Source organism: Pinus tabuliformis, chromosome 9 (genome assembly GCF_031772625.1).
Source record: "Pinus tabuliformis cultivar Carrire ecotype Pingquan chromosome 9, CPIR1, whole genome shotgun sequence".
Lineage (NCBI taxonomy): Eukaryota > Viridiplantae > Streptophyta > Pinopsida > Pinales > Pinaceae > Pinus > Pinus tabuliformis.
Genome location: NC_142307.1, coordinates 1395226256 through 1395298344, shown reverse-complemented (window position 1 = coordinate 1395298344; position 72089 = coordinate 1395226256). Strand labels below are relative to the sequence as shown.

General features: G+C 36.7%; 1 protein-coding gene across 1 annotated transcript; it reads left to right on the top strand.

Moving 5' to 3' along the window:
• Nucleotides 1-37686: 37686 nt before the first annotated feature.
• On the top strand, nt 37687-44745 carry LOC149153743 (primary amine oxidase-like). The gene is made up of 5 exons (XM_089439265.1): nt 37687-38978; nt 43324-43437; nt 43542-43988; nt 44095-44192; nt 44302-44745. Exons 1-5 carry the CDS (start codon nt 37818-37820, stop codon nt 44504-44506), a joined length of 2025 nt encoding a protein of 674 aa, XP_089295391.1. The 5' UTR covers nt 37687-37817; the 3' UTR covers nt 44507-44745.
• Nucleotides 44746-72089: the final 27344 nt, after the last annotated feature.

Genomic DNA, 72089 nt, shown 5'->3' with positions numbered 1-72089 from the left:
CTGTTTCACTGGCAGATGAAAAACTACCAGCAAGCTCGGAAACTGTAACAGCTTCGGGATTGTAACCTGTTTCTAAACTTTGGTAATCTGGATGGACTACCAAGGAAGATTCTCCTTCTTCAGGTGAACCTACTCTACTGCCACTAGGAGGAGTTACAAGGACCTTTAACCCTTCTAAATGACCCGGAATGTCTTCAGGAGATTCACCCCGCGATTTACGGAGTTTTCTTAACAAATCTATTCCGGTAACAATCTCAGGAGACTTGCCCCGAAGTCTACGGGACTGTCTCGGTAATTCCGCCACAATTAAAGATTTTAACTACAACACACGAAAACAAAGTAAAAATTTCAAATCAAACCACCTAAAGTCTTCTAAAGAACCAAACAATTTGAAGCACACGCCTAAATAATCTAGAGCGTCAAACCACACACAAACAGTAGTCTTCCGGACCAAAAGCGCTAGTTGGTGATGAAATCCAACCTCGCAGGATTCAGTACAGAAATGGCGGGTGGAACAGTTACCCCGGCAACCTGCTTAATGAATAGACTGGACCAAGTTCCTCCACTTTAACCGTCTCGAAGTGAAGCGAACCCCCCAGAAAATCCAAGTGAGTATAACCGACGTCTGCTCCAGGTACAGTGGGACCTTCCCTCCACCGTCACCTTGGGTAGAATCCTAGATATTATGGCCACTAAGGTTACCAATCACAACAATTACACCTGGGGGAACAGTCTAAACTCCGACAGCACGCAAGGGCAGAGTAGCAAGCTCCAATCCCCTTACCGGCTCCTTGACAACAATCCAAGGTTTACCGATAAGTGACCCCTGGCTCCTCGACAATGGTTAATCCGAGGTTTACCGTTTGTAATACGTACTGCCTGGCGTCGTTCCCAACGAGGGAGGAATGATCCCCTCACTGGTTCGGACACGAGCTCGTGCTTCTCCTTTAAGAGGAGCTTTCCCAGAATGTAACTGAAACAATTGGATTTGTTCTACTCAAGATAGACTATCTGTTTGGTTTTGTAGTCTTGGAGAGTTAAGTACTCACCTACTCCAAGACCCTAGCCTAAGCTATGTTGGTGCTTCAGAGCCCTAGAAAAATAAAGATTACTAGATTGATTTTAATTTAAGCGTTACTTTTAAGGTTGTTTCTTAAGTCAAAAGGTGATGGAAGTGAAACCAGTGGTGTGTTGACTCGACTCGAAACCACTACAAAATGCACCTAGATGATTTACCCACTACTTTACTTTTTCGATGAATTGCTTAACTAAAAAGTTGAGAGAATGCAATCTTTATAAAAGCAACTTCTTAATTGAAGACAATCAAAGAAACAATTCGTTTTTCTTTTCCAAGCATAAAAACATAACCTCTCTTTACATGCACGAAAAAACTCTTTTCTTCTTTCGAAAACAAAAAGCTACTTGAAACAAGACTTTTTAAGAAGATGTTTTTGTATTTTTCTTTTAATAAAGCAAATAAATCTAATATAACCAAAAATCAATCTTAACAACTCTTAAAATCTATGAAAATGCACTCATAAGCAAACTAAGGGCAAATTTACTCTAAGCAATCTTAACGAGGCCAAAACTAACAATGATTATTTCTAAGGTGTTTTACTTGATCACAATCAAATCAAGGACTAGCTTATTGCAGAACCAAAAACTAGCCAAAACAAAACTCTAATCTTTTTGTTCTTTTTGTAAAATGGAAATCAATACTTTATAACAAGCAATTCGAAATTTGACCCAAAACAACTTAAATGGCAAGCTGCTCACACAAGGAGACTTTACGACAGGTCCGACCTCTAAGAAGGTTGACTAACCAGAGAGATCTAAGGCTGGACAACTTTCTACTATCAAAGTCACTACAAGACCTATTCAAAAATCAAACCCTAGGTCTAAACTTCGTTGAAAACCACTAAAACACTCAAAGCTCACAAAACAAGTTCAGGTGAAAATTCTTGACAGGGTACTAAAGGATCTGGGCAGAAAACACTAAGGAAAATCAAAATCTAAAAGCAATTTAAAGCAAAAAATGGAATTTTCTTAAAGTTTACAGGAAGACGCAGGCAACCCGTTGAACAGGTGCGGGCCCGCTCTGTGCAGACGGCAACAGCGCGTCCAAAGACGCACTGTGCAGAACTCAGAGGGTGCGTCTCTCTGGAAAAATGAAGAAAAACCAAATCTAACTAAATCTAAAGCTAAGCCACCCAAATACTAATTCTCACAGTCAAAAACCAGAAAATAAAAATGATTTTCTCAAAGCAAAGTTCACATAAAGGAAAAGACTCTCTCATTAATGGATTCCCCAGTGGAGTCGCCAATTTGTCACACGGAATTGGTCAAGGGTGCGGACACAGCTGACCTTCCTAGAAGTCTAAGACATTCTAATGACAAACAAGACAAAATGGAGTGATCTTTCTCTAAATACACCTTTTACAACATGAAAACTACAAGTGTTTAGGCTTACCTTATTCCAAAACGCTGTTGTTGAAGTCCGTTCTTGACGATCCGGATGAGCTCCTCCTTCAAGTCAATTCCTGCAACCACAAACAATCAAACAATTACCAAGCACTTGCATTTCATATAATAAAACATATATTCAACATGCAGACCAAGGAACACATGAAATAACTCATTAACACAAGCTATTGAGAAAAATAAACCAGTTTGTATTAATAACGAAACAAAGAAACTCTTACAACCTGGCCTTGGTGTTGTGCAAGTTCCTCCCAGGGTCCATCAAGGGTTTTCCTCTACTTTGACAAAGCTCACCCTCTTCCAAGTAGAATCAAGTAAAGACAATCTCTCCTTACAAAGGCTCTAATGGAAGACCTAAATCCTGCAGCATTTACCCAAAGAAAATGTATAGCTCCAACCTCCCCTCCCTCTGGCTCAATGCCTTTATTTATAGTGCTGTAAAGAGGTTATTCAGGTCCACCATCAATGGGATCATCCCCCTCTTTGGGTGGGATAGCTCCCTCATTGATGGGATAAGTTCCCCCTTAATAGAGATACATGAACCAACTGGAGGCGCATCCATTTCATCAAACCGACCTCTAGAATGTTCTAGAAGTAACCACAAGTAACTTTTTCAAGATAAAACTCGCGCATTTTGCCTTTTACAGAAGGACGCACCTGTCCTTTGACATACAGAGCGTCTAAAGACGCAGACTTTGTGAACATTGTCAGCGTCCCCGCCGGTAAGGCTTGAGAGAACCTGCGACCCCAGAGATAAACATATTTTTTACAAGACTTTCTCTCTTCTTTGAGTTTGAGATGGATAACAGAGGCATGAGACTTTGCCTAAGAGGGTAGCATGACTGTTGATTTGAGCCATACTAACTGTAAGTAGTCAAGGTGACATTTTTTAGTGTAACAGTCTATTACAAGCTTTATCCATTCCAAGCCAACGTTGGGAGGAGGTTTCAATGGATTTTATCACAGGTTTACCCAAGTCTGAGGGAAAGAGTGTCATCATGGTGGTAGTTGGCAGACTTACTAAGTATGCACACTTTTGTGCATTATCACATCCATTTAAAGCCAGTACAGTTTCTACTGCATTTATGGAAACAATTCAAAAGCTACATGGAAACCCAAAGATTATTGTAAGTGACAGAGATCCCATTTTCACTGGAAATTTTTGGACAGAATTATTTTCTTGTCTTGGTACTCAGATAGCTCATAGCTCATCTTATCATCCTCAATCTGATGGGAAAACTAAGATATTAAACAAATGTTTGGAAGTATATCTTCGTTGCTTTGTATATGATAAGCAAACACAATGGATCAAATGGTTGCCTCTGGGTGAATGGTGGTATAACACTTCCTTCCATACAGCAACAAAAATGACCCCATTTATGGCACTTTATGGATATCAGCCACCATCCATCACATCATATTTAAGAGAAAATCCTAAGGTTCAAGCAGTGGAACATCACATTGAACATCAACAACATGTCCTCCAACTCTTAAAGGATAACCTTGTGTTGGCACAAAGTAGAATGAAACAACAGGCAGATCAACATCGCAACGAAAGAAGTTTTGATGTAGGTGATTGGGTACCTATGGCTACAACCATATAAACAAATGTCCCTCAAGCAAGCTAAGAAGGATAATAAATTATCACCAAAGTATTATGGTCCGTACAAGGTGTTGCAAAAGATTGGTACTATGGCATACAAATTGGAGCTTTCGGCAGCGTCTCAAGTGCACCCAGTTTTCCATGTTTCATGTTTAAAAAGGGTTATAGCCGACAAGCTCCCAGTTCAAACAATATTGCCAGAACTTGATGAGGAAGGAAAAATTATATTGGAACCGGAAGTAGTCACAGAAACAAGAACTCGACAGCTACAAAATTGATCAATTTCGGAGTATCTCATCAAGTGGAAGAACTTATCTGCTGAAGATTCCACATGGGAGGATGAGAATTTTATACAGAAGCATCCAGAACTACTCAAGCCTTTAGGACAACACTTTTTTAAAGGAGAGGGGCATGTTAGGTCCCTATAATACTAGTGATTACCCCATTACTATTGTAGTTGTATCCCTTATTAATATTGTTGAGCCCTTATTGTCCCCATATTTTTATTACTGTGCCCCATAGAATCCCTCTATTGTTATTTTTGTGGCTTTATATTATTATTGTTAAGTCAGTCGGGTTATATTGTGACTCCATAGACTCCTATATATAGAAAGGAGGTTTCGTCATTTGAATCATCCAAGAATTTTTCATTTGTGTAATGTAAAGGAGGTTGCCCCCTCGAAGAGGCTGAATTCTAAGGCATTGATCTCTCTTTTCTATCTTTTTGTGAGCTGGTTTCATAACAATCTTATAGGTACGAAACTACGGGGTGGCTGCATCTTTACAAGAGAGATCCAAAATTTGACAACACATACCAGACACTCCTGGAAGGCAAGTGAGTTCCAAATTTTCACCTCCAGGATGAACTATTATGCCACCTAAGACACCTTTGTGTTCCTTCAAGTGAGAATGCCAATATGATTTGGGAGGCACACTATAGTTGAGTCATTGGACATTTTGGGGTAGAGAAAACAATGACAGTACTATAGAATTATTTTTATTGGCCGAACTTCCAAGAGGATGTTGGGAAGTACATCAAATCATACACTGCCTATGTCATTTCCAATCCGACCATTAAGAAGAAAGGCCTATATACTCCTCTACCTACTCCTAGTCGACCTTGGGAATCCATCTCCATGGATTACATGTCCGGCCTTCCTTCTACTAAGCATGGAAACAATTGTGTTTTCGTGTTCATTAATAGATTCTCTAAGATGGTCATTCTAGTGGCCTGCAAGAAGAATATCACAGCAGAAGCCACTATTAATCTCTTCTTTGAATGGGTGTGGGTACACTTTGGGATACCATAGTTCATTATCTCAAATTGGGACAACAGGTTCTTAAGTCCATTTTGATCAAGTCTCTGGTCGATGTTGGATACCAAGTTCACTAAGTCCACGACTTTCCACCCCCAAATGGATGGCGAAACAGAGGTCATGAATAGGATGATCGTACACATTCTGTGCATGTACAACTCAAATCATCCACGCGCATGGGATGAAAGCCTTCCCTATGTCTAACACAGCTACAATGGAGCTCTCCATAGCTCAATTGGCCACAACCCTTTTCAGGTGGGATTTGGATTCTAGCCACTATGTCCCATTAATGTGGCCATATGATTTGTAGCTACTCTAGTAGATTTGACTCATGTCCAATCTGAATCTGAAATGGCTAACAACCTCATTGAGTGTATTCAACACATCCACTAGTAGGTACATGACATATTGGATAGAGCTAATGCTAAGTACAAGCAGCGTCATGATCAACATCAAGTGCCACACAAGTTCTAGGTGGTCAACAAAGTTTGGTTACATTTGTAGAAGGAGCACCTCACTAAGTCCTACCACAAACTTTGACCGCTTTAATATGGGCCTTACACCATCACTAACATTGTAGGGGGAAATTCTATTGAGCTCAACATTCCACCTTTCCTTGGCCTGCACCTAATGTTCAATGTGGATTTCCTTTGACAATACTTTCCACCATTATTGGACACATCACACATTGCAGAAAAACTCACACCAACAGAGGTAAACCAATACTACATGGAACAAGGAACAATTGATTGGATCATGGACACACAAATCAAGAATACTTGCCAAAATGGGATGCTTAAAGTCACTTGAAACCAGTTCCAATTCGTAGTGTTCGTCGTTCTGATTCCAATGCCACTTGAATCACCTTAATCCAACATAGTATGCTAAAGTTACGTGTTCTGAATTTTTTGGAAAACAAATAAAAGTTAACTTGCAGGGTTGACTGGTTTGTTGACTAGGTAGGTTGTATAATGAAATCATCAACTGAGTATGCAGGGTATGGTGTCATATGGGTTAATCCTATGCTAACATGTGGCTAGGTCATACAGGTTGGGTTGGAAGTTTGTGAATGGTTGTTGGTTCTTGAAGTGACCGAATTATAAGGCTCCACATGGCCCAATGAAAGGGTGCCATGTGGCCCTCATTTATTGGCCTAAAATTTTGTAACAGGCCCAAAGGGACTTAGTAGTGTTTGAACCTTTAACCTCCTGCAGAATAATACCAATTTTTACGGTCACACTACGCAAATGGTTCTTTACAAGTATTGAAGCCTAGTCATATCTAAATTCATATTGTTGGCACGTTTATGGAAGGGGGGTGGGAACTTGGCCCCAACCCCAAGTTTCATGGAATTGACATCACCAAGAGCACAATGGAGTGGGGCGGGGTGGGCAGTTATCCCTGACCTTGAAACATACGAGAACCCACATAACCAACGATAGGAGTTATGGTGGTGGGGATGGATAAATAGGCCCCGGTCCCAACAAACAACCATAACCAACGATTGGAGTTATATGGAGGGGGTGGGTGCATAGCTCGGCTCCCCATCTCATTGTTGCCACATGACTCATGTCAGTGTGTAGTTGGAGGGCTTAGCGAAGGAGCATGTGCATAGCCTGTCCCGTGGCCACATGGCACCCACGTGCCCAAGAGCGGGGCTAAGAAATCAGTTCCTAAGGCCTAATTGGTGTGCTTAAACAAATGACATTTTACACCTTTAGCGGGGGGATTCGTGCCAAAAACACGAAAATTTGTCGCTTCACCGAGCCGCCAAAGGCAGGAAGCGTTGCTAGTTTAGGCAATTTTGTCAATTTGTAGGACAAATAATAGGGAAATGGAGAATGAGGCCTAATCTGGTCATTCTTTAGCTATTTTGAGCCCAAGGAGAGCCTAGAGAGCGGTTTGTAGGTGTTTTGGACACAATGGCAGTATAATTTTGCAATTTGAGCTATATAAACTAATGTAATTTTGCAATTTCAGCATATAATTTAAAGGCCCAACATTGAAAGTTGGACTTGGAGATGTAGCCTGGGAGGGGTGAAATTTTTCATCAAATTTCTATTTGTGTGATTTTTTTCATGATCTATTTTTCTCTATTTTATTTATTCAAACTTAACTAAAAACACTAAGTTTATGTGCTTTTGCAAATTGATCCATTGCCCACCAGACATAAACTTACTTGCAAACTTTTTATGAATACTTCAAGTTTTTAATTTCATATCAATTTGGTATCAATGAATGGTTATTTTGAAGGTTTTACTGTGTTTGCAAGTGTTTTCTTGATGCTTAGAAGGTTAAAGTTGAAAAGAGGAGAAGGAGTTCTTGAAGAGAAAAATCCTCAAATTGGTTCAAGGAGGTCACAAAATCCTCAAACTCCACCACTCATGGCACATGAGGAAGGACATAATATGATGTCTAAAGATGAGAGATATTTTAGAAAGGCCTTATATGACATGTCTGAGATTGTGAAAGTTTTGTATGAGGAGAGAACAACAAGATTGCAAGGAGAGAGTTAAAATCAACAAAAAGGTAATGGTGGCAATGGGAGTAAGCCTCCACCACCACCTCCTCCTTCACCTCCATCTTCACCTCCTTCAACACCTACACATACTCCTCCTAGATCTCCAAAATGACATGCTAAGTCTCCTTTGCTTAAGCTTCATGTCAATTTTGAATTTCTTATGTACAATGGGGAAGTAAATGCTGAAAAGTTGGATAATTGGGTTCGTCAAATTTAAGTCTATTGCAGGATTCAAAGGATTAAGGATGATGTGACCAATATCCATCTTTCTTCTCTTCATCTGGAAAGTGCAACTCTCATATGGTGGGAGGCCAAAACTCAAGAAGATTTGGAAAAAAGTGGTAAAATGATCTCTTTTTAGAATGATTTTGTAGCTACATTAAGAAGGAAACTAGATTGAACAATAAAAACAAGCATAGAACTTCTAGTATATTAAAATTTTTATCTCAGCGTGGTGTCATTGATTCAAAATATTAAAATGGAATTATATCTCTCATATTAATAATATTTTCTTTAATGGGTTAACAAAATGGGAAATTATGTCCATTGGGTTGTGGTTTTATATTCACACTTAGATTAGGTTTAATTCTAATTCATTTAGGATGTTGTATATAATAATCACACATTCTTATAATTTTGGTTCAACACCCATCAAAAGTAAAAATAGGTAATTGTATGGAACCTAACTTTAAATTGGTGTTGACTCAAACTAGTGGTGAGTTAATGAGGATCACGAAAGTTAACAAGAAGGTCTTACAATACAAAGATTCGACATTGATCTAGAATTTTTTTTTAGAACAACAAGAGAAATATTCAACTCATCATTAGGTTGGCCTAAACAAGTGACATTTTCATCTTCACTATTTTCCTCATCTATAATTTGTTGTAGACGATATTAAAAAAATAAGAGATTAATAGCAAAACAATAAAAGGAAAATAGGATACGAGCTTCTTGAAACCAACAATTTTGTGTGTTAGTGACATAATTTAGCCTACAAATATGCTTATGATGGCGTTGCTAACATTCTCACTTGTAATTGAGACATTTTTGCAGATTGGACACCCATAATTAGATTGATATGCGTAAGTGCATATGATGGTTTTCAATAAACAAAAAGGTAGATAAAGACATTGGATACAAAGAGGGGAATGCCTTATATTGTAAATATTTAATCAAATTTATAAAGTAGAGTGTGAGAAAAAGAAGTGGCTATGCATGTATTCAATACATCATTGAATGGTAATTGTGGAGTTGTGTCTAGGGAGCATGCACATATGGGATCTATTGCATGATGTCTTAAGAAAATAGAAAACAACCACATTATAAGTTTATGTTGCATTGTGAAATTTGAAAAAGGAATTAAAAACAATTACCTAGTATTATTGTATCTAAGAAGGAAGAAAAAAGAATTATATGACATTTTTACATTTAAAGTAAACTATAGGCCATTATGAAGCCCCTTAGTGGGATGGGTGAATAGACAATAACACAAAGATAATAAAAGCAACCACATTAACATATGATAGAGCACAAACACATTTTGTCACGTTACAACATTTGAAAAATGAATAAAATAGTGTTATCTACCAATATTGCATTCAAGAAAGAAGATGAAAGAGTTATGTCAAAATTTTGTATTTGAAGTATAATAATTGAGATCTTTAAGTTTGGTTGTGATATTCATAAATGAATGAAGGAAGATATGAATACTATGTAATATTATGATAAATATAAATAAAATAATTTTGAATGAATTATTTAATATGGATTTATAAATGTATTAAAGATTAGATATTAATGTCAAACAATACAAAATTTACAATAAAGGTGTTGGAGTATGTAACTCTCACTTGTCTTAATATATGTGTGATCATATTTAATTATTGAATTATTGATTATATTGTGTGTATAGTTAGTTTCTACAAGAAGAAGTGTGTTCCTATTATTTAGGAGATTCTTGAGGCCTAATTGATTTTAGAGATTCTGTCAAAGTAGTTAAGTTCCTAAATTGGCACGTGGTTGAGATATTTTCTCAATTTAGTGATTGTGTATCCAAGATAGTTTTCCTATGTTGAGACAAAGCTCATTTTATTTATATGTGTAACATTATTTGATTAAAGTGGATTTCTCAATACTTTTGTGTGTACAAACATCTCTACTCTCTCATTTTAACATGGTATCAAAGCCGACTTGGGCTTGAATCCCTCAAGAGAGGACCCAAAAAAATAGAGAGTAGAGATGTTTGTTGAGTGTGATTTGGTGTTATGATTTTCAATAGTGTGTTATTTATGTTTTGTCCATGAGAGAAATAGATTTATTGCTTGTAATATGAGGAGAAGGAGACATCTATAAAAAATTATTGACTACCAAAGTGATAAGAGGGGTCGATTTCATAAGGAGTCGCAACCATGTAAATGAGTTATCACAATGTGAAGAAGAAGTAGGAATTGCCTCTAATTATTGAGAAAGAGCAACCTAATCCTAGTCATAAGCCAATTTGGGTTTAAAAGGGAGCCCACATGCAAGATAAGATCATTGCAAGAAAATAGGAGGAGGCCCGATTTGTTGTGCTTCTTTGTTAATGAAAAGGATAGAGGAATGCAAGTTGAATTTGTTCTCATAGTGCTTTAATCTCGTTGGAGCACCTCGGGTTTTGTATTTGAAAGGAGCTATGGATGGTATCCAAACCTAGATGAGGATGAGTGCAGAGAGCTCATTGAATCCATGTTTGAGAAGGGAGCTATTGACATAGATTTTTCGACAATTGATGAGGCACATAAGCACCATGCAATGATTGGCTTATTGTCTTTCCATCTAGTCCATTGGATATTATTTTATTCTTATCCAACTGGTCAAGATGTAAAGGAAATAATTCAATCATTAACTTACTACATGGTGATTAATATTTGTGTTCCGTATGATCCTATTTTTAGATCTCATGTATGACAACCATGGAAAGATGGAGAATTTATAACCACATGGTGAAAGTTAGAATTTGTGGCCAACATTGTTGGAGTTTCTCTTGAAGAGAAAACAAAAGGAAGAGTTGAGGTTGAAACCACATGTAAGGTCTATTTTTTCTTTTAGGTTCACATCAATCTAGATTTGATGAAACATGATTTTCTATGCAAGGTGCTGAATATTACCCGCGTGAGTGATGTGGGGCTTGAAAATGCTAGAGATATGATGTAGAAAATTTGTTTGAGTAAGATCCACCAAAGGATCCATGGTTCAAGGAAGAGGCCAATAAACGGGCTAAATATGAGAACAATGTTATTGGAGTATCTCTTGGGTGTCATTGAGATATCTAGAGAATTATCTTGCAAAAAGTACAGGGAGGATAGCAGATGATATTAATAGCAAGAATAATATCATGGTGGACTTGTTGTGAGGAACAATTCTATGCACTCCATGAACTTATCTTGATGGAGAGTAGCGAGGTAAATTATTTGACCACACTATTGTCCATGGGATTTTGGAATATTCTTAGAATCTACATTTGGGATAAGGATTCCTATCCCAATGGACAATAACGAGGTGAATTATTTGACCTCACTATTGTCCCTAGAATTCTGAGATATTCCTGGAATATGCAATCAGGATAAGGATGCCTATTGATAAAGGACTTAGATTTGAAGACCATAAATTATGCTCTAAGCCTCCATGTGAAGCTTTGTTTTTGTTTTCAACTCCAAGATGTTCCACCACATCTAGAATTGCACATTCTTCACAACCATGTTGTACCAGCCTATGGGGACAATTTCGGGAAATGTTGGGTCCATCAATATCATGAAAATCAATGATAAAAAATGTGGCCTTCGGCCTAACAACAAGGATCATTTAGAGAATGAAACAAAGGATATGATTAGATGGTAAACAATCTTGGCATGTTTTGAGTTATCTAAAGAGTTGTAGATAAGAGGGACAAGAGGGTCACCAATGTTGCTTATCAAACCAGAGACTCATCTAAAGAAAATTTAGAAGAAACATGTTGAAAACAAATGTCAAATGATAGAAAGAGATGCCTATGCTTTTGAAAAATAGTTCATGGATAAAATGATGGTTCTTTCTGTCACAGAAAAACTTGGGGAAACACACCCATAACATGGTGGATAAGGAGAGTGATGTCCATAAAGTTGATGCCCATCATTATTTGTGCAAACACTTATGGTACAATATTACGTTCATTATAAAATTGTTTGTCTATTTTTTTGTTCCATGATCATTGTTGTATTGAAAGTGTCTTGGAGATAAAACTAATGAACATATTGAGATTAGAAACCTCAATATGAATTTATTTGGTAAAATTCACTACTTTAACAAATGACAAGTGAACCATGGATATCCAATATGAAAATTGAACAAAGATGCGGAAGTTGTAGATGAAGATGCCAAGTGAGAAAGCAATGGTATGCTCAAACATTGATGGATAACTATCTTGGTGTGTCTAAGATGAGGGGAATATAGATCCAAGATGTTGAAGAAGTGAAGATGCCCAAGATGTGAATAATTGCAGAGGACGATGAAGATAAAGATGGAGACAAATATTCACATGATGTGAACAATAAAAAAGGAGGATGGTGGTGTTCTCATCATGTGTGTCATGAATCTTTTGTTGATGTATTTAGAGCTACATTGTTTTGTAATGTAAACATCATTATCAAGTCTTCATATTGAGAAGTGTTGTGACTAGATATGAGTTCTAACTACATGTTTTTCGCAATAAACTATTTTCCAAGTGGTGCATTATAATTTCTTATTGGCCTATGCATAGAAAATACAATATTGAGATGGATCCATATTTGATCCATACTACTTACCTAAAAAACTGGAGAGTACAACATATGGCACCCACATATTTTAGTAGATGGAGGTAGGTCCATAAGGTGGTTAGTTACTCAGTCTTCATGGTCATATTGATTTTAAGCCCTAGAGTGCAATAGGATCCTAATTGATATAAGGTACCAATGGTATGATTGTTCTCTAGATAGTACCGATAATAGTTATTTAGGTTAAAGGAGGAGCACAGACAATTTTTGAGGAGGTAGCAAGTTACATCATTCTCACTTAAGAAACTAAGATTGGTTGTAAGCTTAAATATTTTGGAATGGAATGGTGAGATTGCAACAAGAAGAATAGAGAGGTCCTAGATACAACATGGATATTTTTGGATTTTGGTCAAAATAAAGTAGGATATGGTGCATGTGAATGCATGATGGAAGCAATGGGTATTGGTCGGAGAAGCAACATAAGAGATTGAGTGATCATGGATAGATGGAGGTAAATTTTTGAATGGTGTGTTGAGAAAAACATACTCATGATCATGTTGTACAATTATTCACACATTAAGTTGTAGGAAGTCTATATATCATTCCTTCTTATGTATTAGTCCTTAAAATGTTTGATGTACCACATAACTCCATGAGTTCGAGTGTATATGTACCCGCATCTATGTAACATGGAAAGGGCATATCATTGTAAGACCTAGAGAGGCATGCATACCCCTTTATCATATGTCTTTGATAATGACCTAACATATTATCTAGTTTAGTTCAATAGTCTCTCTTAGGGAGGTCTTTAAAACTCTAAAGATTTATGCCATGTCTTGGCTAGATACACTTGAGTGGACCATATTGGTTGTAGACCCTAAAGAGTGAATTTTTGCATTCAGGGACAGTTGAAAAGGAGATGTATGAGAATTTGACCTATCCCCAATTAAAACAACATCAGTAGCATCTACGTTATCAGATGGTGGCTTACCTGATCCTCTCGCAACCTTGGATAATACACTAGTTGGAAGAGGAGAAGAAGGTACTGCATTTAATTCTCTAAGCAACAACTTTTGTTGATGTTTGAGCTTGCTAAGTTCATGTAAAGAAATATTTGCTCAGGTCTTCTTCATGTCTTCCAAAATGTTATAATCCATGGAATCTAAAATTACTGGTGTTTTAGATGATGAGGGATGATTGGAGGATGATGGTTGATTGTGGAGAGACACAACTGGAGTTTTCTTTGTGGGAGCTTTATCTTTAGTAATAGGAGCTGAGTTTTTTTTCTTTGAATTTGCTTGATTAGGCTCTACTATACTTTTGCTTCTAGTATTTACTGGGAGAGCTTCCTGTTCAATTTCATTATCAGAGTTAGGTAAGATAAAGTCCCACATTCCATGACATTCAACTGTTTCATCTTATTTCGTTTCTTCAACTACTAAAATTGTATCTTCGTCTTCATCATCATCCAGATCAGATTCTACATTAGATATAGAATTAGGTGGCTTAGGATTAATTGATTGATTTCTTTTAAAGTTCCTAAATGGTCTTTTCGTAGAAGTTTCAGCAACCTGCTTTTTTATTTCAACCATTTCATTAGACATAATTTTAAGAAATTTTTGTAAACCTTCCATGTCATATGGATCCTTGATTGCTTTCTTCTTTGAATCATCTCTAAAGGTAACTTTTTTGGATTTCCTTTCTTCTAGAGAATTTTTCTTTTCCAAAGCAAGGGTACGTTTTTCAACAGCGATTTCTTCCTTCATATTTTCTTCTAATGTTGGTTTAGCAGCCCTATCAACGAAGATGGATATGTTTGAACGCAAGGCATAAATATACCATTCATTTCAGACTCCCTCACTTGGCTTGGATGTCGCAGGAATTTTATTCAAAAACTTATTAAAGCGTGAGTTGAAGTCTTTGATGGGTTCCTTTGATTCAGATTTCAGATTGGAGAGATTATTAATCAAAGTTGTTGTAGACCTATCGTCTCCAAACATAGTTAGCAATTGCTCTTGAAAAGCATCCCAGCTATTGCTGGACCCTAGTGGTAATGAAAAGTACCACGATCCTACTTCTCCTTGTAGAGTGTGTGGAAATAGTCTAACAACAACATCTTCTTCCGTTACTCCATTCAAGTTGATTGATAACATGAAATTGTTTATATGTTCTTCCGCTAACAGTCCAATGTCAGGATTAAATTTTGGTAACAATTTTTCAGGATGTGCTAGAAATTGGCTCAAAGGTGCAGACATTCTGATAGCTCCTGGGTTGTTCCATGGCCATGGTTGAGGTTGATTATGTGCCATCATTGAGCTAACAGTAGAAGAGGGTGATGAAGCAATTGAAAGTGATTGAGTAGAGGATGTTGAAGTTCTTGTACCTGTTTGGACTATGATCTGAAGTTAGGAAATGGATGGATGACCTTGCAATGGTATGGATGGAATGGACGATGATGAGGACAAAGTCTCACTATTAGATTTTGATGGTGTCTTCCTAGCCCTTTTTCGACTTGGTAGAGGGAATTCAACTGGTGGAATACCAAGTTTTTCACTCTTTGCCCTAGTAAGCGGCTACAATGGGATATATTGCGAAGTCACACTGCCTTGGGATAACTCAGACTCTTCCTGGGATATTGAAAACCCTTGGAGTTTATGAATCAAAGACTGTACTTCAGGGGGTTCAAGAGAAGAATTGTCTGGTGTGTTTAGGGTTTCAGCAGTGGGTGTTGTATTTTTCTTTTCAACTTCTCATTTAAGAACTGGAGATTTAGAATGCGAAGGGGAAGTTGGAGGAGATGGTGAGGGAGTTTTACTCTTAGAATGGCTTGTGGATTTAGATTTACTCGCCATTCACAGTCAAGCCCTCCTTCTAGTGCCAAAAATGTTGATATCTCTAAAATCATAGAACCAACATTGGGGATAACCCCCTAGTCCAAACCTTAGTATAGTGCCTTCTTTGTTTGGTATGGTGGCTCCGACTTGATATTATGGGACCAGTTTCCCAATAATGTATGGTTTGATGAATGAGTGTTTTAAATGTATAAAAAAGATGATAGGTGATTTAATCTATAACTCTAAAATATACAGATATATTTATATAACTTGGGTAATCTCATAACATTGTGATTCTTGATTATTCCTAACAAACAAATAATAATATAGATTATTTGTTTATCCATAGAAAGATGCATTTAAATAATGATTACTTTGTTTAAGAAATTAAACAAAGTAATTGTGAAAATATATCGCATAACATACTAATATTTATTGCTGACATATATCTTTAATATAACAATTCTAAATCATTCAAAAGTGACATAATATGGAGTTGTTTGAAGAATGTGAATACATCGACAATAGCAAGTCAAATGGAATGCTAATTACATAAAAAAACAAGACAAAAAGAATAGTGATAGGAATACCTATTTCATTTGAGTCTCGTTATGTAAGTAACATTCTGGTTCCACCTTCTTATTCTAGAAACTCCAAGGAGATACAAAAATGCAGGTCTTGATGAAGCTCTTTCACAAAAATTTGAAACCTTGATCCATGGCTTATAAAAAATAAATTAAGAAGTGCAGAAGTGCAAACTTCTCAAGTCTAGTTTTGTACAAATTGAGGACCCTTTCTAAAATAACATGAAAGGGTTTTTATAATAAAATTAAAACAAACTGTCCACAAAAATCGCTGAGAGTTGTTGGAACTACCTAAATTAAAATCTAGGATTTGAATTTCAAAAATAGTATTGTGATCGCCTTTGAAGAGATTCATTGCATCTATTTCTTCTCTTATATCCGCAACCGACAAATTGAGAGCATGTTTTCAATTTCTGGAGGATGAATCATCCTAGAGTGTAGTTGTCCTGTGTATGTGGCATCAAAAATCTTGGGAATCATGCGATCAATAGCATCGGCAAGGCATTTGATGGTCATCTGTTGGCTATGTGGTTTGACCAAAAAGGACCAATACGCATCCCAATTAAGGCTTTCTACTCTGTTGAGTTGTTCATCTTTGGTGGCCAAATCTTGCTTCCATTGATTTTCTAACACTTTTGCCTTTGGAAGATTTCCTAGGGAACAATCAAAAATTAAATTGACTCCATATAAATTATCATTCACTAACTCAATCACATTATTCATTATATCCCTGGCCCTAGAGGTAGCCCTTTATTCCTTTATCAACTTTGTTTCCCATTCTGAAAACAATATTTCTTTATGCGACTCTTGAATTTTCAGTAGTTTAGCAGCTCTTCCTTCCTCTGTGCTTTGCCAAGAGAGGTAATTTGTGACCTTATCATTTGCATCCTCAAATTCTAATCTGGTATTAACTACTTGATCGATCAATGATGTCGTTGTGATGCATAATGGGTCAATAGGAGATATTTTATGGCAAAGTAGATTCATCTATTGAGATAAGGCTTTATTTGCCTCTAGGGCTTCCTTCTTAAATTCCTCAACCTTGGGATAATCTCTGAATTGTTCTATATAGAGTTGTAGCTATGTGATTTGCTCCTCTTTAGCGTTAATTCCTTGTTGATGTGTCAATTGAAGTTGTTCGAGCTCTTGAGACAACAGTTGTTGTTTTTGGATGGCATGCTGGTCAATCTTCTGTTTCTCTAGGTTTAATTGTACTTCAAGCTACTTGTTCTTTTGTTTTTCTTCTGCCAACTGTTCCTCAAATCGATTAATCTTCTATTGTTCTACTACTATTTTTTCTTCAAGCTGATTAATCCTTTTATCCTTTCTTTGATAAATGGTTAACTTCAGTTTCCTTATCAATTGTAGCAGTTGTGTATGCCCCTACAAATTGAGATAACTTAGTCAAATCCTCAAAAGGATTGACTTCTGAATCCTTCCATATAACATTCATAAATTCAGATTGAGGAGTTGTGGGTGATGTCTAGTCTATTTTCCTCTTTTTCCTCTGCCTCTTGACTACAGCGCTGTGTTTTGGACTGTAAAATACATCCAAGGGTGGTATTTTCGCAATATTCAATGTAATTTCTCCGGAAGGAGTTTCAGGGATTATTTTAATCTCTTTCTGAGCTATGTCTTTATTGGGTGTTCCTTCAATCACACTATCAGGAACGTTGGGTTGTTGTGTTGCGGGCGATGCTGATGTGATAATGTTTTGGGGATTGCTATGGCTTTTGATCTGTTGATCAAATTGCTCCCATTCTTTAATCAAGATGGGGTCAATATGAACATCTGTGCTAAGCGTTTCACTGGTCTTTTCACTTGTTTCACCTTCTCCGGAAATATTTTCAATAGTCTGCTCCCCGTTGTGCTTTGCTTGCTGAACAATAGGGGTAGTATTTAATAAATCCAGAGGCACTTTCAGTAACCTCTGTGTCCTATATTCCATGAATTTTTCCATCTTCTTGGCTCCCAATTTGAATCTTGCCAGATGACTTACTATTGAGAATAACTCTACTGAAGCGAATAAGTCATCAAACTCATCATTCTCATGTATGAATTTACTAACTTTCACCTAAGTGGTGAAATTGAAAGTGACCTTGTTTGGATCATATTGTCTTTTATGAATAATCGCTAGACTCAGATCCTTTGTTTTCTCTGCTTCTTTCTCGGCATTTTTAAAATCATGCAATGTGTAAGTGCCACAGCGGAGGGGAAATGGAGGCCACACTTGTTTCTTAGACTCTTTAAGGTTTCTAGACATCCCTTTTTCCACTATCTGGTAGGTTGTTTCCCTAGCTAATAGCTTATCTATCATGTAGAGTCGAAGGACATGAGGATCTGTAATACTGCCAAAAACCATAATATAGGTGAACTTATTCTCCCCGATCCAACTGCCGATTGTGGTTAAATAAATGCTAGCCTCGTCAGACGGCCGAGGAGCAGGTTTATTAAAGATGGCTTGATGGACAAGTAAAATGAAACCATGGCAAATCCTGTATAAATGATTCTTGTATTCAGACTTCCATAAGTACTTATGATAAATATGAATTGGGGTTGGATCCTGAACAGTCCATTTCCAACCTAGGATGAGAAAGTCGGAATTAAAACAGATTGTGTCCATTATGTAAGCACTCATATAGAATGGGGGCACAACTCGGGTGGTGAAAAATCCATTCTTTCTATAATCTAGTATTTGACTGGCCATTTTATCCGATAGAATAATTTCCCAATCCATAACAAAGGAGTTGATCATTGCTTCTATCAATGGAACCATTTCTATAGAAAATCTAGTAGAATCGGGGCTTCCAAAGAGCCTACATACCATAACAATAGCATAACAATATGGAGATGCTAAGGAGTCCACATAGTACATACCAGAAGATTCATGTTTATGCTTATTAGGAAAATGTCTCCATTGTTTGATAGGGTTTGAATCTATGTTATTCTCCTTAGCGAAAGCTTCCAGGAATGATTTGTTGTAGTGTTGCTGGGGATCCGGCAAGTGATACATTCTCTTGACATCTTTAGGTTTGAATGTCCCGAACATCCTTCCATCGGCTGTGAAGAAAGCTCTGTCTGTTATATTAATACTTTCGATTACCCATCTCACTAGATCATTATATGGTAAAAATTTTGCATGGGCTGCTATTCTATGGAGGAAGGAGCTGGCCAAATCACTGAGCGTGTTTTCTGTTTCATCAGTTCCATCAACTGTTGCTTCTTCTTCTATCTCCTTTGGATTTTCTGCTTCAAGTAAAGCATATATACCTTCCCACGAGATTTGACCAAGGCCTTGATAGGTAGTATCTAAAATTAACACCAATTTTGCATGTCCTTCTTCCACTGTAATGGGGGCCTTTGTCCTTTGGTATTTCTTAGACATCTTGACCAATTGTGTGATTCTGGATTAACACTGCAAAATGAGAAAGAGGAGCGTAATATGTGAAAAACTTGAGAGGAGATAATGCACAAATTACAGACTAAAAGCAGTTATGCACATTAGATGCAAAAGATATTATATTGTACATAGCTACCACAGATGAAATCCTTAAAGGACTTAACCATTACTGCCCCTTAATGCTTTACCAGAACTTCATAATGTGAAATTTTAATGTTGAAGTAATATATGTCACATCACAGGTTTTGTAACGGTCCTTTTTTAGAACAAGTGTCATGACTCTGCATTTTGCGATTAGCGATTGTATTATTTTAATATTTGTGGAACCATCGCGTATCGCAAATCGGGAGTTACAAGCGCCACGCTTTAAAGGTTTCTTTGCATTGTTGCGATTGCGATGAGTGCTGAGCTGGCATGTGGAGACGGTAGGTTTCAAACTTGGAAAATCACGTTTTTTTCTTTATAATTGATTTATCCCTATATCGCATCTATTCATAGTATCTATTACTCACTTTTATCGAGAGCGCGATATGCAATAATTATGTCACATCGCAATTTTTCAATGGAGTGTTTTGGATGCTTTCCTATGAATCGGCGATATGCGATTGCAATAGCCTTATCGCATCGCAAGGTTTCAACAAACTGCTATAAGTCATTCCTTGGGATTAATTATGTGGGAGACGCGATACTTATATCACATCGTATTTTTTATAAATGACTTATTTTGATTAAAACTTGGCCATGAGGGTTTTGCTATGATTCTGATTGCATCGCAGCTTTCCAAAGGGATGTTAATGGGTTCTAAAGAATTGATATTTGCGATGAGTGGTCCTAAACACTCATAAAGCAACATTTATATGACTAAATGACAAATCTAATTTATTCAAAAGTTTGATTGCTTTTATATCCTAAAGAGGACCCATTTCTTATTTAGCATTTTAAGACTAAGTTTAAAAATTGAAATGGGGGGTTGTTGTATAGCACAACAATTGGCGATTCACTGGCAGAACCAGGTATCTTTGAATAAAATAATTAAATTTCTAAAACTTTCTTAAGTAGAATCAATTGAGGAAAATAAAACTATCTAAGAATTGGTTAGATAAAAAAAATCTTACTCTGAATAAAAAAAATATCAATTTTACAATTTCTTTTATAAACCCTTATAATAAAATAAGACATTTTTTTGGTTTCTTCAAGCTTTAATTGGTTGTTAAACATAAAGTAGGGGGCTCTTCCAATTTATATTTTAAATTTACTCTTTTGTCACAGATAGTGCCTCTGCTGCCAACAAACATCTATAGTCTCGACAGGGTTACCTTTTAACCATCAATCATTCATTGTCCCATCCATCTAAGAGTATAACTTTTGAAAGATAAATCCAGAAAGATATATCTACATGTATTTTCATTTTTTACTTTTTTATTTTTTGGATAAAAGCCATTGTCCTGGTTTGGGAGCCAGAAGATGACAATGCCATTCACCGGTTGTAATTGAACTGAACAAGCTAGCTCGTAATGAGACCCCTTGTCTTATGATTATAAGCCATTACCTTGTTTTGATATGCAGTATTGGTAATGTCAGTTTAATTAGTTCCCTATGATCATGGTAAGCAGGCTCGTCATGAGACCTCTTATCTTTTAAATCAGATATATTTTAGAATTACACTCTGAAAAATCATAAACCTAGTGGATGGGGTGAATGACTTACTCCTTAAGAGTTTATGGATGACAATTCTAGAGTTGTGGATGCTTAGTTGGAGAAAGTCTTTACCTTTTTATAAATAACCTTTCTCAACTGATAAAACTCAAAATGATTTACTATATTTTCAAGGTTTGGAAGATTTCACAAATTTAAAGAGGATCTCAAAGTTTCATGTTTTATGTAATTTCCAAAACTATAATTATTTCCTTGAAAGTTTCTACTTTTTAAAAGCAAGTATTCACAATATTCTTTCAAAGAGCTTTTCAATAGTGAAAAGCCAATGGTAGACTATTTACAACATTATTTTCTAAAAGAAACTAGCTTGCATAAAGAATATGTACAGGTAAGAAGGGGTTACCTCCTTAGGAAAAGAATTTCTTTAAGATAAGCCCATTCACAGGAAGAGAATCTCTCTTTCCTAATAAGTCTTACAGTAGAAACGTTGATGAGCCTATCTTTTCAACGATCTGAAATGGTCCAAGCCACATCTTCTGAAATTTGGTATGCTTACCTTTGTCTTCATTTGTTTTGTCCCATTTCAAAATGAGATCACCAATTTGTAATGTTTTTGAGCGGAAGAACTTGCATCAAAAGAAGATTTAATGACTTGCTGATGTTTAGCATGAGTAATCTTGGCCTTTTTTCTCTTTCCTCATCCAATTTAAGGATTTGATCAAACCTCAATTAATAGAGGAAGAAGAAATTTCTTCAATGAATTGTACTAGGGCTAGAGATGGGAGTGCTAAATTTGGTGGTATTATAGCTTCTTCCCCATACACCAAGTTAAAAGGAGAAGTACCTATTAAGGCCTTTTGAGTTATGTGATCTGCCCATAATGCAAATATTAAAGGTTTATGCCAATTCTTTTGGTTTTGATCAACAATTCTTTTAATAATCTTGATGAGATTCTTGTTATTTGACTTTGCTAAGCCATTTCCTTTAGGATAGTAATTTGCAGAGTATTTTAACTTAAAACAACTCTTAAGAGCAAATTCAACTACACTATTCCCAGAAAAATAAGATGCAATATCAAAAATAAGCGCGTTAGGTAAACCAAACCTTGTAATGATGAACTGATCAATAAATTCAATAATTGCATCAGAATTGTCTACCTTTAGTGGAATTACTTCTATCCACTTTGTGAAGTATTCCATGGCCGTGAGGATATATTTGTGTTGCTTGGAAGAATGTGGAACAATCTCTCTTATAATATCAAGCCCCCATTGTTCAAATGGTTGCTCAATGTTTACTAGTTGTAAAGGAAAGGCTGGTTTCCTTTGTCTTCCACTAGCAGTTTGGCATATCTTACATTTCCTTACATAGTCATGGGCATTTTTAAACAAAGTCGGCCAATAAGATCCAGCATGTAGTATTTTGTGAGCTGTATTGTCTCCTCCAAAATGCCCACCTATTGGGCCATCATGCAATTCCTGCAAAATCGTTTGTGCTTCATTTTTTTCAAGGCATATTAATAAAATTGAATCATAGTTTCTCTTGAATAACACATTATCAATGATTTCAAAGTGTTTGGATTTTAATCTTAAGGCATGTTTATTTTTGTAACTGAATTCAGGGGGAGCATATCCATTTTTTAATTAAAAGATCAAATCAGCATATTGAGATTCAAAATTAATGATACTTATCTCATTTACTTGTGGAGTATTATCTGAATCTTCATGGTTTGGAATATTGGAAGCTCCTACCAATAACCTGCAAAACCTTACGCTCTAACAATTTTCGTTGGTCTAATATCAATATAATACTCTTGTAAAGCTATTACCCAGTTAGCTCTCTTCTCTCCTACTTCTCTTTGAACTAGCAATTGTCTCACCGCAAAGAATGGGACTATTACTTTAGTGTGTGTTTTTAGGAGGAATGGTCTAAAGTGTTTGATAGACTTAAATACAGTGAAATCTTGTTTTTCAACTTCCAAATAGTTGAGCTCCTCACCTTGCAAATTAGAACTAAAGAAAAATATGGGTGCTTCTACTTGCTGGTCATTGATTTGTGTTAAAACAGTAGCATAAGATGTTTCAGTGGTGAAAGTATACAAAATAAAATAACTAGAAAAATTTGGAGTATTCAATGCATGAGCATTAGTAATTGCTTGTTTGATTGAGTCAAAAGCCTCTTTTTCGTTGTGTCCCCATTTGAAGACTGGATTTTTCTTAATCATGGATTGTAAGGGCAAAACTATATGAGAAAAATCAAGAACAAATCTCTTCACAAAATTTATCTATCCCAAAAATGATTGCATAGATTTCTTATTATGCAGCAAAGGGATATCATAAATCTCTTTTATCCTGTCAGGATCAATGTATATGCCATCTTTGGATACAATAAACCCTAAGATTTTACCTTCATTAAGAGAAAAGAATGATTTCTTTGGATTTAAAGAAATCCCATATTTTTTGCAACATTCAAAGATCTGTTTTAAATCATGCAGATGATTGCTCTTTTTCTTAGAATAGATAGTTATGTCATCTAAGTAAACAATGATTGTCCTATTGATCAAACCTTTGAAGGCTATATCCATGGCTCGTTGGAAAGTAGCTCCAGCATTTATCAAACCAAAAGGAATTTTCTGATAAGCATATGTTCCCCATTTAGTTTTGAATGTAGTCTTTAATCTATCGTCTGGATGTACCAGTATCTGATTGTATCCTGAAAAACCATCAAGAAAAGACATTAACTCTGAGCCAGCTACTGATTGAAGTATCTACTCCATTGTTGGTAATGGGAAATTATCTTTCTGACATGATTTGTTGAGATTTCTAAAATCTAAGAAAATCTTAATATCACCATTCTTTTTCCTTACAGGTACTAAGTTTGAGACCCATTTAGAATGTCTGACAGGAAAGATTATTTTGGCTTTAAGGAGTTTATTCAACTCTATTTTGATTTGAATTTCAAGATTTGGGTGAATTTTCCTTAGCTTCTGTTGTACAGGTTTCTCATCAGAAATCATTGGAATTGTGTGTTGAATGATAGAGGTATCATAAGTTTTCAGATCTTCGTAATTCCAAGAGAAAACATTTTTGTATTTCTTTAATAATTTGATGAAAGAAAATCTTTCATCTGATGAAATTCCAAGTCCTAGATTGACATTTTGTGGTTTGGCCTCAATGTCGAGATTTACTAATTCAAACCTTAAAGTAGAACTTTGAAGTTTTGCATTAGTGACCTTTTTGAATCTATCCTTAATATCATAAAGATCTTCTAGCTTGACCACAGATTTAGGAATAGGATTTTCATTGAGTCTTTGCTTTAATTGAAGATCATGATCGCTTTCATTGATAATCTGATCGTCATAAGATCCTTCAGAAGTCAAGAAATTTAAGATATCATCATCATGATTGAACACATGCCAATTGGTGACATTATCTACGATAGATGGACAAAAAAATAATTCAATAGAAAATCTATCTAGACTATAATCCTCAGATGGAAGGAGTTTAGAAGCAACATTAGCCAAAAAATCGGCTGCTGCATTCTGTGATCTAGGAATAGGAGAAATGTCAAATGCTAAAAAATGAGGTATGAGATCTTGAACAAGTGATTGATAATGTTTGAGATGCCTCGAGAGACAATGGATAGTATTTCTCACTTGTTTAATGAAAATTTTGGAGTCACCAAATACTTTCAGATATTGGATATTCAGTCCTATTGCTTTATAGATCCCTTGAATCAATGCCTCATATTCTGCAGTGTTATTGGTACACTCAAATTCTAATCTACATGATAACATCGTTTTTCTCCTTCTGGACTAACTAAAATACATCCTGCTCCTTCACCGTCATTAGATTTTGATCCATAAAAATACAAAGACCAAAATAAAGGCTTATTTACAGGCTTATTTACAAGTTCATCTGCAACACTAACACACTTTGAGGTATCAGTATGGGAGAAATTTTCGATTTGTGACATGACACTATTAACAGGAAAAGGAGATTGCTGAGCATTAAAATTCCCAAAAAATGATTCAGCCGAATAGTTTCTAAGAATGTTATTATTGAAGGCTACAGGTTGATTTTCTTCTTCAAACTCAGTTACTGTATGAGTCAAATGTTTTTCATGATCTATTATGATTTGATTTGGTTTCCCATTATAGGGAAGCCACATGTGAGACCAATCAGTCGAAATATAACCGTGAAGTTTTTTCAACCAATCTCTGCTAAGGATCAAACCATAAAACTCAGGGATGTCAACAATTAATATATCAATTCTTTGGACAACCCTAGGATCAGCTGATAATATGATAGTAACTGAATCTATTTCTCCTAAAAATTGTACCTTAGTTCGATCTAATTTAACAATATGGATTGCAAACTTCTGGGGCTCAACATTTAACTTGGAGCAAACTGAGGCTGGCATTATATTTGATGAAGCCCCTGAATCTATCAAGCAATTATGAAAATTTCTATTGTAGATCTCATAAGTCAAGAGAAAAGGAGGTGTATGAGAATTTGACCTATCCCCAATTAAAACAACATCAATACCATCTACCTTATGAGATGGTGGCTTACCTGATCCTCTGGTAGCCTTGGATAATACACTAGTTGGAAGAGGAGAAGAAGCTACTGCATATAATTCTTTAAGCAACAACTTTTGTTGATGTTTGAGCTTGCTAAGTTCATGTAAAGAAATATTTGCTCGAGTCTTCTTCATGTCTTCCACAATGTTATAATCCATGGAATCTGAAACTACTAGAATTTTAGATGATGAGGGAGGATTGGAGGACGATGGTTGATTGTGGGGAGACACAATTGGAGTTTTATTTGTGGGAGCTTTATCTCTAGTAATAGGAGCTGAGTTTTTTTCTTTGAATTTGCTTGATTAGGCTCTACTATACTTTTGCTTTTGGTATTTACTGGGAGAGCTTCCTGTACACTTTCATTATCAGAGTTAGGTAAGATAAAGTCCCACATTCCATGACATTCAATTGTTTCATCTTCTTCCATTTCTTCATCTGATAAAACTGTATCTTCATCTTCATCATCATCCATATCAGATTCTGCATTATATATAGCATTAGATGGTTTACGATTAGTTGACTGATTTCTTTTAAAGTTCCTAAATGGTCTTTCCATAGAAGTTTCAGCTACTTGCTTTTTTATTTCAGCCATTTCATTAGACATAGTTTTAAGAAATTTTTGTAAACCTTCCATGTCATATGGATCCTTGATTGCTTTCTTATTTGAATCATCTCTACATGTAACTTTTTTGGATTTCCTTTCTTCTAGAGCATTTTTCTTTTCCAAAGCAAGGGTACGTTTTTCAACAGCAATTGCTTCCTTCATATTTTCTGCTAATGTTGGTTTAGCAGCACTATCAACGAAGATAACTATGTTTGAAGACAAGGCAAAAATATACCATTCATTTCGGACTTCCTCACTAAGCTTGGATGTCACAGGAATTTTATTCAACAACTTATTAAAGCGTGAGTTGAAGTCTTTGATGGGTTCCTTTGATTTGGATTTCAGATTGGAGAGATCATTAATCAAAGTTGTTGTAGACCTATCGTCTCCAAACTTAGTTAGAAATTGCTTCTGAAAAGCATCCCAATTATTGAAAGACCTTGGTGTAATGAAAAGTACCACGATCCTGTTGCTCCTTGTAGAGTGTATGGAAATAGTCTAACAACATCATCTTCTTCCATTACTCCATTCAAGTTGATTGATAACATGAAATTGTTTATATGTTCTTCTGCTAACAGGCCAATGTCAAGATTAAATTTTGGTAACCATTTTTCAGGATGTGCTGGCAATTGGCTCAAAGGTGCAGGCATTCAGATAGCTCCTGGGTTGGTCCATGGCCTTGGTTGAGGTTGATTATGTTCCATCATTGAGCTAATAGTAGAAGAGGGTGATGAAGCAATTGAAAGTGATTGAGTAGAGGATGTTGAAGTTCCTGTACCCATTTGGACTATGATCTGAAGTTGGGAAACAGATGGATGACCTTGCGATGGTATGGATGGAATGGACAATGATGAGGAAAAAGTTTCACTGTTAGATTATGATGGAGTCTTCCTAGCCCTTTTTCGACTTGGTAAAGGGAATTCAACTAGTGGAATACCAATTTTTTCACTCTTTTCCCTAGTAAGCGGCTACGATGGGATATGTTGTGAAGTCACACTGCCTTGGGATAACTCAGACTCTTCTTGGGATATTGAAAACCCTTGGAGTTTATGAATCAAAGACTGTCCTTTAGGAGGTTCAAGAGAAGAATTGTCTGGTGTGTTTAAGGTTTCAGCAGTGGGTGTTGTATTCTTCTTTTCAACTTCTTGTTTAAGAATACGAGATTTAGAATGCGAAGGAGAAGTTGGAGGAGATGGTGAGGGAGTTTCACTCTTAGAATGGCCTGTGGATTTAGATTTACTCGCCATTCACAGTTAGGCCCTCCTTCTAGCACCAAAAATGTTGATGCCTCTAAAATCGTAGCACCAATATTGGGGATAACCACCGGTCTGGACCTTAGTACAATGCCTTCTCTGTTTGATATGGTGGCTCCGACTAGATATTATGGGACCAGTTTCCCAATAATGTATGGTTTGATGAATGAGTGTTTTAAATGTATAACAAAGATGATAGGTGATTTAATCTATAACTCTAAAATATACAGATATATTTATATAACCTGGGTAATCTCATAACAATGTGATTCTTGATGATTCCTAACAGAAAAATAATAATATAGATTATTTATTTGTCCATAGAAAGATGCATTTAAATAATGATTACTTTGTTTAAGAAATTAAACAAAGTAATTGTGAAAATATATCACATAACTAATAATATTTATTGTTGACATATATCTTTAATATAACAATTCTAAATCATTCAGAAGTGACATAATATGGATTTGTTTGAAGCATGTGAATACATCAACAATAGAAAGTCAAATGTAATGCTAATTACATAAAAAACAAGACAAAAATAATAGTGATAGGAATACTGATTGCATTTGAGTCTCATTATGTAAGTAACATTCTGGTTCCACCTTCTTATTCCAAACACTCCAAGGAGATATAAAAATGCAGGTCTTGATGAAGCTCTTTCACAAAAGTTTGTAACCTTGATCCACTATTTATAAAAAATAAATTAAGAAGTGCAGAAGTGAAAACTTCTCAAGTCTAGTTTTGTACAAATTGAGGACCCTTTCTAAAATAACATGAAAGGGTTTTTATAATAAAATTAAAACAAATTGTCCACAAAAATCACTGAGAGTTGTTGGAACTGCCTACATTAAAATCTGGGATTTGAATTTCAAAAATAGTATTGTGATCGCCTTTGAAGATATTCATCGCATCTATTTCTTCTCCTGTATCCGCAACCGACAAATTGAGAGCATGTTTTGAATTTCTAGAGGATGACTCATCCTGGAGTGTAGTTGTCCTGTGTATGTGGCATCTGAAAGCTTGGGCATCATGCAATCAACAACATCGGCAAGGCATTTGATGGTCATCTATTGGCTGTGTGGTTTGACCAAAAAGGACCAATATGCATCCTAGTTAAGTCTTTCTACTCTGTTGAGTTGTTCATCTTTGGTGGCCAAATCTTGCTTCCATTGATTTTCTAACACTTTCGCCTTTGGAAGATTTCCTGGGGAACAATCAGAAATTAAATTGGCTCCATATAAATTATCATTCACCAACTCAATCACATTATTCATTATAGCCCTAGCCCTGGAGGTAGCCCTTTCTGCCTTTATAAACAGTGTTTCCCATTCTGAAAACAATATTTCTTTATGCGACTGTTGAATTTTCGGTAGTTTAGCAGCTCTTCCTTCCTTTGTGCTTTTCCAAGAGAGGTAATTTGTGACCTTATCATTTGCATCCTCAAATTATAATATGGTATTAACTACTTGAACGATTAGTGATGTCGTTGTGATGCATAATGGGTCGATAGGAGATATTTTATGGCAAAGTAGATTCATCTATTGAGATAAGGCTTTATTTGCCTCTAGGGCTTCCTTCTTAAATTCCTCAACCTTGGGATAATCTCTAAACTATTCTTTATAGATTTGTAGCTGTGTGATTTGCTTTTCTTTAGCCTTAATTCCTTGTTGATGTGTCAATTGAAGTGTTTGAGCTCTTGAGACAACAGTTGTTGTTTTTGGATGGCATGCTGGTCAATCTTCTATTTCTCCCGGTTTAATTGTACTTCAAACTGCTCATTCTTTTGTTTTTCTTCTACCAATTGTTCCTCAAGCCGATTAATCTTCTATTGTTCTATTGTTGTTTGTTCTTCAAGTTGATTAATCCTTTTATCCTTTTCTTTGATCCGTTAACTTCAGTTTCCTTATCAATTGTCACAGTTATGTATGCCCCTGCAAATTGAGATAACTTAGTCAAATCCTTAGAAGGATTGACTTCTGAGTCCTTCCATATAACATTCATAAATTCATATTGAGGAGTTGTGGATGATGTCTAGTCTATTTTCCTCTTTTTCCTCTAACTCTTGACTACAGCCCTATGTTTTGGGCTGTAAAATATATCCAAGGGTGGTATTTCCTCAATATTCAATGTAATTTCTCTTGAATGATTTTCAGGGATTATTTCAATCTCTTTCTAAGCTCTGTCTTTACTAGGTGTTCCTTCAATCACATTATTAGGAACATTGGGCCATTGTGTTGCGGACGATGTTGATGTGATAATGTTTTGGGATTGCTCTAGCTTTTGATATGTTGATCAAATTGCTCCCATTATTTAATCCAGATGGGGTTAATATGAACATCTGTGCTAAGTGGTTCACTGGTCTTTTCACTTGTTTCACCTTCTCCAGAAATCTTTTGAATAGTCTACTCCCTGATGTGCTCTACTTGTTGAACAATAGGGATAGTATTTAATAAATCAAGAGGTACTTTCAGTAACCTCCGTGTCCTGTATTCCATGAATTAGTCAATCTTCTCGGCTCCCAATTTGAATCTTGCCAGATTACTTACTGTTGAGAATAACTCCGCTGAAGCGAATAAGTCATCAAACTCATCATTCTCATGTATGAATTTACTAACTTTCACATGAGTGGTGAAATTGAAAGAGACCTTGTTTGGATCATATTTTCTTTTAGGAATAACCGCTAGACTCAGATCCTTTGTTTTCTCTGCTTCTTTCTCAGCATGTTTAAAATCATGCAATGTGTAAGTGCCACAGCAGAGGGGAAATGGAGGCCACACTTGTTTCTTAGACTCTTTAAGCTTGCTAGACATCCCTTTTTCCCCTATCTGGTAGGCTATTTCCCTAGCTAATAGCTTATCTGGAATGTAGAGTGGAAGGACATGAGGATCTGTAATACTACCGAAAACCTTAATATAGGTGAACTTCTCCTCCCAAAACCAACTTCTGATTGAGGTTAAATCAATGCTAGCCTCGTTAGGCAGCCGAGGAGCAAGTTTATTAAAGATGGCTTGATGGAGAGGTACAATGAAACCATGGCAAATCCTGTATAAATGATTCTTGTATTCAGACTTCCATAAGTACTTATGATAAATATGAATGGAGGTTGGATCTTGAACAGTCCATTTCCAACCTAGGATGGGAAAGTCGGAATTAAAACAAATTATGTCCATTATGTAAGCACTCATATAAAATGGGGGCACAACTCGGGTGGTGACAAATCTGTTCTTTCTATAATCTAGTATTTGGCTGACCATTTTATCTGATAGAATAGTTGCTCAATCCATAACAAAGGAGTTGATTGTTGTTCTATCAATGGAACCATTTCTATAGAAAATCTAATAGAATCGAGGCTTCCAAAGAGCCTACATATCATAGCAACAACATAACAATATGGAGATTGTAAGGATTCCACAGAGTACATACTAGAAGATTCATGTTTATGCTTGTTAGGAAAATGTCTCCATTGTTTGATAGGATCTGACTCTATCTGATTCTCCTTAGCAAAAGCTTCTAGGAATGATTTGTTGTAGTGTCGTTGGGGATCAAGAAAGTGATACATTCTCTTGACATCTTCAGGTTTGAATGTCCCAAACATCCTTCCATCAACTGTGAAGAAAGCTCTGTCTGTTATATTAATACTTTCAATTAACCATCTTACGAGATCATTATATGGCAAAACTTTTGCACGGGCTGTTATTCTATGGAGGAAGGAGCTGGCCAATTCACTGAGCGTGTTTTTTGTTTCATTAGTTCCATGAGTTGTTGCTTCTTCTTCTATCTTCTTTAGCTTTTCTGCTTCAAGTAAAGCAATATACCTTCCCACGAGATTTTACCAAGGCCTTGACAGGTAGTATCTGAAATTAACACCAATTTTGTGTGTCCTTCTTCCACTATAATGGGGGCCTTTGTGTTTTGAGATTTCTTAGACATCTTGACCAATTGTGTGATTCTGGATCAACACTGCAAAATGAGAAAGAGGAGCGTAATAGGCGAAAAACTTGAGAGGAGCTAATACACAAATTACAGACTAAAAGCGGTTACGCTCATTAGATGTAAAAGATCTTATATTGTACATAGCTACCACGGATGAAATCCTTAAAGTACTTAACCATTACTACCCCTTAATGCTTTACCATAACTTCATAATGTGAAACTTTAATGCTGAAGCAATATATGTCGCATCGCAGGTTTTGTAACGGTCCTTTTGTAAAACAAGTGCCATGACACTGCGATTTGCAATTAGTGATTGTATTATTTTAATATTTGTGGAACCATCGCGTATCGCAAATCGGGAGGTACAAGTACCACGCTCTAAAGGTTTCTTTGCATTGTTGCGATTGCGATGAGTGCTGAGCTGGCATGGGGAGACAACAGGTTTCAAACTTGGCAAACCACATTTTTTCTTTATCACTAATTTATCCCTATATCGCATGTATTCATAGTATCTATTACTTGCTTTTATCGAAAGCGCGGTATGCAATAATTATGTCGCATCACAATTTTTCAATGGAGTGTTTTGGATTCTTTCTTATGAATTGACGATATGAAATTGCGATAGCCTTACGCAAGGTTTCAACGAAACGCTATAAGTCATTCCTTGGGATTAATGATGTGCGAGACGCGATACTTATATCACATTGTATTTTTTATAAATGGTTTTGCTATGATTCTGATTGCATTGCAGCTTTCCAAATGGATGTTCATGGGTTCTAAAGAATTGCGATTTGCGATGAGTGGTCCTAAACACCCATAAAGCAACTTTTATATGACTAATATGGCAAATCTATTTTATTCAAAAGTTTTATTGCTTTTTATATCCTAAAGAGGACCCATTTCTTATTTAGCATTTTAAGACTAAGATTAAAAATTAAAATGGGAGGTTGTTGTATAGCACAACAATTGGATAACTTAAAATTTCAACATAAATCCAATAGTCAAAATTTTGAAAATCAAATTCAGTGTTACTTTTTAAATCTCTCCCATTCGTTATTTTCAAACCACACAAAAACATCTAAATTTCTATCACCCTTTTCTTACTTTTTCACTCACTTTTCAAACTAGCAAAGATAGGTAGATCACTTACTTTCTCCCATCCATTACTTTCTAACCCAGGTTTCCTTGAGATTAGTTTGTTGGAACTGCAGAGGTTACCCATGGAGACGAGGACCTGGGTTAGGGCCTATTGTGGAAAATAGAGACATAATTTGCCTCATAGAAACACATGAGCATGAAGGGTGCAAGACACCTTTGTTTGAAGGATACTGGAAGATGGCAGTGTGGAACAAGGTAGCAGGGAATGGCAAAGGGCACGGGGGTATCATGGTTTTAGTAAGGGAGAAAGAAGGTCGTCTCATTCAGTTAGAAAAAGAAGACTCAAATAAGCAATTCATTTGGTTTAAAATATCAGAAAATGGAAACCACATCAGAATTGCAGCATGCTATTTTGCGCAACAGGTCTCAAAAATCTACAAAGGTAGAGGGCTTGACCACAAAGATCCATTTGCAGCTTTAAAAGCGGATATTGCAACATATTCTCAGCTAGGTGAAGTCCTTATAGTGGATGATTTCAATGCTAGAACTGCAAGTGAGCAAGCTAGCATTCTTTGTTGTAAAGATGATTGTGACCCTATTTGGCTTATAGAAGAAAGCAATCATCAGTGGGAAAGAATTTTAGAGGACAAGGGCTGCAATCTCTTTGGTGAACAATTGCTTACTCTATGTGGGGCCTTTGATTTAGTCATTTGTAATGGCTTGACTAGATGGGCAAAGTCCGGTAATTTCACTTGCAATACTTACAATGGAGCAAGTGTGGTAGATTATGTAATTTGCTCGCATGGTTTGTGTGAGAAAATGGACGAAGTTCTAGTTGGAGATCAGCTGTGGGATTTGAAATCAGATCACAAGCCAATTTATTTATGTTTCTCTTGGATTGGAAAGAAACAATTAGAGTCAAAAATTCAGCATGTCCAACAAAATCTCCCACAGGGCAGAATTCTTTTGACCCCAGAAAATTGTAATACCTTCAAAATTACAATTCACAGCCTTCATAGTCATGAATTAACACATTTAATTCAATGCGCACTTGCAAAGTGCAAAAGAACAAAAATTAATAAGTCTGAAACAAATTGCTTTCCGGTTAATGCTTGGTTTGAAGAGGAATGCAAAAAGGCAAGGAGAATCTGGAAAGAGTCAAACAAGGACAACATAAAGCTCAAATATTACAAGCATTTATTAAGCAAGAAAAAGGCTGATTTCATGGTTTCAAGGAGGGAAGAACTAATCTTCCTTGGGAAAAATAATCCCAAATTATTTTGGAAGGAGCTCCAATCGAAAAAGATACAAATTGGAAATAATATTACAGCTTCTAAATGGTTTGACTATGCAAGACAACTCTATGAGCAGGTTCCCAAGGTTGACCCTCCCCCCTTGGTCAACATGGATACTAAACTCTTCACGGTACAAGAGGTAGAGATGGGTATCAAGAAGTTGGGTGTTCGAAAAGCAAAAGACTTAGCTGAACTCCAAGCAGAATATCTAAAGTGGGGCTCAAAGATCCTTGCACCTCACATTACAAAAATTTCAACAACATCATACAACAAGGGCTCCCCACAGATTGGACAACTAGTCTGGCAATACCTCTTTTCAAGAGCGGTGACATCAATAATCCCTCCAATTATAGGACCATCATGATAAACCCTTTGTTTGCAAAGCTATTTGGAAGCATGCTAGAAAACAAAATTAGCAAGTGGGCAGAAGAAAGAAATAAGCGTGCTAAAGGGCAAGCAGGTTTTAGACCTAAGAATTCAACAGTTGATCATTGCATAACTTTAAGGCACATCATTGAAAAAGTTTGGGAGAATAAGGAAGAAGTCTTTTGTTGCTTTGTTGATTTCAGAAAAGCGTTTGACTCGGTTCCTAGGGATAAACTTTGGCAAAGAATGGAGGAACTTGGGGTTCCTAAACATTTGAGAGCAGCTGTGCATAGGCTGTATGAAGAGGTGAAAGTCAAAATTAGAACTTCGGCAGGCATTTCTGAAAGTTTTAGAAGCGATATCGGGGTCAAGCAAGGTTGCCCACTGTCTCCTACCCTTTTTGGTTTATATATCGACAAGCTTGAGGAGTGGTTAAATTCGCAAGGGGGTGATGGTATCTATTTGTGCAAGTTTGTTATAAGGCTTCTTTTGTATGTAGATGACCTTATTCTGATTGCTAAATCGACGCTTGGTTTGCAAGAGCACTTACTATCCCTTGAGCATTTTTGTAGAAGTGTGGGGATGCAAGTCAATATCAGCAAAACGAAAGTAGTGGTCTTCTCTAAGAAAAGAAAACATAACCAACATAAGTTCTACTTTGAAGGCAACATTCTGGAAGAAGTTGCGGAATACAAATACCTCGGAGTTGACTTCAACAAAAATCCAAGCTGGAATGGTTGTAGAAAGAAAAGAACTTTGGGGGGTTGGAAAGCATTTTATGCTTTTCAAAATAGGTGTAGAGAGGCAGAGTTATGGGACTGGAAGACCACTCAAACTCTTTTTGGGCTTCTAGTGATTCTAGTGATTCTATATGGTTGTGAACTATGGGCTAGCAGTACTTCCGACATGCAGTGGAGACAAATTGAGAAAATTCAGAAGCGTTTGATTACAAACAAATTTAAGATTAAAAGTGCAGTGCCTTATGATATCTTGTTAAGTGAAACAGGGGCTGCTCCTATTGAAGCAATTGCTATGGTGCGAGTCATAAGTTATTTAAAAAAAATTGAGCAAATGGAAGAGGGTAGATGGCCTAAGGTTGTCTTTAATGATAGATTGTGCAAGAGCAAAAAAACTTGGATGCAACAAAATAATAAATGGTTTAGTAAATGGGATATTTGCTTGAACGCGTGCCCCATAAACAACAAAGAGATAAAAGCTTTTGTTATGGAAAAGTTCCACAAACGTACTTGGAGGAGCAGCTAGGAAGAAAGAAAAATTACTATATTGAAGTGTTTAATCCCACTCATAATCATCAACCAAAAGCATACATAGAGGCCAATATCTCTTGGAGAGCCAAAATTCTTATTGCTCAGTTAAGGACTAATTCTCATCAACTCCGTTGTGAAACAGGGCGCTGGAAAAGGCCAAAGGAAGTGTGGAAGGAAAGGGTATGCATTTTTGTTCTTCCGGAAAAGTGGAAACAGAAAAACATTTCATTTTAGAATGTGAGGCCTTCAAAGACAACAGGGAAAGTTATGCAAATACGCTGGCAGCTAGCTCTTGGGATAATCTATTTAACGAGGGGTTTGTCGAGAAGACGGGAGCATTTATTGTGAAGCTTCACAAAAAAAGGGCCGAATACATCAAGCATATGAAAAAGCAATCTGTCCCATAGGCTATCTTTAGCCTCGTGGACGTTAAAATAATTTCTTTCTTTCTTTCTATCATCCTATATTTACTTTTCACTCACTTTTGAAACTAGCAAAGCCAGCTAAGTCACTTACTTACCAACCCAGCAAGGATATCTATCTTTCTCTTGCTTTACTGTCCCACCAACAATTTTTGTTTAAATCTAATAATTAAAATTTCATTTCATAGATAATTGTTTAAATCTAATAATTAAAATTTCATAATTGCCATTCGAATCAACTTGAACCTTCAACATATATTATTAAAATAATTATAAAAAGCCCCACTTGTCTATGATAACATGCTCCTTTCAAACTTTGAGTTGCTTGGGTCATGCCAAATTTCCTTTCCAAGATAATTGTCGTTAGAATCGATTTGAACATTCGACACATATTATAGAAATAATTTAAAAAATAGAGAAAAAAAACTACTAGACCATGATAACATTCTCCATTCAAACTTCGAGTTTCATGGATCATGCCAAACTTTGAAAGATAAGTACAAAATGTTGTTTTCCAATTAATGTTTACTCAAAAAAGCAAACTTGGGTCACACGCTAGTTGCGATGGGATCAGTTTTAACCTTTTTGTTTCGTTTCCTAAGCAGGGTTGCAAGTCTTTTGTGCGTACCTTGAAATTGAACGTGTAGTCTAGCGAGTAGGTTGTATAGTCTATTGATTATAATTAGAGAAAATTTGGAAAGGATTTTTGTAAATTTAAGTTATAGTTATTAAATTTCAAAATTTTAAGTGTACTAGACATATTTAATGGAATTGAATTCATTTCCATTATCAAAAACACGATTCAAACACTGTCTTTACAATTTTTTTGAATTTTTTTCTCGGATTCAGATTACTTTTGACAGTCAAAACAATTCCTCTACCTCATTAGACTACTCCTAAATTTAACCCTTCATATTTTAAGAAAAAACGACTCAAATATAATTAAAGTTTCTATGGAATAAGTCTTTTATATTTTAAGAAAAATCGGCTCGAATATAATTAAAGTTTCTATTGAATAAGTCTTTTATTTTTTTAAATGACTTTTAAATTGTATATAGAGCTAGTTTTGTATATACGTAATTTTGTTTGGGATTAGACTATAAGAAATGTAGAGTCAAACCTCCTGACTTAATTGTTAAACCACATCATTTAACCTAAATAAACTTTTTTGTTTTTTTTTACATCATCTAACATAAATAAACTTTTTTGGTTTTTTTTTACATCATCTAACATAAATAAACTTTTTGTTTTTGTCCAATCATTCATATTTTTTAAACACATATTTCTTAAACGCAAAGTAGGGCGTGGTTGGATTTTTTTATCAATTGAAAACGACCAATTACCAATGCATGTGGTCCCTTCACGCACGTTCAATTGAAAACGATTTCGTTTGAACATAAATTTCGTTTTAAACTCTCAAGCTACTTCAGTCAACACCTTCGCGAGAAATTTGTGTTATTAAATATAGGCGGGGCGAATCTTCCCAGCTGCCACGGGTAGAATCACAGCCCATATAGAATCAATCCTCTGGGTTAAGCTTATATTTATAATGCATGTGGTCACTTCACGCACGTTCAATTGAAAACGATTTCGTTTGAACATAAATTTCGTTTTAAACTCTCAAGCTACTTCAGTCAATACCTTCGCGAGAAATTTGTGTTATTAAATATAGGCGGGGCGAATCTTCCCAGTTGGCACGGGTAGAATCACAGCCCATATAGAATCAATCCTCTGGGTTAAGATTATATTTATATTCATAACTGCGCTAAGTCTGCCTGCATATTGTACACATGAATTAGTTATCTAAGGACTGTGAGAATATTCAAGAATGGGAAAGAGCACTCTGTTACTCATTTCTCTGCTCCTAAGCTTCTCTGTATCTATTACTCATACTGCTGCTAAACATCATCATCCTCTGGATTCGCTCACCGCGTCTGAATTCAGACATGTTCGTCGGCTCGTACTCAAGTCTAAACTCGGCTCACACAAGAACTTAAGCTTCCAATATGTGGGTCTGCAAGCACCCCACAAAGAGGCTGTGTATAAGTGGAAAGATGGGTTAGCTCCTCTGCCTTCCAGAGAGGCCTTTGTAATTGCAAGAATCCCTGGGGAAACCCATGAAGTTCTTGTAGATCTTACTGCAGCTTCTGTTGTATATGACAAAGTCTATCATGGATTTGGGTACCCCATATTTACATTGGAGGAGCAGGGAAAAGCTTCTGAGTTGCTTCTCACCTACCCTCCATTCATACGTTCCATCAAGAGCAGAGGTCTCGAGATCGAACCCGTTGTTTGCGATACGTATTCGGTTGGATGGTTTGGTGAAAAGAAGCAGGGCAAGAGAGTAATAAACATCCTGTGCTCCTATACCAATGGGACTGTTAATATATACGCTCGACCTATTGAGGGGATCACAGGCGTAGTAGACCTAGACACCATGACAGTTATTGGGTACAGAGATGATAAGAAAATTCCAGTACCCAAAGCAGAAGGGACTGATTACAGATTCTCGGTTCAGAAGCCGCCCTTCGGCCCCAAAATCAATCCAATCTCGATAGAGCAGCCTGAGGGGCCGGGCTTCAGAGTTGAGGGTCATATGGTGGAGTGGGCTAATTGGAAATTCCATATTGGTTTCGATTTGAGAGCCGGCCCTGTTATCTCTACAGCAGACGTGTTCGATGCAGAGAAGGGGAAATTCAGAAGTGTGATGTACAGAGGTTTTGTGTCTGAAATGTTTGTGCCTTACATGGATCCAACGCAGGATTGGTATTACAAAACATATATGGATGCTGGGGAGTTTGGTGTGGGGTTAAGCGCGTCTTCGCTTGAGCCACTCAATGATTGTCCTCGAAATGCTTATTACATGGATGCATTCTACGCGGGAGCCGATGGAGAACCAGTGAGCATATCCAATGCATTCTGCGTTTTTGAGAGGTATGCGGGAGATGTTTCATGGCGTCATACAGAAGTGGCGATTCCAAACGTGGTGGTAAGTAAATTTTCAAGTTATTTCACTTTGAATTTCTGATACTTTATAAAGCTTTTGTTCTAGCGCCGACATCACCCAGTTCTAACCAGGACTATGCTTTTGCTCTAATTACCACCTTCCTCTATTAGAAGAAGCCAAGACTTTTATAGAGTTGAAATACGTATCTAGCTGCCCAATTGTTGAACTTATTTTCATTCCAGATTTTGGGAATATCAGTATAGACCGGAACAACGTCCATTGGCATTCTATACGGTCTCTTGCATTCTGGAATATTCTTGGATTTTGCGTTCTGGAATATTCTTGGATTTTGCAAGGGGTAAGGATGCCTAGCGGTTAGTTTGTAGCATTTTGGAATATTTTTGGGATTTGTATTTGAGATAAAAAAGCTGTTGCGTGTGATATATTGGAATATTATTAGAATTTGCTATTCAGATAAAGATGACTCTTGTTATTTTAGAGTATTTTTAGAATTTGTAATTGAAATCACAGATACCAAATTGGAATTTAAGTGTATAAAATTTAATATTTAATAGAGGAAAAATCAGATAGTATATATCTTATAAATATATATATATATATTTAGTTTAATTTTTAATAAAAATTTGAATTAACTATTTAAAAGTTTAATTAGTTTTTTTTTTTTTAATATAAGAGAGTTACTATTTTTCAATTTTTTCTATATAGAAGTTACTAATTTGTAATTGGAATTCGTTATTTTATAATTTTTTCAATATAATGATTATGAATTTTTTTTATGTATTATTTTTATATTACAAATTTCCATTTTATAATTTTTTCCAATAAAAAAATTACTATGTGTTATTTTATAGGTTTTTTCCAATATAAGAATTATGGTTTTTTTATATATTCTTTTTACATTACATTTTTCCTTTTTATAATATTTCAAATAAGAAAGTTACCATTTTTTATATTCTTTTTCATCAGACTTACTCATTTATATTCAATTTACCATTTTATAATTTTCCCAATATAGAAATTATTGTTTTTATTAATATTTTTATATAAATAGAATTTATAAAAGCTTACCAACAGTGGGATAAGTCTTCTTGATTGAAGTAAACCAAGCGTAAACTAGTGGGATAAGTCTTCGTGATTGAAGTCAACCAACCGTAAACCAGCTAACCAGCCTGACCCAATATGAATGGTCTCATTCTTATGTTGTTATAATGGTTAAGAGCATGTGTTTCCTCCTAAGAGGTCACAAGTTCAAAACCAGAGGGGGTAGAGTATGTATGCCTTCGTAGACTTAGCAGTCAAATCGCTGCGCGGAGGTGGGTCCCTTGTCCCACAAATAAGGGGGTCTCATACACCAATTTGGTGTCTGGCTGTGACCTTAAAATGGATATTATTATTATTATTATTATAAATTCTAGTAGGAAAGCTCAAGTTCTTGTTTGGATACAACTCTAGACACTTACAAATTATGGGCAAGAACCAGACCTTTAAAGACTCTGGCATAATCCTATAAATGCCAGTGGTCGTGCCAAAAAAGGGTGCTTACTCTCCAATTTAAAGACAGAATACCAATCGATCTCAAGGACATCGCATTCAAAAGGTCGGTCTCCTTGTAGAAGAGCGAGGCGCTAAGATTTGGCATGAGAAGCAACCGGTTCAATTTTCTGGCCGTCAAAACTGCCCTGGCGAGGGCGATATTTTAATGGTTGAGACCCCATACAATCTACGGAGCTTCCACAAACTTATCATCTCGCCTACTGAAGCACCTTCTTATCTCGGTCTACTGGCCGTACTCTTACTCCAGTTTGTCACTGTGGCCTGACTAGAACTTCACTGTTCACTGTGGCAGGAAGCACACTAGACCGCGAATGTTGGAGTACCGAATTCGAATTACCCAAATTATTAACTGAATTGAATCGTTTTAGCGAATTTCCTTTTTTTAATGATTGAAAAAAAATACTTTTGTCTAATAAACTATTAATATTATATACACTAAATATTTTTAGAATTTGCAATTGAAATAAAAATACAAAAATATATATTATTTAATTTAAAAATATATATATTTCATATATATCATAAATTTCTCTTACTTTAAATATATTATTATTATCTAATTTTAAGGTCACAACTAAGTTAGACACCAAATTTTTGCATGAGACCTCTTTGTTTGTGGGACAAGGGACCCACTTCTTCGTAGCAATTTGACTACTAAGTCTACCAAAGTATACATACTCTAACACCATCTGATTTTGAACTTGTAACCTCTTATGAAAAGGAGTATACTCTTAACCATTAGGCCCAGTCAAACTATCAATAAAAATAATTAATAATATATACACAAAAATATAATATTTAATGAAAATTTTGACTTATCAATATCCATCTTACTATTAAATATTTAATACTATATATATATATATATATATATATATATATATATATATATAAATTTAATTTGAAAATGTTTTGGAACAAATAAATTACATTACAATATATATGAAATGTAATAATTTTAATATGAATTAATAATTTATAAAAAAATATTAATTAATGTAAATAAACACAAAATTTATAGTAAAATTGAAATTTATTAATAATAAAACAAAGAAAGCTATTTTTTTTTCCAAGGGATCACTTTCTTATCAAACTAATTCTAGTTTAATATACAACTAATTCTAGCCTCATATACTAAGGGTGTTGAGGAGAATTGAACCCATGACTTCCCAATAACAAGGTACTTTAGAAGCATTACCTCAACCAATTGAGCTAACCTTCAAGGCCAAAGAGTAAGGCTCTTTAAAAATATGTAAAATATTATAGTAATCTTATACATAATAGAATCTGTCTAATGAATATAACCGGTTTCATAGGTGAATTAAAAATATAATTGAATGTCACACTTAAAATGTTGATTTAATGTCATAACTTGTTGAATTTCCTAATTATCTCTAAATAAGATGGATTTGTTTTTTTTTTTTTTGTCAAGTTGTCTGTGATCCTCCACACTTGACCCGTGGGTTGAGGAACCCAGATGCATCTAATCTGTCAAAGTCACTCGACCTTTATTACCATTCTGATATTATTTTTATCTAATCCATCAAACTCACCCAACCTTTATTACTATTCTAATATTATTTTTCTTCAACGTATTCTCATATATATATATATATAGTAAGTAACCTCTCTTGAGCCACCTCTAAGATAGATGCATGATTAAACAAATATATAACTTTTATGATTAATAAATTAAAAAAAAAAAAAAAATTAATTAAATGAACATAAATAAATTTTAAATAGTTTTTAAAATATATTTCTAATTATAAACCATATATATTTAAAAATATTACCTCAAAAAATAATATAATTTTAGTTTAGTTTATATTTTTAATTATCTCTAAATATATCCTAATAAAAGTATGATATTTTTAAATATAAATTTAAAATATATTTACATTAATCTAATTTATTTTATATAAAAATATGATATTTTTAAATATAAATTTAAAATATATTTATATTAATTTATTTTATTTTATATAAAACAAATTAGAATAGATAAATTTATATATATGATGAAGAAATATTTTTATATTTTATATAAAAAAATATACTTATTAAGAAAAAATTATAACAAGTTTATATATATATATATATATATATATATATATATATATTTTGACAGTAGAGATTTATTATGAGTTCAACATATCATATATATAAGAATTAAATAAAAATTATAACGACAGTTTTGAATTTAGCTAAATAACATTAAATTTATGTATATATAAAGTCATACATGTTTATAGATTTTAAATTTTATATGGTTGAATTTTCCTAAATAATTAAATTAAATTAACTTACTTATATATATATTTATATATATATATATATATATATATATATATATATATATATATATATATTAAAATTGAATGATTTGTGGTTTGTGAAGTAACTTGTATAATAGAAAATAAATGTCTTCTCAAGTTTGAAATATTCATATTTAATTGGAAAAGTCGAAAGTGAAGAGAAATGTCTATACATCCACTTCAAATTGAAATTATCATTTAGAATAATATGACATGTTGTATTAAATAAAAAATTATGATGTTATTTGTGGGAATTGAACCCGCATGAGGAGGATCTTAATCATTTTTCCCAATCAAGGTAAATCTATCTCTCTCTTTCTCTCTAATTAAAAAAAAAAAAAAAAAAAAAATTGCAAATAAAGTACTAATAAATGTAAAAAATTATGAAGTCAAATTTAGATTAAGATAGATTCAATTATTTGGTATTTCTCTACTTAATGACGGTATGTATTTGCTCTGTAAATTTCTAATTGTTTTATATGTCTAATTGTGTGTAGATCACAGAGGTTAGACCAGAGGTAACATTGGTGGTGAGAATGGTTTCCACTGTGGGAAACTATGACTATATTTTCGATTGGGAATTCAAGACAAATGGAGCCATCCATGTTCAAGTAAGTAATGTCCTAATTCATTGAAAGAAAGTCATGATGGTCATATCACATAAATGTATAACATCAAAATCATGAATTTCCCTTTTTTTGTTTAATAACTACAGGTGGGACTATCTGGCATTTTGGAAATGAAGGGTTCAAGTTACACAAATTTGGATGAAGCAGCAAATTCAGAAATATATGGGAGTCTATTAACTGAGAATACTATTGGTGTTTTCCATGACCACTTTCTCACTTTCCATCTAGACATGGATGTGGATGGTATTCACAATTCATTCGTGGAAGCGAAGTTGAAGAGAATGGAAGTTCCAAATGGCAAGTCTCTTAGGAAGAGCTACTGGGCAGTGGATAGAAAGGTTGCTAAGAGAGAGGATGATGCTCAGATCCTCTTTGATGTCAAGAAACCTGCAGACCTTTTGGTGGTGAATCCACACCACAAGACTAAAGTGGGGCAAGATGTTGGGTATAGATTGTTGCCCAGCTTACCTATTGCTAGTATTCTCTCACTAGATGATTATCCACAAATTCGGGCAGCGTTTACCAACAATGATGTAAGCTACTAACTATAAGGTTTTTTTCATTTTTTGTTTTTTTTTGTTTTTATCAAAATCCCTGTTTCTTCTTTTTTTTTCATTAAAAATCATAATTTTCATGTAGGTTTGGGTTACTCCATACAATTATTCAGAACAATGGGCTGGGGGAGTGTACATGGATCAAAGCCGAGGTGATGATACATTAGCCACATGGACCAAAAGGTGAACATTGCACCCCTTTTTTACAATTGAAAATGCAACTTTTGTGGGTATGTGTGTGTGTGTGAATTTATACTAACATTCATCTAATTAATGTGATTATGAATAATAGGAATCGAGAAATTGAAAAGGAGGACATAGTTCTTTGGCATACTATGGGAATCCATCATATTCCTTGTCAAGAAGATTTTCCAGTTATGCCGACTATATCTGCATCATTTGAGTTGAGACCTGCCAATTTTTTTGAAAGTAATCCCATTCTCAAATTACGACCTATATCTTCGACAATGCTGCCAAATTGTACAAAGAAGGATTAAGTTAATTGTTTCAAATTGCTCTATATCTATATTTAAATAAAATGAGAAATAGTACAAATTTTAAGATTAAATAAACATTAATCGTCATGATATTTTATGATGATTGATGAAGAATGTTTATGGAATTGTTATGATCGATAAATTACTTGGATATGTTTGTAAGCATTAAAATTCATTTATTTATGAACTAATGTTCAATGAACATGTTGTCCATTGTATTGAGTAATATTTAAATTATATCAATAACATTTATTCACCACGAATTAAAGTGAACATTTTTAAAATCCGCATGAGCACACCCAGGGGGTAATTTATTTAAATTGAAATAGGCTAAAAGTATTTTTTTGATGAGTTTAAATAGTTGTTTTCTTTGAATAATTTTTATAACTATCACTTAAATTTGGTTATAAAATTATTTGTAAAATTACAAGTTTTTATACTTAAACTGTACTTTTGAATGTATAAATGGAATCCATATTCTAAAAATCACATGAAACACTTAGATTATATAGAGTCAATAACTCAAATTTTCAATTCCAATTATTTCTAACCAAAACTTGAACAAAATATACCCAGGAAAATACAAAAATATAAAATGTATAAACTATGCTATTTTTTTATCGTCGATTTATTTTTTTTTAAAGGTAAAATATTTGTTTTCCTAACCTAATAGATTTCAGTTGCATAAATGTTTTACCTTTTTAATGTAGTATTACACATTTAAATATTCTTTTCATTATCAACATAACATGCAAAACTTAATATACGTTACATAATATTCCCCCCAGCCCCACCCTAATATTATGGTTTCCATAATATCTCCTTGCTAATGTGTGTGTGCGGGGGGGTGGATAGTATTCCCAACATATTATGAGGTTAAGGATAAGCATAGATTTTATGTCAAGTATGATATGCTTGTCATTATACCTCCCTCCACCTCGACCCTCACATAATGAGGGTGGGGTAAGAGTTATTGTGCCTAGCATAATATGAGGTTGGGGATGGGGGAATCCATCGTGAAAAACATAATATGTTTGGAATAATATCTTCCTCCACCCAAATTTTCCTATGCTTTCCATAATATCTCCTTGTTTTGCATAATAACTCTCCCCACCATTTACCCCCACCCTCATAATGAGGGTTGAGGGTGGGGGTGGGGAGATCTTATGTGAATCATATGTGAGTGAGGGTGGAGGGAGATATTATTCCAAGAATATTATGTTTTTCATGATATATCCCCCCATCCACAACCTCATAATATGTTGGGAATAGTATTCCCCCACACCACTCATGTGATGGGTCAAGGTGAAGCAAGATTGTGCCCAACATATTATGAGGTTGGGGATGGGAGGAGGTATTATGAAAAGCCTAATATGTTTTGCATAATATCTCTGCCTAGCCCTACCCTCACCCTCACCCTCATCTTATGGAGAGAGATATCATGCAAAGAATATAATGAGGATGGGGGTAGAGGGAGATATTATGTAAAACATGTTGGTGGGGAGAGATAAAATAAAAAATAATAATATGATTTGTGTAAAATCTCTCCCACCCCCATTATGAGGGTGGAGTGGGGTAATATAATTACGAGGGTGGAGGTTGGGAGAGATATTATGAAAAGTTTTAGAAATATGTTGTCATTGATTACAACAGTGGAGAAGATGATTGGAAAGGCACAGGTGATTGCAAACAAGATCAACTCAAGTATCGCAAGGGAAATGACGGGTGAAACAAATTTGAGGTTATTTTCAGATCAATAGATTAGATCAAGTGTACTTGGGACTTACTAAGATGGATATATCTCAGAAAGAGATTTACAATGGTATATTGAAGTCCGAAAAACCCGTCCTGGATCAGAAGTTATTGCCAGTCAAAGAGTAGTACCCCTAGAGTCAAAGGTTGCAAAGTTAACTTAGTGAAGATTGACATAATGGTGAAAGTTTCGCATTTTTTCCAAACATGGTTGAGCCTTTGGGGGAGAAGCTAAATAAATTGCAGGGCAAACATGTCTTGACAACACTTTAGTGGAAAATGAATTGATTGGAAAAATTATACAACAGTAGGTACTCATGGGATAGACCATCCGTGGAGGCCTTCCGTGGAAGCACATGTGAACTCCCAAGATGAAATAAGTCGATAATTCCAATAGGAAAAGAAGGGATTTTATTGGTCGATGGTAGAGCCCATATCCTTGAAATCTCAATAGAGTTTCCCCAAATGGTTCAAAAATGCATGCTAAGGATAACTCTCAAGATGACAGGGCACCGAGAGTATGTGGCCATAGGAGTTAGTGGCTTGACAAGTGTTAATTGGTGGAGTTGGCACAGGAGGTCACCACAGGACAACTCATCATAGTATAACTTCCTTGGAAGTATAAAGTTGTGTGTAATGGAACACCCCCGGCATGACTCGGAGCCGGGAATATGTGTAACCAGTAACAGAGCATGCACGTTGATTAGTGGAGTTTAGAGTAAGAGGTCCCCATGGGACAACTCATTCTGGGAGGCCTTCTCTGAAAGAAATAAAAGGATGTGCAAAGGAGATCATCTAGGATAAATAGAAATCGAGAAGACGTGGAGGTGACAGTGCAAGTCGAGAGAACGTTTATTGGCTTACGAAGGGTCCATAGGACAACGCATCCTAGAGGTCCATTCTCGAAAGTTCCAAGGCAGACATAATTCAAAGAAGTTAGGATGATAGGGTGTTAGGCATATTTGGCAATTGATGAAACAATGCATAGGTTTGGGACATTTTAATTTAACAAAGGAAATCATGGTAAAACCAAGGTCCAGGACCCCTATTTTCTTCGTACTAGCAGACAATGTGAATCAATAACAAAATGAGAAGTGGCAACCACAGTGGTAGATGGCATCAACATGACATAAGTACAAGTGTTGTGGCAGTATGAACCATAGAATAGGTGGCATGAAATTTATGCATCTTCGGGTGGCCAAATGGGACAAACCCGAATGACATGTGTCACCACTTAGGAGGTACCACGTGGCATGATGACATGACCATGATGTCATTTGGACACATTATCCCAGAATGGCTTCCCTGGAAGGGTTAAATGGTGCACATGCGAAGGCATATGGGATGATTCAGCGCCAGGACATGGTGATAGAAGAAGTGGCATAACATATCACCCCAAAAGGCATATGATTGCTCCACTAGTGTGGCACAAGTTGCACCGGGACATTTCATCCTAGAGGAACCACCCCGTAATAAAATTAAATGTGCATATTAATGCCTCTCTAGGCTGACCAGGCTCCGAGACAAGTGGAGGTAAACGACGACATATGGAGCAGAGTTGAAGACTGATATTGAGAAGGCACGTTGAAAGTGGGTTCCCATAAGAACACTTTATCCCAAATGCATTTCTCTGGAAGAAAATTAAAAGGTATAAAAAAGGTAGCTCTGAGATGCTGAGGTTGTGGGAAACTGTGGCATACACAACTAGATCCAATGACCAATGATAATGGTGCATATGGAGAGTAGCATTCTCACATGACACGTAACCTCAAAAGGATGACCCTATATGTTTATTTAAAAGCATGTTGGGAAATAAAGGTCAGGGGCTAAAGCTTAAGTACCATGACTTGATTCTGGGTGGCATTGTGATCAAGGATGCAAAGATGTTTGCAGTGGTTTCCTCTTCAAGGTTATAGTACAATGGTCGAATGAAGTAATATTTGGCAGTGTTAAGCACTTTGGGCCTATATTTTGAATATTTTGATGAAAACTTGACTAAAATTAGAGGGGGGGTGAATCAGTTTAGTCCATTCATGGAAATTAAAATTCTTTTCATTAAACTCATTAACTAAAACATTAAATGAGCATCTTAACAAATAATGACCAATAGATTGAATATGTGAACAATAAGTAATAGGCAAACCAAAACATCACATCAACACATAATAATAACATATATTGACACCACATATAAATGAAAACCCTTAAATGGATAAAACTATGATTTTATCATTGTTGTGATGAAAAGGCAAGCTCCTACTCCTTATTACATCTGATTTTTTGTAGGCTCCAACCTACAGGAGGCTGCTACCTCAATTTTTTGCAAGCTACAATTGCAAGGAAGCTCCAACTCCCATATTTTTTCTGTAGGCTACAACCCACAGGAGGCTCCTACCTCAACAGGATCCAACCAAATGTTTATCAAGCCACTACTTGAAAGGATACTACCATCCCCTGATGCAAACAAGAATTAACAATGTGTTGTTTTACCTAGTCATAAGTTATGCATATCTCCATCTTCATTTCTGCATCTTCTTCCCTTCAAATATGCTTCACATAAGATTCTTATGTGCCAGGTAACTAATGCATAATAGCCCAATCAACTCTCACACATTCTCCCACTCTTTAACCATTCAATGCCTTCTAAAATCACATCTTTTATAAAGATAGTTTTTTTGGTTGTTTGTATCCCACAAAGGAATATGGAGTAAATAGAATTGAATATTTTCCTTCCACTCATTCATTTCCAAACTCTTCATATCTTGAATATTAGAACACAAAAATAAATAATCCATCCAATATTAATTTCAACCACATGTAATGATTAAATGTATCAACCCAATGCCAACATCGAATAGCAATATTTATCATTAATGCATCAAAACAATCTTTTGCAACATCTTTGCCTTTGCCTTGGAGTCTTGCCTTTGCTGTCATGGATTCTTGCCTTTCCTACCATGGAGCCTTTCCTTTGGATCACAACAATTCAACTTAACAACAAATTAGTGTCACCACAAATTCTTCATTAAACAATCTCTGCAACATTATCCAAGCATCAAGCCATCAACATTTCATCAACACAACCATCAATCCATCAATATTAGTAGTAATAGGATACCCCAATATGTGATTAATTGTAATAGAAGTTATTTGAATACTATTTTTCTACAGTTGAGAAACTTCTAATATGACTAGGATTTGATTTGATTCATGAGAAGCCAATTTACTGATGAACCAACTTTTGTTTTTACCGTATAAGCGTCTCTCTATAATCATGCAACACATACTTGTAGAAATTTTTCATTTGACCACAGATGATCTTTATGGATTTCAAACACTCAGTGTTGGATGAGTTACTCACGTGGAGAAAGATACAAGGACCATTTGCATCTCCACCTACTCACCAATTCAATGTAGTTGTTAAAAACACTATCATGAATTGTCTCGTCCAGATTTCCTGTCATTGCTACTACATCCTATTGCTTCCATACTCATTCATGTCCTCAAAAGTAGAAAATGTAACACACTTTATAATATAACATCACATAACATAACATCACAATATTTTAAACCGTCGTTGACAAAGTTATCACCATACTCCATTAACACCATGCTCAAATTAATTCATTTCATTCTCAATCTAACGTTAGAACCATCCCTTATAGATGTTGAATAGGGTTGTTACATAGAAAGACACAAGCAAAGATATGAGTGATGCCACGTTATAGGCATGTTGAAGACTTTCAACTTACGTTTTTTCATGAGCACCATTGCTGGTGATTGGGAAGAATCCAAGATAAGCATGGAACTCCTTGACAACTCTATCATCCTAATCAATGTGAATAACAAAGCTAATGCTTGCATGACCAAGGTTTGGCCTACACAATCCTTTGAAATCTAGAGTTTTGTGGAACTGGTATTGATGCGAGCCCTGTCTCCTTGCCATTTTTGTTGCTCAACAATATATGTTCAACCATTCAATGTTTTGCATGACCATTGTAGAATAGGGTAACATGTACAATGATGAATAGCTAACTAGTGTTGTGATGGGGATTGTGCTCTGTTGATGTCCTTTTCTAACAAATTCATAACCAATTCATTCAATGTTGCTCTGACACAATTTTAATACCACGGCTAATATAAAAGTGTTGAATGAAATGTCAATTATCCACTGTTTTCCAACACATTCCTTGTAAAATTAAATTCTACCAGAATTTTGACGTTGTTCTCCATACACTGTTTCCATACGCCATTTATCCAATGCACTGTCCAAAAACATGTCTCATCCACCCTGTTCCTCCCACTCAACCGAAAGCATGTTTCAACCACTGTTAGGAGACTAACATTCATGTTGTTGTATTGAATTGGAGGATCCTGATATCCATTCCTACTTTGACGCATTAGACATCATGAACTAGATAATTCTCATGAAATTAGGGCACAAAAACCATAATTTTGAAATTGCTCGCCATTTTTCTTTTGGTTGGACACTGTCATAATTTTTTGACACGTTCTACTGGGCGAAACACATTGGACCACTGCTTGGTGGTTTTGTAAATATGTTGCGTGCCCCCGTATTTAATTACAACCACAAGTTTAGAGTTGACCGGGCTTTCGAAAACTATCACCTAGGACCATTGTCCATGTTAAACTTCGACAGGAGAGGTGTCTCTAGGGACCGTTGGATTAGGGCTTCGGTGCTATGGACCATCGATGAATATGCTCCTTAACTATAGTGATAAAGGTTTTCAAAGTCGAACTTTATTTTGAAGAAATATAATCCTGTGTCTTGGTTATAGTGTTGATTCTTAATGTCTAGTTTAAAGAACCAAACCAATTTAACGTTCTAATGAGGAATGATCAGAACGGAATGACCATAATTGATTAGACTTCAATGTTTTCGATTTGAACAAATGCATAGTAGAAAGGAGGTTAGCGCAATGATGTCTGCAGATTACAGTGGTCAACAAACTAGAAGAAGCCATTGATAACTAAATTTCGCCCTTAGGAACTTAAAATTTGAATTGAGTGTCCAAATTTGTAAAATTGTTGGACATGATGGGTTAAAAAAAAAAATTCTGACTTATATGTTACATTGAAGAAACATATTGGCAACGTTGAATTCTAGTGTTGGCAATGAAGAAATATATTGTTCGATGCATTGGTTGTCAATGATCCGGACTTATACACTATTGTAATGCAACGTTTGTGCTGGCACCATGAGATCCATCTGGGATATAAAATCATGCCAATGATTTAAATATATATGGTATTGGATTCACCACATCATCCACACATGTAGGAACATTAAACATTGCCGTTGTTAATATACAACTTAGTACATGACAAAAAAAAATAATTCATCATCATGCAATATATTATCATTGTTGTATGCTAAAGGATAAACATCTTACTGCCTTTCTGTAAAACCAATCAACTTGCCAAGTCTGCAAAATTTTCGACATAAATATATTCCATATTGATGGCACAGAAGGCATTATTTCTTAGATATAGGAATTTATGACAATGATGATGTGTTTGTTGCACTTTTGAAACAGATTTAATGTATGTCTATCCTCCAACCTATACAGTTGCCATGGAATCTTGACTATTACTTGAGTAGCACATACAGGTGTCTTTTGTGTTACAATTTCTGATACCAAGAAGTCCTTTTATGAATGTGACTGCAATAATCTTGTTCTGGCATACTTAACGTATGTCTCTAGAAAATGTCAAGCAACATCCTTCTGCAATACACCTCTTGTCAGCCAAATGTAACACCCATATCATCCAGTCCTATGTCTCGTTCTAGCCATACCGTATCTTTCTAATGAAATAATGACTTCATAACGTTCTCTATTGGTGAACCAACGTGGTGAGCTCCAGTATTGCAAAAATAATGTTGCAACTCCTGGGGCTCCCTACTTTACTTTTATCAACCCAGTAGTTCGTAACAAACTTGGAAGCGACGGTGCCGTATGCACAAGTACTAGCTCTTACTACAGGCTGTCACTTGATCAGCTGACACAAGTTCGCTAGGAGCTTAAGCCAACTTCTATGAGTTCTCAGAAGAATATTTTAACTGTGATGAAAGAAAGCTAACTCGAAAGAGGCTATTTTGCTTGTAGAAAGAGAATGAAAACTGAAATGAAACGCAAACCCTAGTAAACCCTAGTTTTACCTATTAACTGTACTTTTGCGAGAAAAGAGATGGAAACTACTGAGATGGATGCCATTGACTACTGAAAAGGTAAAATGCATGTATTCAAGCTACTTCTAAAGAGAAATGAGAAGAATTCATCTTTTTGTACTTTTGAGCAATTTTATGTGGAATTATTATGCTTGTGTTTTAACTAGTTGTGACTGTGTAGAGGTTTGGTGGCGAAGAGAGATGGATTTAGCTTTTGCAGGAGGTGAGGAAGGTGTGGATATGTCCTAATAAGTCCCTAGTACCCTTCTGGAGACTTCTGTTGTGATCAGACTTCGAAAAATCACTCGCATGAACTTCTACAGGAGGCTACAGGGGATCTACAGGAGGAGGCCGAAAGTGGTTTTTGGAGGTTTGAAGGTGGAAAATTGATGGGAAAAGGAGAATGAAGGCTGGATGGAGGTGTTGAGGGGTCTAGGACTCTGTTAATGAAGATCAGGAATGAAGGAGATGGTTGGATTTGTTCAAAGGTCAAGAAAGCAACTTTATGGAAAAATGCAGGAATTAGGGTAGATGGGCGAAGTGTGGCGAATGAGTGGGGAAATATTAAGAGATGAATTGGTATAGGCTGTGTTATGGAGGAATGATAAGCTGGAGTGTTCTACGAGTGAGCTGCACACTTACTTTTCAAAACTGACCCAAGCAAGAACCAAAAAACAGAGTTTTTCATATTTTGACCTAAAATCTGACCTAAAACCAGAGAAATGCTGAACAGAACTTTATGGACAGAAAATTATGTGAGAAAGCCATGGTAAATGAACAAGAAAGGATCTAAGCATGTGAATCCAACTGATATCAACTTCTCCAACTCGAAATCTCACACTAGCAATTGCATTGGAAAGCAAGAATAGTGTTTTTGGTGGTAGCAATAGTGCCTTGATCTCAAATCATGGTCCCAAGGAGGGAGAAAGGAGATAAAGGCCTGCTTGGTAGCCTTTTTGGATCTTTTTCTATTACTACAGCAAACTATCTAATCAACCTGAAGTGAGAACAATTATTCTAACCATCAAAAGCAACCTAATTAACAAAGCAAGGTTTAACCTAAACAACAGAAATTATCTCATGAATGCAAGAAAAAGCATATAAATACACAAAGGAGGTGCTGGGCAACTTGGGTTGGGCCCTAACCCAAGAGCTTCAGCCCTCTAGGAAAGATCAGTGCTGGTTCAAAATAGGATTCATCTTCATTTATCAAAAAATAGCAGTTACATCACAAAATTGTCTTCAAAAAGAGCTCGAAAATGAGCTGAGTACAAGGCTGAAAAAAAGTGCGAAAATCTACTATGAAATGGCTAACCTACTGAGGCTTGAAGCCTTCTTATTTATACAAGTGGGGACTCCCAACAGTACTCCTAAACTTAAGGAACTCGGCTACCTAAAACTGAAGATAACAACGACTTTACTAGACTTGCTTGGCTACCCCTTGGAATCATCATTGTGGGCCTTTGTACTCCGAGCTGCTGATGGAGAACTTGAGGAAAGGATCATTATGAAGGATACACCCCTCCTATAAGTCCTCAGCCCTGTTTCCTCAATTTTGGCTGCCAATATGCTCATAAATGCCTGGTCTTTGTCTAAAAATGTCCAAAAATCTGCAATAAACACTCATTAGACTATGTGGCAAAGTGACTATCCCCATTCACTCTATTGACATAAATATATTCAAAAACATGCACAAAACTATGGAGAATGGTGGATTAAATGAAAATAATAGGCAGAATGAGCCCATATAGTTACCCATTTCTGGGGCTCATCATCACCCCCCTACTGAATGGGTTGCTCTTCCTCTGAGCAAGTAATCTAGTTCTTCGTCTTTAATAGCTTTAACAGCCTCCCTGACATCCCAAGCCTCTGATGTGATGTCTTCTTCTCTATCATGGAAACCTTCTTTTCTGTCCACTTCCTCCCATTTTTTCTGTTCTTCCTCCTCCTTAACTCCTTCTAACAGTCCTAGCAACAGTGGAGGACTGTATTTTAGACCAATCCAGTTGGCTTTCAAGTTTTGCATTGATTGTTTATATAAGGGCCCTCTCCTCATAGCTTCCCTAATTTTTGTTGGGGAGTGATACTCCCTGATCTTTAGGCTATGGGACAATGTATTCCATCTTCTTGTGCAAACATGAAGGCAGTTATCGCCAAACAATGTCTCCATATCTTCAAAGTGAGCAATAGCTTGTGCTTGCCTTTCAACATAGTCAGGGGCAACCTGAGGATTGCTTGCAAGGTGCTGGTGGGCATATATGAGATCTAATGGTTGTGCTAGTTCTGCCCTTATCACGAGGGGCTCACTTAGCTCCTTTGTCATGATCTTTTGAATTTCCACTGCTCTCTTTTCTTCATGGCTCAACCAAGAAGCCATAGCCATGAGCTGTAGGTCTCCCAATGCGGCATTTGGATCCCATAAATTCATGTCAGGAAGTGCTAGGTTGTGTAGGTAGAATTATGCTAGCTTGGCCTTATCCTTGATTGAACTATTATCACATAAATGCATAAACTGATTATAATTTTGGAATGGGATTGTGCCCCTTTGGGCCAATGTTTTAATCTGTAATTGGAGCCATTGGTCTTTGAGATACAATGCATAGGATCTAGCTAGTTGTCTACACTACAAGGCCTCCATTGCCCAGCTGGCCATGCAAGCCATCTGGGCTTCCTTTTCCTGCAACTGTTGTTTCAAAATCTGCACTTCAGTTGCTCCCTGAGACTCTTTTTCTTGTAGTTGTTTCATTAGCATTTCAACATTGCTTTGTGGCTCTTCCTCTTGTTGTTGTTCCTCTGCTGCTTCATTATCTGCTAGTGGACCTTCTTACTGTTGCTGCCCTTCCAAGATAAGAAACTTGTCTCCCCCTTGAGTTTCCCGGTCCTGTAACTGCTTTTTGAGCAGTTCGTTTTCTTCCTGTAGTTGGGCTCTTCTAATGCCCTCTATGTGCCTTACCATGGCCAATTCCCCTCTCAACTCTTTCAACTTGTCTTCTATGTGCCCTATTTCTTCAACTCCTTTAGATTTAGCAATCTGCATCCAGGTGTGGATTCTGACCCTCTCTTTTTCTAATTCAAAGAAAAGAGGCACAATGAATTTTTGTGGGATGATCTTCCTACCTTCTAGAAGATTGTAATATGAGCCTAAATTAGGCGGAGGGCTTGGTTTAGGTATTTCTTTGCCTTGCCTTCCTCTTGTGATTGTTCTGCTGCCTTCTCTTCTAATTTTTCAGTTTCTTTCAGCTTGGCTAGTGTCTCCTGTAGAGAGGTTTGAGCTTCCTGTAGGACTGCTTTGGAGTCCATCAATTTGATTCTTTCCTTCCAGGTGGAGGTTTTGGGACTCCCTCTCTCATAGGTGATAGAGATCTTGGAGGGAGATTCCTCCTTCTTCTTAGTAGGTGCATCCTCAATGATAATTGGTTCTTTTGATGGTGGTTGGGGCTTGCCCACCTTAATCCTGGTGCTCCTTCTAGCTTTGAAATACATAGAGGTTTGCCTTTTTCTTTTTCCCTTTTGTTTTGCTGGAGTGCTTAATGCAGCAAGCACAATTGTTGCTTCCCTTGCCAGTGTTTCAAGGGATGTTTCTTCCTGCTGTTTCTCTCCTTCATCTCCTGTAATTTTTCCTGTGTTTGTTGTTCTTGCTTTTTCCTTTGCTATCTATGGTGGTGTTTTCTCCTTTTCTTGTTGAGTCCCTGCCTTGCCTGTGGCAGTCTTTTTCTGGGCTTTCTTGGGCTCTTTCTTCTCAGCCTTTGTCTTTTTCCTATTCTCTATTTTTGAGGCTGTCTTCTTTTCTGCCTCAGGTTCAACAGTGGTTTTGTCAAGTTTCTCCTCTTTTGTCTATTCCTCCTCTATTTTTCCTTCTGCTTGAATATCTTGTGCCTCCTCGTGAATTTCTTTCTCAATTTCCTATTTCTACTCCCCCTCTTCACTGCTAGATGGGCTAATGTCCTTAGTCAAAGTTTTGATGTCATCTTCTCTAGACATATTCTTGAAAATTTCCCAAGCTATGGGGATGGTGTATGTGTGTAGGGAATCTTCTACCAACAATTTGATGAGCCCATGGTGGGCCAACTGGTCTAGGACCCCTGCATTTAGCTTGGTGCCACATTCTATCAAACACTGGAGGAGGAAATATGGGAGACTGAGTTTTCTAGCTACAGGTAGGTCCATCCCATATCTTAATTCATGTAATAACCTGAAGTGATAACCATAAATTATATTGAACCTCCCTTCAAAAGTGATATATTTCATTATCTGGAAGCTAACTTCACTCCATGGATGAGGTAAGCTTGTCCTTCTGACCCCATTTTTATCCTCTACAGGATGCTCCTCAAGCTGAAAAAATGTCTTCTTAGCAACCCATCCCAATTTTTTTTCCTCCTTGCTCCAAGGAAGCCCAAGTGGAAGACCTGTGATTTTGCTGATAAAATCAGGTCTAAGCTCTAGGGTCAGACCCCTAAAATTGACTATAGCATGTGCTTTCAAATGGGGTCTTAAGGACATAAAAAATTCTTCAGTCACCTCCTCATCATGTCCATGAATTCCCTCAAAGAAAGACATCCAGTTTTCCCTGGTGAAAATGGCCAACACCTCGGGGTTCTCATGCAATTTGTAGGAGTTCAAAGGCTCCTTTCCAATAAAACCTCCTGGCATGGTGTTTTTAGTGGTTTCTGAAGATGCTCAGGTGAGGAAGGAGGCAATAATTTCCAAAACTAGAAACAGAGGGAATTTTCCATGTGCTTTCTATTCACAACATCATTTGTCTTTTTCTGACCAGAGAGGGAATTTTCCATGTGCTTTCTATTCACAACATCAATTTTCAATATTTCCCTTGTTTCAAATTTCTTTTATCCTGAATTTGATTCTCGGTTTTTGGAAAAAATCGATTTTTTTTTTTTTTTACAGAACAAAGAATAAATAACACAGGGTTTTTTAAGAGAGTAGACAGACTTACAAATTCAGTTTTTTCACAGGCTAGTTTCTACGGTTGCATCTTTTTTCTTTACAGTAGAATGTGAGGAAGAAGAAGACAGACTTTGAATGCAGAGAAGAAAATGGAGAAACTGTGTAAAACTCAGAAAAAAAATATAGGCAGACTTTTAAGCTTCACTTTCCGTTCTTTCAACCCACTACTGTGTTTTTTAATCCACCACCTTATATAAATATATCATATGCAAAGTAGTTTCCCAAGCCTACCTCTTTTCAAGCTCGAATTTTGACAAAAATCTCGCGTTTTCCTTCTGCAGAGTTGCTCTTTTCCCTTCCTATAGAAATCTTCCTATAGACGGTGTTTCGGCTCCTGTAGAATGCAGCAGTGCTCCTGTAGAGCCTAATAGGCAGGAGGGTTTTGCAAAACTGGCAGAAAACTGGCGGAAGACGACTGGTTCACTATTCTGAAGGTGGTAGGTGAGTACTGCAGTCGAGAACTTCGTAAATGGAAATGAAACAAAAGGGTGGTGGAGGCTTAGGCCGCACTGTACTTAACTGATGACATAATCTGTGGTGAGGAGGTGAGGTGGACGGATGGGTACGTTATCCCCATCTGGACCGTTGGTCCTACGCCAGTGTCATAATGGTTCTGCATGTCACCTGACCGCCATCACCTCCCTTACTCCCGTTATACGCTGCCACCACTACCAGTTCCGAATGTTTTCTTCCCGAGTTGACATGCCACACGTGCTCACTGCGTATCTGATCAGCAATTTGAATTTGACGAGGCTCGTTTTAATTCCACGAGGGTGTGTGAATTGAATGAGTTTGGCTAGTTAGCTAGCCACCGATTTCGTTTAATCGTGAACATTCCCATAGTTCATGCAATTTTGAAATAATATTCATGCAATCGAGGAATAGGTTTAGGCACTTACCTACTTAGTCGTTGCTGTGCTATGCATGCTTCGGACTTTGGCACTTCATTTCCTCATTGCTGTTGCTACTGGTGCTCTGCATGCTCGGCCTTTGGCTTATGCTGATGATGGTTCACTTAGGCTCTACTCCTTGTATGTTGCATGCATCCCCGCTGCTGACCCTATCTCTAGAGTATGTTTTTCAAAGGGATCAACTGCTACATGAATCCTGCAGGATTTCCTGTAGCTGCTTCTCCTTTTGAAATTCAAGCTCATGCTTGATCAGGGCTAAAAAACTGCTGAAGAAGGTCTCGAATGAAAAGAAATAGCAGCTGGAAGGTATCAGGTAGGAATGTGTAAGAACGTTGCTGCTTTATTTGTCATCATTTTTTGTGTTTATAGAGTGAAAGAAACAAAATTTCTATATTTGCTTATGCAGGGAAAGAAAAAAATGAGTGGAAATGTGGGTGTGCAGAGATGAAATGGAGAGCTATGTGGATGGATGGTGGCAGGGAGGTTCACAGGCCTCATAGACAAATTTCCAATCCTCAAGTCCTTCTCTAAAATTGATTTTGGCCTTTCTGTAGTTTCTATAGGATCCTCCTGTAGAATACACAGAGTTTCCTGTAGGATGCGAAATTTTCAGAACAACTGAGACCAAGGCTTGAGAAAGGATAACAGTAATGGAGGGATGGACTATGAAGGGTGTATGCAGCCTGGCTATGTCTTTTTCTTCTTGTGTGACCCTCCTGCAACCTGCAATTTATTCAGAAGAAGTTAGGTGGTTTTTTTTTTTTTTTTTTTTTTTTTTTTCTCTCTCTCTATTTTTTTTTTGAGACAGCTGGGGCACCTCCAGGAGGTTTTCACCCTTACTGCCTGCCCTGGGTGCCTCCAAGAGGTTTTCACTCAGGGATCTTTTATTCCTTCCGGTTTTTTCTGTTTCTTTTAATTTTTTTTTTTTGCTCAGGGTGTGGGTGGAGTGGAGACAGGGACCTGCTCCACTACCAACACTGATTTACCCAGATTCTCAATGAACTCTTGCTTGGAAAGGGGCTTCCTATAGATCTTCAATCTATGCCCAATCACGAGCATGGGGATGGCTTCTTCATCAATGGTTCGGATATGGACCGAACCATTTTCATTGCATTTTTCTACTGTGTATGGTCCCAGCCATCTTGTCCTCAGTTTGCCCTTGAAATCTTTATATCTTGAGTCATACAGCAGCACCCAATCTCCTTGCCAGAATTGTTTTTCTTTGAGGTGTCTATCATGCCATATTTTTCTTTGAAGTTGGACTACCTCTGAGTGGAGAAGGGCCTGCAATCTTTGTTCATCCAATCCATTTAGCTGAAGCAATCTTTCTTTTTGTGCATGGCTGAGATCTAGGTCTAGCTGAGCTGCCATCCTTAATGTATTATATTCAAATTCTATGGACAACAAAGCCTTCTTCCCATAGACCATCTCATAGGGTGTGAAACCTGTGGTGGTTTTCCAAGTAGTGTTATAGGTCCAGGTGGCCTCAACCAATCGATCTGCCCAATCTTTTCTGTTGCTGCTCACTACCTTAGTCAAAATCCCTTCCAAAGCTCTGTCAGTGACTTCCACCTATCCATTTGCTTATGGATGATAAGGGGTGGAAGTTCTGTGCTTAATCTTGTGATGTGTGAGCAGGTCTTCAATCAGATTGGAGGTAAACTGACTTCCTTGATCTGTGACTAATTCTCTTGGATAGCCAAACTTGTAGAAGATATTTTCCCTCAAAAACTCAGCTACTTTTTCTTCTGTTGCTGCTTTGATCACCTTTGTTTCTGCCCATTTTGTCAGGTAATCCATGCACACAATGATGTAAGATTTCTGTTTTGAAGGAGGGTTGATAAGACCCACAAAGTCCATGCCCCACCTCTCAAATGGCTTGAAATTCACTTGAGGTTGTAGGGGCATCTCATCCCTTGGAGTAGGTTTCCCCATCCTTTGGCATCGGTCACATTGGCTAATGTATCTCCTGACATCTTGATGAAGAGTGGGCCAATAGTAACCTGCCTGCAGAATCTTGAAGGCAGTTCTTTTTGCTGCAAAGTAACCCCCACAGGGCCCATCATGATAGGTTAGGAGGATGTCAAAAAATTCCTCCTCCCTGACACATCGCCTCAAAATCTGATATGGACCAAGTTTAAAAAGATTGCCCCCAATCCAAGTGGATGGGGCACTTTTCCTCACAATCTTGCTCTTCTCTTTTGAGGACAGGTGTGGCGGGAACTGTGTTGAAACCAAATAATTTGCTATATCAGCAAACCATGGAGAGAGTACTGAAATGGAAAATAGGTGTTCATCTGGCATTTGATCATACACCATTTCTTCTTCACCTGCAGGAAAATCTAGTCTCTACAGAAAATCAGCAACAACATTTTCCTTACCTGGCTTATCAATAATGGTCAAATCAAATTGCTGCAATAAAAGTAACCATCTAATGATACGAGCATTTACATCAGGTTTATTCATCAAATACCTAATTGCAGCATGATCAGTGTGTACGAATGTTTGATAGCCAGTGATGTAGTGTCTGAACTTATTTAGGGAATGGACTACAGCTAGGAGCTCTTTTTCGGTTACAGTGTAGTTTAATTCTGCCTTGGACAACTTTTTACTGACAAAATATATGGCATACAACAACTTCTCTTCAACCTGCCCTAAGGCTGCTCCTATAACTTTGTTTGAGGCATCTGTGTGAATGTGGAAAGGTAGGGCTCAGTTTGGACCTCTCAAGATTGGGGCAGTTACCAGCTTACCTTTCAAGGCATCCAGAGCCTCTTGACAGTTGCCAGTCCATATGAACTCAATATCTTTTCCCAAAAGGCCAAAAAATGGAGAGGCTAGCTTACTAAATCCTTAATGAATATTCTATAATACCCTGCTAAGCCTAGAAAACTCCGAACATCTCTTACCTTTTGAGGAGGTGGAACCCTTTGGATGATATCAATCTTGTTGGGATCCACCTGTAATCCTTGCTGAGAAATTGTATGACTTAGCATGGTCCCTTCAGTCATCAGGAATTCACATTTTTCAGGACTGAGGGACAGATTCATTTCAATACACTTGGCTAAAACTTTCCTCAGGTTAGTCAAAGCTTCTTGGAAGTTAGAACCATAAGGGGCAAAGTCATCCATATAGATTTCCACTGAATCATGAACCAGTTTAGCAAATATGCTCAGTATCTCTCTAGAAAGTGGCAAGAGCATTACACAACCCAAAGGGAAGGACCTAGTAGGAAAAGGTACCCCATGGACAAGTGAAAGTGGTCTTATCTTGGTCTTCCAGGCTGATTTGGATCTAGTTGTACCCGTTAAACCCATTTAGAAAGGAAAATAACTTCTTCCCTGCCAGACCATATAACACTTGATCTATGAAAGGCAAATGGAAATGGTCCTTCTTGGTGGCTTTGTTTAGTTCTCGATAATCTGCACAGATTCTCAACTTCCCTTTTTACTTTGGCACTAGCACCAAAGGAGAAACCCATTCGCTGTCAGAGATGGGGTAGATGAATCCTGCATCCAGCAACTTTTGCAGTTCTTCTTTGACAATGTCCTTAAGGGCTGGATTCACGCTCCTTTGAGGCTGCATGACTGGTTTACAATATTCCTTAATGTAAATGTGATGAGTATAGACTGAAGGGTGGACTCCCTTCATCTCCTTATAGCTCCAAGCAAAAGCATCCAAGTGGTTGTTCAACAAGTTACACAGTTCTTTTTCTTGAGAGGTGGATAGGGATGAGTTGATCTTCAAGGTTATTTTCTGGACTGAATTCCACATTCTTAACTCGAAGAGAGGTCGGATTAGCCACACAGAGATCAACTAAAGCATTGGCTTGGGTTTCTTCCACCAACTCTTCTAATGGCAATACGCTAGGGGGTGGATTCTGAATCAAGTTCTCAATAAGATCATCCTCGGTTCATGGACCCGCCATGGTAGCTACTACTATACACAATGGTGTAGAATAGATTTCATCCTCATCTTCCTCTTCCAACCAGAGAGGTAAATCATGTTCTAGCAGAGGTTGGGCAGGAGGATATAGGACTAGATGTTTGGACATATGCCCATTCTTGATGGTCATGCTCCCAGCCCGACAACTGATGTAAGCATATGCAATAGCTAACCAAGGTCTTCCCAGGATGAGAGGATACCCAGTGAGCTTTGCCTTTGGCTGAAGAACCAAGAAGTCAGCAGGGTACTCCCAGGAGTCAATAGAGACCATTACATCTTCCACAATCCCCTCAGGGGTCACGGTGGAGCGGTCTGCCAACTACAGTATTGTTGAGGTCTTTCTTAGGGAACCCTGAAGGTTGAGTTTGAGCATAGTGTCCCTGGTCATCACATTAATGGCAGCCCCTAGATCAATCAAGGTGTGGGGGATTATGGTTCCATTGATGTGGACATCGACTACAGGACTCCCAGGGTCTAGATATTTCGGACAGATTACCTACCCCAACATCAGGTCGGACAGTTGTCCTATGACATTGATAGTTGGGGCATCTCTCTTGCACCTACCTGGGTGCCTGAAGCACTTCTCCTTGATCAACTTGTTGTAGATTGGTACATCTTTTATGGCTTGGAGAAGTGGTATTTTTACACATAACTATTTTAGTTCTCCCAGAAGTTCAGTTTCTTCTGGGTTCAGTTGTGTGGTTCCAGTTAGTCTCTTAGGAAAGGGTGGAATGGTTTTTGGTTCACTTTCCTATTTCTCTTCCTCATCCTCCTTAGGAGGAGGTTGGCTATCTGGGAGAACCTTCCCAGATCGTAGGTTGATCTCCTAAATCTCCATAGCATAGGTAGGACATGTTGTTTCTCTAGTATATACCTACTGGGACTGTCTGTTATTAGGGTTCGGGTTCAGTTGAGAAGGTATTTGGGTTTGTCTTGGAGGAGAAGGAGGTAATGGTTGTGGTTGAGCAGGTGGTGGAGGCAAAAGAGTGGGAGGAGAGTTGTACTAGGGCCTCCAACCCTGATGAGGTGCATTCCACTGAGGTTGTGGCTGAGCATAGGAGTGAAACAAATGAGCAGCTAGTTGAGTATGATATTGAGATGGGTACGACCAAGGAGGGGGTGTGGACTAGGAAGGAGGAGCAGGGGGACCGCCAGAAGGCATGGAAGTGGCTTGATTGGGATTGTAATGAGCCTAGGATGTCCTTTGCATTCCCTGCTGGTAAGGTTTGGGTCAATGTGGCCTCCTTTGGTTCATGAAATAGAGTGGTTCAGTGGCTCCTTCAACCCCTTGGTACATAGCTTTGAATCCGGGTAAGGAAGGGCACTGATTTATAGGATGGTCTTCTTCATAGACAAAACACACTTCTATAGAGTGTAATGGACATTCATTCCTAGGATGCTTTCTAGTGCACCTGGGACAAAAGATGGCCAAAGCCCTCTTGGCTTCCTCTTGCTTCCTTTGGATTCGCAAGGTATCCATTTGCATGGCAATAGTCTACCTCATCTTGCTTTTGAAATCTTCCATCTGATTTGCAAGTTCGTTTTTAAGGGATGAACTGGATAAGGGGGTACTGGCTAAAGGTTGACTTCCCCTACCTCTCTTTCTGGCTGCCCTAGAATAGTTTCTAAACACATTTTTTATGTCATCATAAGGTAGTTAGTAGATGTCTCCCCCATCCAGCAAATGGAGGATATCTAGAAGGTATTCAAGGACTCCTCTGAGTAGAACCAACTTCAGAGATTTGGGGTCAAGTGTACACCTGGCCCTTTTATAACTGAGTTGAAACCTCTCTTCATAGTCTTCTAAATATTCATCACTTCCCATAGTCATTCGGAAGATTTATTCCTTGGTATCCTTTGACCTACAGTAGTTCCAGTACTTGTTGTTAAAGGCTTGCTGCATCTGAGCCCAAGTTGTGATATTGTTTCCAGGTAACCCCATGAACCAGCGTAATGTTGCATCCTTGAGGGTAGAGGGAAAGAGTTTCAACTTCTGCTCGTCTTCTGCATAGTCATAGGTTCGACAGAGAACAACAAACTCAAACAGGAAGGTATCAGGGTCTTCGGTGGTCAATCCATGGAAGTGAGGTAAGGCTGAGGGAGTTATGTTTTTCATCTTTGTGTCCCCATTGGTCTCTCGGATAGGAAAGGCACCTTCTATTCTTTCCCCATTTCCTCTAATGTTTCTGTTTTCAGCCATGGTCTTAGGAGGAATGGTTTCTTGCTCTTCTTCTGTTATAAGATCTTCGTATATCTCTGGAGGTTCACCTATAAGTTCTTCTGGATCACTGCCACCAAAGAAGAGAGAAGGGTGACTTAGTGATGTGGTGGGGGTGTTGGGTAGGAATTTTCCTGAATTGTCTCTGTTCCTACAAGGCATGAAAGGAAATCTCTTTTTGGGTGATTTTTGTGTTTCTTTTTCTGCTTGTACCTGCAAAAACTGAAATGGATTGAACAACAAATTGCAACTAACTAAAATAAACCTTGCTGAAATGAAAATTGCAGAATTGAAATGAAAGCAGGAAATGACTAATCTATTTTGCTGAAATGAAAGCAGGAAATGACTAATATATTTTGCTGAAATGAAATTGCAGAATTGAAATGAAAGTAGGAAATGTATAATCTACGCTTGCTAAAATGAATTTGCAGAATTGAAATGAAACAACTATTCTACTCTTGCTAAAATAAACTATTTAGCAGAATGTTGTACTAGAAATTAGAAGAAAAGCAGTAATCACAAAATACTCTGACGCTTCCTCGACAACGACGCCAAAAAGATGGTGAGCTCCAGTATTGCAACAATAATGTTGCAACTCCTGGGGCTCCCTACTTTACTTTTATCAACCCGGTAGTTCGTAACAAACTTGGAAACGACGGTGTTGTATGCACAAGTACTAGCTCTTACTGCAGGATGTCACTTGATCAGCTGGCACAAGTTCGCTAGGAGCTTAAGAAAACTTCTATGAGTTCTCAGAAGAATATTTTAACTGTGATGAAAGAAATCTAACTCGAAAGAGGCTATTCTGCTTCGAGAAAGAGAATGAAAACTGAAATGAAACACAAACCCTAGCAAACCCTAGTTTTACCTACTAACTATACTTTTGCGAGAAAAGAGATGTAAACTACTGAGATGGATACCATTGACTACTGAAAAGGTAAAATGCATGCATTCAAGTTACTTCTGAAGAGAAATGAGAAGAATTCATCTTTTAGTACTTTTGAGCAATTTTATGTGGAATTATTATGCTTGTGTTTTAACTAGTTGTGACTGTGCAGAGGTTTGGTGGTGAAGAGAGATAGATTTAGCTTTTGCAGGAGGTGAGGAAGGTGTGGAGAGGTCCTACGAAGTCCCTAGTACCCTTTTGAAGACTTTCGTTGCGATCAGACTTCGAAAAATCACTCTCATGAACTTCTACAGGAGGCTGCAGGGGATCTACAGGAGGATCTACAGGAGGAGGCCGAAAGTGGTTTTTGGAGGTTTGAAGGTGGAAAATTGATGGGAAAAGGAGAATGAAGGTTGTATGGAGGTGTTGAGGGGTCTAGGACTCTGTCAATGAAGATCAAGAATGAGGGAGATGGTTTGATTTGTTCAAAGGTCAAGAAAGCAACTTTGTGGAAAAATGCAGGAATTAGGGTAGATGCGCGAAGTGTGGCGAATGAGTGGGGAATATTAAGAGATGAACTAGCACAAGATCTGTTATGGAGGAATAATAAGCTGGAGGGTTCTATGAGTGAGCTGCACACTTACTTTTCAAAACTGACCCAAGCAAGAACTGAAAAATAGAGTTTTGCATATTTTGACCTAAAATCTGACCTAAAAGTAGAGAAATGCTGAACAAAACTTTATGGACAGAAAATTATGCAAGAAATCCATGGTAAATGAACAAGAAATGATCTAAGCATGTGAATCCAACTGATATCAACTTCTCCAACTCAAAATCTCACACTAGCAATTGCATTGGAAAGCAAGAACAGTGTTTTTGGTGGCAACAATAGTGCCTTGATCTGAAATCATGGTCCCAAGGAGGGAGAAAGGAGATCAAGGCTTGCTTGGTAGCCTTTCTGGATCTTTTTCTGTTACTGCAACAAACTATCTAATCAACCTGAAGTGAGAACAATTATTCTAACCATCAAAAGCAACCTAATTAACAAAGCAAGATTTAACCTAAAAAACAAAAATTATCTCATGAATGCAAGAAAAAGCATATAAATACACAAAGGAGGTTCTGGGAAACTTGGGTTGGGTCCTAACCCAAGAGCTTCAGCCCTCTAGGAAAGATCAGTGCTGGTTCAAAACTGGATTCATCTTCATTTATCAGAAAATAGCAGTTACATCACAAAACTGTCTTCAAAAAGAGCTCGAAAATGAGCTGAGTACAAGGCTGCACAAAAGTGTGAAAGTCTACTATGAAATGGCTAACCTACTAAGGCTTGAAGCCTTCTTATTTATACAAGTGGGAACTCCCAACATTCCTCCTAAACGTAAGTAACTCGGCTACTTAAAACTGAAGATAACAACAACTTTACTAGACTTGCTCGGCTGCCCGTTGGAATCATCATTGTGGCCCTTTGTACTCCGAGCTGCTGATGGAGAACTTGAGAAGGGGTCATTAATGAAGGAGACACCCCTCCTATAAGTCCTCAACCCTGTTTCCTCGAGTTTGGCTGCCAAACTGCTCATAAATGCCTGGTTTTTGTCCAAAAATGTCCAAAAAACTGCAATAAACACTCATTAGACTATGTGGCAAAGTGGCTATCCCCATTCACTCTATTGACATAAATATATTCAAAAACATGCACAAAAATATGGAGAAAGGTGGATTATATGAAAATAATAGGCAGAATGAGCCCATATAGTTATCCATTTTTGGGGATCATCACAGCGTTCCATTGGTCCATCTTCATCCACAATGCTACTAGATGTGTCTACCAAAAAATGTAAATACTTTTCTTGAAGCAATCTTTCTTTTTGTGGAGATAGAAAAAATTGTTTTCGTTTTAGGATTCCAGTCAACCTCTCTTTGAGTAAAAAAATCAATAGTGGAAGCTTTAGGCTAGGAGATGATTCTATCGTAGGATTTCTCACTCACATTTGCATTTGTCACTAGCACTTCAGACTCCTTAAATTTATTTGGTTACAAATATCCTATCTTTTCTCTATGAGCTAACTCCACTCCTTCCTTCATTTGTGTCTGAGATTGTGAATTTAGAAGTCTGATATTCTAAATTGAACTTATCTCCTTTCCTACTTGTCACACTGGCAACATCCAATCCCTTAATAGAATCACTTTCTGTAGCCTTAGTTTTTTGCATATCATCTGCTTCAGTCTTTTGAGTATTTTCTGGCTTCTCGAAAGACATAACCTTCTTCTTAGATTCAATATTATCTGTGACACCTTCCATCTTAGCTTGCAGGACTTCAAAGCTCTCTTCAACCATGTGTCCTTCTATGTGACTCACATCAACTGGGTTTTCCTGTTTAGTGTGCTCAACATGAACCAAAAATTCAGATTCCTGTGCTTCCACATTCTCAGCATTTAGAGATGCAATATCTACTGCTTGAAGATGAGCTTCTAGTTCATGAACTTCTAGCGCACCTAATCCAGATTCAACAGGAAAATTTTCCAAGCTCTCCTTAACTGGGCTTCCTTCTTCGAACCCAATAGAGTTATTTTTTTATTTTTTATTTTTTTTGCGCGAGAGTATTTAACATATGATAAAATCTCAAAATGTTGAGTTTCTACATTTTCTTGTTGCTGTGTCAATCATAAACTGTCAAGCCTATCTTCAACTTGAATCTTTGAGGGCACTTCAATCATAGACTCGTGTTGTTTAAAGTAATTCCCATCGCTAATTGACAGTACTGATTCTTTTTCTAGATACTTTGGATCTCCAAGCTGACTTTCATACCGTCATTCATCTGTGGGTGCTACCTTCTTGATGATTAGTTGCTCCTCATCATGAATTTCATTTCTTCTATTTCAACTGCAGATTCCTTGAAAATTGTTTCCTCATTCATGGGTACTGAAACCAGTTTCTCAGTGGTAGCTGCATCCACTTCCTCTTCATCCTCTATATTTGTTCTCTCATCCATATGGAAACCATCTTTCATAGAAGCAATATCGTCAGTAGGTTTTTTAGGCTTATTTTCATATTCATCACACTGACTTGGCAGTGTCTGGATTATGACTGTTTCTCTTAACATTTTTGCAGCTTCCGTATCCACAATAGGTGCATTCTCTTCCTTGAGAATGACTCCTAGTGCTCCACTTTTATCTACATGAGAAATTTTCTTATCTTCATGAGCAAGGCCCTTGCACTCTTTCTTTGCTATAACCTTCTGGTCAGCCCCATTTATTGTAGATTGGCTTCCTCTCATTGAAGGCTTCTTAATATATCTTCTTATAACATTTCTACGTGAAGACATATACCCTGTCAACTGGAGAAATCCTCGCAGATTCTTTATGGATGTGAGGATTTTCCATTCCTTAATGGCTTTAATTTTGCTAGGGTCTACCTTAACACCTTCATGAGATACAATATGACCCAGATATTCCACCTTTTGACTCCAAAGAAACATTTGGATATTTTTTCATATAATTATTTCTCCTATAATAGTTTGAGCACCCTGTCAACATGTTGAACATGATCCTTCCAATACTTGTTGTAGATTAGTATATCATCAAAAAATACTACACAAATTTGATACGAAGGGTTTGAAAATGGAATTCATCAAACCTTGAAATGTATGACCAAAATTCCTAACGACCCTCATGGGTTCTAAATGTTGTTTTTGGAATGTCATCATTCTTCATTCTGATTTGATGATATCTTGAATGAAGATCCAACTTGGTGAAGTAAATTGTTCCATGCAATTCATCCAATAATTCATCAATGACAGGAATGGGAGATTTATCTTTAATAATGAGCTTGTTGAGCTCACTATAATCCAGACACATGCACCATGATCAGTCCTTCTTGTGCACCAATACTACTGGACAAGAGAAAGAACTTTGACTGGGTTGAATTATACCAGCCTCTAGCATTTCTGCAACCATACGTTCAATTTCACTCTTTTGGGCATAGGGATATCTATAAGGCCTGATGTTTGGAGGAACACTTCCTAGAATCAAATGAATAGCATGATCATGATCATGAATAGGTGGGAGGCCTTTGGGAGTCTCAAATACCTTGGAATGATTGTCCAAGGCTTTTTGGAGATCTAGAGAAATAGATGATTTCGATGTGGGAACCTCTAGCGAACATAATTGTGAAATTACACCTCGTTGTTCTTTATTTAGAATCTGTGTCATTCCGTTAGAGCTTATTATCTTTCCTAGTTTCCCTGCAACACCCCTTAATTCAACTTCCTTTCCTTCCAAAAAAAAATTCATGAAAAGTTCTTGAAAATTAAAAGCTATCATACCCAATGATTGTAGCCATTGGACTCCTAGTACCACATCAGCACCACCCATTGGAATGGAAAGAATTTGGCTATTCAATACTTATTCTCCCATGGATAGCTTGATATTATGGCACTTTCCACAACAATTTATGGTTCCTCCACTTGCAACCATCACTTGACACTCTGGCTCTAGATATAGGAAGCAATTCAATTCCTTGGTTATCTTACAATGAATAAATTTATTGGTGCTACCCAAATCAATCAACACTATTACCTTTTTATTCTTGATATGTCCTTCTATCTTGATAGTTTGAGGAGTGGTAATTCCGGCCAATGCATTACAAGATATGGTCGGATTCATTTCTTCTTTCTCTAGGGGTTTTTTCCAGGTGTATATCCTCTTATTTTGATGTTTGTTGATTCTTTTCTTCCTCCTCTTCACAATCTATGTAAAATAATTTCTTCTCAACGCACTTATGACCCTTAGTGTATTTTCTATCACAACTGTAACAAAGCCCTTTTTCTCTTTTTTCTTCCAATTGTTGTGGCTTCAACCTTGTAGGTTGTAGAAGGCTAGGGACAACAACACTTCCATATTTATAGTTGTGAGTGGTAGGCTTCCTTGTTGCCATAATTTTTCTTTCCATTTTTCTTGCCAACCTGAATGTCTTCTCCAATGAATCAGGTTCCCAAAGGAAAACCTCAAGTTGGATGTTATCCTTTAAATTTCCTATGAACACATCAATCCTATGCTCCTCTGGAGTATATTTTACCCTTATATTCAATTTTTGGAAGTCCTCAATGTTCTCCATCATTGAACCCTTTTGTTTGAGATTTATCAATTGGCTAAAAAAGGTGGTGCCTTTTGTATCCTCATAATGTGCTATCATTTCTTCCATAAGCATTTCCCAAGTGACAATTTTTTACGAGAGAACGTACCTTTTGTGTGTTTTTCACATTATGGAGATCGAAATATTGCTCCATCTGTAGTATCCATGTTACGAGATCCTTGCTATCAAACTTCCTCATATCGATATTTGGAACATGTTGGGTCTTCAAGCCAATGTTAGAGTCTATGAAATCATGATTAACATTTATTTTGTTCTCATTATGAGTTTCCTCTATTACCTTTTCAACATTAGGAAGCATTTCTTGTAGCAACTTTGCCAAACCTCCTTTCAAACCTTCCATGTCTTTCTTCAAATCTTCAATGTTTACTTCTAAACCATCCATCTTAGCTTCCACGCCTTTCTTTAAACCATCTATCCTAGCTTCTACATCTCTCCTTAAACCATCCATCCTAGCTTCCATGACATCCATCTTAGCTTCCATGCATTTCTTTAAACCATCCATCTTAGCTTTGGTTACTTTTTGTGAGAGTGAATTTTGTTGCACTTGGTCTCGTAATTTTGATATCATGTGGCATTTCTTCCTCTTCTTCATGATTCACGCTAGAGATTTAAGGTTTCTTACTAGGTGTTTCCATTTTCTTTCTTCAAGGAAGAAATTAATGATAATTGTGCTTCACTATTCCCTTTGAATTCCTTCAAACTAATTTTTCAAACCAAACTTATGAAAAAAAAACTACACATCGTTTTTCACTTTGTAGGAGCTCTACATTGAATCTGTTGTATCTCTGTAATTGCAGATCTCCAAGGTCTGAAATTTTGTCCTACGATAACCCTCTGAATCCTCTTTCCAACCTCACAAGTCTATTCAATATCGGATTCTGCAAGGAAGAGTTATGCCAAATCTCCCACGGTGACCTGATTATAGACTAGTTCAGTAGAGCGAACTTGTACAAAGTTCCATGTGTCATTATTTTGACCTTAGTTCCTGAAACTGATAAACATAAAAATAAAATCCGTCTGATTTTTGTAATGTTTTACGAAATTTCAACATGATGCTCAGAGAAAAATTTATGATGATTTTCCCCAGGTCACCTGTTTGAGATATAATTTGGGAGCCTTTAAAAACCCTAAATTCCTTGGATCGTATCTCTGAAAATGTAGTGAGACAAGATCTGAAATTTGTACCCGATCTTCATCACGATTTCGACTCAAATGGGTTTTAATTTTAGCTTCTGAAACGTCGCAGGAAAAATTTATAGCGAAATTTCCACGATGACCTACTTGAAGCAGTGAAACCATAGAATCCAGAGCTCTTATACCAATTGTTATGCAGCCAACTCAGAAAATAGAAGAAAAGATAAATCAACGACTTCAAAATCACCCTCTTTGAGGGGGAAACCTCCTTTACATTACACAAATGAATAATTCTTGGATGATACAAATGACAAAACATCCTTTCTATACATAGTAGTCTAAGGGGTCACAATATAATCAAAGCTAACATAACAATAATAATATAAGAGCACAACAATAACAATAGTGGGCTTCTATGGGGCACAATAATAAC

What these genes read in the sequence shown, in the direction of transcription:
- LOC149153743 (XM_089439265.1), top strand. Translation starts at nt 37,818, where the DNA reads ATGGGAAAGAGCACTCTGTTACTCATTTCTCTGCTCCTAAGCTTCTCT. An exon ending in CAGCGTTTACCAACAATGAT is followed by an intron (nt 43,989 to 44,094) that starts GTAAGCTACTAA and finishes ATTTTCATGTAG; the next exon opens with GTTTGGGTTACTCCATACAA. An exon ending in TTAGCCACATGGACCAAAAG is followed by an intron (nt 44,193 to 44,301) that starts GTGAACATTGCA and finishes TATGAATAATAG; the next exon opens with GAATCGAGAAATTGAAAAGG.